Raw genomic sequence first — 72,089 nt, forward strand, 5'->3', positions numbered from 1 at the left:
GTACTGATCCTGAGTTATATCCTGTATTATACTCCAGAGCTGTACTCCCTATTCTGCTGGTGAGGTCACTGTGTACATACATTACATTACTTATCCTGTACTGATCCTGAGTTATATCCTGTATTATACTCCAGAGCTGCACTCACTATTCTGCTGGTGAGGTCACTGTGTACATACATTACATTACTTATCCTGTACTGATCCTGAGTTATATCCTGTATTATACTCCCGAGCTGCACTCACTATTCTGCTGGTGAGGTCACTGTGTACATACATTACATTAATTATCCTGTACTGACCCTGAGTTATATCCTGTATTATACTCCAGAGCTGTACTCACTATTCTGCTGGTGAGGTCACTGTGTACATACATTACATTACTTATCCAATACTGATCCTGAGTTATATCCTGTATTATTCTCCAGAGCTGTACTCACTATTCTGCTGGTGAGGTCACTGTGTACATACATTACATTACTTATTGTTACGCCGAGCGCTCCGGGTCCCCGCTCCTCCCCGGAGCGCTCACGGCGTCTCTCTCCCTGCAGCGCCCCGGTCAGTCCCGCTGACCGGGAGCGCTGCACTGACATGGCCGTCGGGGATGCGATTCGCACAGCGGGACGCGCCCGCTCGCGAATCGCATCCCAAGTCACTTACCCGTCCCGGTCCCCTGCTGTCATGTGCTGGCGCGCGCGGCTCCGCTCTCTAGGGCGCGCACGCCAGCTCTCTGAGACTTAAAGGGCCAGTGCACCAATGATTGGTGCCTGGCCCAATTAGCTTAATTAGTTTCCACCTGTGCACTCCCTACTTATACCTCACTTCCCCTGCACTCCCTTGCCGGATCTTGTTGCCCTTGTGCCAGAGAAAGCCTTTCCTTGAGTGTTCCTAGCCTGTGTTCCAGACCTCCTGCCGTTGCCCCTGACTACGATCCTTGCTGCCTGCCCTGACCTTCTGCTACGTCCGACCTTGCTCTTGCCTTATCCCTTGTACCATGCCTATCTCAGCAGTCAGAGAGATTGAGCCGTTGCCGGTGGATACGACCTGGTTGCTACCGCCGCTGCAAGACCATCCCGCTTTGCGGCGGGCTCTGGTGAAAACCAGTAGCAACTTAGAACCGGTCCACCGACACGGTCCACGCCAATCCCTCTCTGACACAGAGGATCCACCTCCTGCCTGCCGAATCGTGACAGTAGATCCGGCCATGGATTCCGCTGAGGTGCCGCTGTCAAGTCTTGCCGACATTTCCACGGTGATTGCCCAGCAATCCCTAATGATCACCCAACGAAATCACCAGCTGGCATACTTGACCACCGTGACAGCAACTTCAGTCACAGATACAGCAGCTGCTGCCGCAGATACAGCAACTTCAGTCACAGACACAGCAGCTGCAACAGCAACAACCATCTCCTCCGCCGGCTCCTGCAACTCCTCCGCAGCGACCGGCCGCTCCTAACCCCTGCTTGTCCCTGCCGGACAAATTTGATGGGGACTCTAGACTCTGCCGTGGTCTCCTGCCTGGGAAGGCCCTGCCATGTGCCACACCTCTCGGAGCACCTCTCTCACAGTATCCTTTGCAATCCACCCCTGTGCCTCCCACCGAGGAGGCTATGCAAGTGGATCGGTCTCGCCTGACCCCTGAAGAGAGGACTCGCCACAGAAAGAAAGAAGATTTACTTCTATACTGCACTGTGCGTTACCGCACAGAACCCCTGCTCTTGAGCATGGAACTTCATCTCGAAAAAATTGAACTTTTTGTTTTGCCCAAATGCTCCTCTGAAGTCCTCCTCGGTCTGCCATGGCTCCAACGCCACTCCTCTACCCTTGTCTGGACCACCGGGGAGATCAAGAGCTGGGGTGCTTCTTGCCACAGAAAATGCATCACGTCTGCTCCCAGTCCCGTCAGTCAAACCTCTGTGTCTCCTCCTTTACCTGGTCTCCCCAAGGCCTATCTGGACTATGCTGTGTCTCCTCCTCACAGCCCCCGTCCTGTTAACACTCTGCCCCATGCCAAGCTTTACCCTCTTCCCTCCCTCCCCACTCCCACGCCTTCTTGTGTGCCCGCTGTTGATGAGGTTTCCCGGGGCTTCGCCACCGTCTGGAAAAAGACTCTAAAATTCCTCATACTAGCCTCATCCCGGGTGAAGAAGCTTGCCGGAAAAAAGAGAAGAGCTCCTCCTGTTTTTGTGTGGCTCTCCGCCAAGTATGTCCGCTTCTGTGTCCCCAGTTTTTATCTGGGACCACGTTACCTTGGACCCTTTGAAATGAAATGCCTAGAGGAAGCTACTCCGGTCTCCGGGTCCTCAGACGTCTTCCGGATTAAAGAATTTTCAGGTCCCAAAAAGAGGGGGAGACCCAAGGGGGGGGGTACTGTTACGCCGAGCGCTCCGGGTCCCCGCTCCTCCCCGGAGCGCTCACGGCGTCTCTCTCCCTGCAGCGCCCCGGTCAGTCCCGCTGACCGGGAGCGCTGCACTGACATGGCTGTCGGGGATGCGATTCGCACAGCGGGACGCGCCCTCTCGCGAATCGCATCCCAAGTCACTTACCCGTCCCGGTCCCCTGCTGTCATGTGCTGGCGCGCGCGGCTCCGCTCTCTAGGGCGCGCGCGCGCCAGCTCTCTGAGACTTAAAGGGCCAGTGCACCAATGATTGGTGCCTGGCCCAATTAGCTTAATTAGTTTCCACCTGTGCACTCCCTACTTATACCTCACTTCCCCTGCACTCCCTTGCCGGATCTTGTTGCCCTTGTGCCAGAGAAAGCCTTTCCTTGAGTGTTCCTAGCCTGTGTTCCAGACCTCCTGCCGTTGCCCCTGACTACGATCCTTGCTGCCTGCCCTGACCTTCTGCTACGTCCGACCTTGCTCTTGCCTTATCCCTTGTACCATGCCTATCTCAGCAGTCAGAGAGATTGAGCCGTTGCCGGTGGATACGACCTGGTTGCTACCGCCGCTGCAAGACCATCCCGCTTTGCGGCGGGCTCTGGTGAAAACCAGTAGCAACTTAGAACCGGTCCACCGACAAGGTCCACGCCAATCCCTCTCTGACACAGAGGATCCACCTCCTGCCTGCCGAATCGTGACACTTATCCTGTACTGATCCTGAGTTATATCCTGTATTATACTCCAGAGCTGCACTCACTATTCTGCTGGTGAGGTCACTGTGTACATACATTACATTACTTATCCTTGTCACGATGCCGGCTGGCAGGAGGTGGATCCTCTGTGCCAGAGAGGGATTGGCGTGGACCGTGCTAGTGGACCGGTTCTAAGTCACTACTGGTGTTCACCAGAGCCCGCCGCAAAGCGGGATGGTCTTGCTGCGGCGGTAGTGACCAGGTCGTATCCACTAGCAACGGCTCAACCTCTCTGACTGCTGAAGATAGGCGCGGTACAAGGGAGTAGACAAAGCAAGGTCGGACGTAGCAGAAGGTCGGGGAAGGCAGCAAGAATCGTAGTCAATAAGGAATAGCAGGAGGTCAAATACACAGTATGGAGAAACACAGTAACGCTTTCACTAGGCTCTAAGGCAACAAGATCCGGCAGGGGGGTGCAGGGACAGAGAACAGATATGGTTTGGGAGCAGGTGGAAGCCAATTAAGCTAATTGGGCCAGGCACCAATCATTGGTGCACTGGCCTTTTAAGTCTCAGGAAGCTGGCGCGCGCGCGCCCTAGAGAGCGGAGCCGCGCGTGCCAGCACATGACAGCAGGGGACCGGGACGGGTAAGTGACCTGGGATGCGATTCGCGAGCGGGCGCGTCCCGCTGTGCGAATCGCATCCCCGACGGCCATGACAGTGCAGCGCTCCCGGTCAGCGGGACCGACCGGGGCGCTGCGGAGAGAGAGACGCCGTAAGCGCTCCGGGGAGGAGCGGGGACCCGGAGCGCTAGGCGTAACAATCCTGTACTGATCCTGAGTTATATCCTGTATTATACTCTAGAGCTGTACTCACTATTCTGCTGGTGAGGTCACTGTGTACATACATTACATTACTTATCCTGTACTGATCCTGAGTTATATCCTGTATTATACCCCAGAGCTGCACTCACTATTCTGCTGGTGAGGTCACTGTGTACATACATTACATTACTTATCCTGTACTGATCCTGAGTTATATCCTGTATTATACTCCAGAGCTGCACTCACTATTCTGCTGGTGAGATCACTGTGTACATACATTACATTACTTATCCTGTACTGATCCTGAGTTATATCCTGTATTATACTCCAGAGCTGTACTCACTATTCTGCTGGTGAGGTCACTGTGTACATACATTACATTACTTATCCTGTACTGATCCTGAGTTATATCCTGTATTATACTCCAGAGCTGCACTCGCTATTCTGCTGGTGAGGTCACTGTGTACATACATTACATTACTTATCCTGTACTGATCCTGAGTTATATCCTGTATTATACTCTAGAGCTGTACTCACTATTCTGCTGGTGAGGTCACTGTGTACATACATTACATTACTTATCCTGTACTGATCCTGAGTTATATCCTGTATTATACCCCAGAGCTGCACTCACTATTCTGCTGGTGAGGTCACTGTGTACATACATTACATTACTTATCCTGTACTGATCCTGAGTTATATCCTGTATTATACTCCAGAGCTGCACTCACTATTCTGCTGGTGAGGTCACTGTGTACATGTTACGCCGAGCGCTCCGGGTCCCCGCTCCTCCCCGGAGCGCTCGCTACACTCTCGCTACTGCAGCGCTCCGGTCAGATCCACTGACCCGGTGCGCTGCGATACCGCCTCCAGCCGGGATGCGATTCGCGATGCGGGTGGCGCCCGCTCGCGATGCGCACCCCGGCTCCTGTACCTGACTCTCTCTCCGTCGGTCCTGTCCCGGCGCGCGCGGCCCCGCTCCCTAGGGCGCGCGCGCGACGGGTCTCTGCGATTTAAAGGGCCACTGCGCCGCTGATTGGCGCAAGTGGTTCTAATTAGTGTGTTCACCTGTGCACTCCCTATGTATACCTCACTTCCCCTGCACTCCCTCGCCGGATCTTGTTGCCATTGTGCCAGTGAAAGCGTTTCCTTGTGTGTTCCTAGCCTGTGTTCCAGACCTCCTGCCGTTGCCCCTGACTACGATCCTTGCTGCCTGCCCCGACCTTCTGCTACGTCCGACCTTGCTTCTGTCTACTCCCTTGTACCGCGCCTATCTTCAGCAGTCAGAGAGGTTGAGCCGTTGCTAGTGGATACGACCTGGTCACTACCGCCGCAGCAAGACCATCCCGCTTTGCGGCGGGCTCTGGTGAAAACCAGTAGTGACTTAGAACCGGTCCACTAGCACGGTCCACGCCAATCCCTCTCTGGCACAGAGGATCCACCTCCTGCCAGCCGGCATCGTGACAGTAGATCCGGCCATGGATCCCGCTGAAGTCCCTCTGCCAGTTGTCGCCGACCTCACCACGGTGGTCGCCCAGCAGTCACAACAGATAGCGCAACAAGGCCACCAGCTGTCTCAACTGACCGTGATGCTACAGCAGCTACTACCACAGCTTCAGCAATCATCTCCTCCGCCAGCTCCTGCACCTCCTCCGCAGCGAGTGGCCGCTTCAGGCCTACGACTATCCTTGCCGGATAAATTTGATGGGGACTCTAAATTTTGCCGTGGCTTTCTTTCTCAATGTTCCCTGCACTTGGAGATGATGTCGGACCAGTTTCCTACTGAAAGGTCTAAGGTGGCTTTCGTAGTCAGCCTTCTGTCTGGAAAATCTCTGTCATGGGCCACACCGTTCTGGGACCGCAATGACCCCGTCACTGCCTCTGTACACTCCTTCTTCTCGGAAATTCGAAGTGTCTTTGAGGAACCTGCCCGAGCCTCTTCTGCTGAGACTGCCCTGTTGAACCTGGTCCAGGGTAATTCTTCCGTTGGCGAGTACGCCGTACAATTCCGTACTCTTGCTTCTGAACTATCCTGGAATAATGAGGCCCTCTGCGCGACCTTTAAAAAAGGCCTATCCAGCAACATTAAAGATGTTCTGGCCGCACGAGAAATCCCTGCTAACCTACATGAACTCATTCATCTAGCCACTCGCATTGACATGCGTTTTTCCGAAAGGCGTCAGGAGCTCCGCCAGGATATGGACTTTGTTCGCACGAGGCGTTTTTTCTCCCCGGCTCCTCTCTCCTCTGGTCCCCTGCAATCCGTTCCTGTGCCTCCCGCCGTGGAGGCTATGCAGGTCGACCGGTCTCGCCTGACACCTCAAGAGAGGACACGACGCCGCATGGAGAATCTCTGCCTGTACTGTGCCGGTACCGAACACTTCCTGAAGGATTGTCCTATCCGTCCTCCCCGCCTGGAAAGACGTACGCTGACTCCGCACAAAGGTGAGACAGTCCTTGATGTCAACTCTGCTTCTCCACGTCTTACTGTGCCTGTGCGGATATCTGCCTCTACCTTCTCCTTCTCTACTATGGCCTTCTTGGATTCCGGATCTGCAGGAAATTTTATTTTGGCCTCTCTCATCAACAGGTTCAACATCCCGGTGACCAGTCTCGCCAGACCCCTCTACATCAATTGTGTTAACAATGAAAGATTGGACTGTACCATACGTTTCCGCACGGAGCCCCTCCTAATGTGCATCGGACCTCATCACGAGAAAATTGAGTTTTTGGTCCTCCCCAATTGCACTTCCGAAATTCTCCTCGGACTACCCTGGCTTCAACACCATTCCCCAACCCTGGATTGGTCCACTGGGGAGATCAAGAGTTGGGGTTCCTCTTGTTTCAAGGACTGCCTTAAACCGGTTCCCAGTTCTCCTTGCCGTGACCCTGTGGTTCCCCCTGTAACCGGTCTCCCTAAGGCCTATATGGACTTTGCGGATGTTTTTTGCAAAAAACAAGCTGAGACTCTACCTCCTCACAGGCCTTATGACTGTCCTATTGACCTCCTCCCGGGCACTACTCCACCCCGGGGCAGAATTTATCCTCTCTCTGCCCCAGAGACTCTTGCTATGTCTGAGTACATCCAGGAAAATTTAAAAAAGGGCTTTATCCGCAAATCCTCCTCTCCTGCCGGAGCCGGATTTTTCTTTGTGTCCAAAAAAGATGGCTCCCTACGTCCTTGCATTGACTACCGCGGTCTTAATAAAATCACGGTAAAGAACCGCTACCCCCTACCTCTCATCTCTGAACTCTTTGATCGCCTCCAAGGTGCCCACATCTTTACCAAACTGGACTTAAGAGGTGCTTATAATCTCATCCGCATCAGAGAGGGGGATGAATGGAAAACGGCATTTAACACTAGAGATGGACACTTTGAGTATCTGGTCATGCCCTTTGGCCTGTGCAATGCCCCTGCCGTCTTCCAAGACTTTGTTAATGAAATTTTTCGTGATCTCTTATATTCCTGTGTTGTTGTGTATCTGGACGATATCCTGATTTTTTCTGCCAACCTAGAAGAACACCGCCAGCATGTCCGCATGGTTCTTCAGAGACTTCGTGACAATCAACTTTATGCCAAAATGGAGAAATGTCTGTTTGAATGTCAATCTCTTCCTTTCCTAGGATACTTGGTCTCTGGCCAGGGACTACAAATGGATCCAGACAAACTCTCTGCCGTCTTAGATTGGCCACGCCCCTCCGGACTCCGTGCTATCCAGCGTTTTTTGGGGTTCGCCAATTATTACAGACAATTTATTCCACATTTTTCTACCATTGTGGCTCCTATCGTGGCTTTAACCAAAAAGAATGCCAATCCTAAGTCCTGGCCTCCTCAAGCGGAAGACGCCTTTAAACGGCTCAAGTCTGCCTTTTCTTCAGCTCCCGTGCTCTCCAGACCTGACCCATCTAAACCCTTCCTATTGGAGGTTGATGCCTCCTCAGTAGGAGCTGGAGCGGTCCTTCTACAAAAAAATTCTTCCGGGCATGCTGTTACTTGTGGTTTTTTTTCTAGGACCTTTTCTCCGGCGGAGAGGAACTACTCCATCGGGGATCGAGAGCTACTAGCCATTAAATTAGCACTTGAGGAATGGAGGCATCTGCTGGAGGGATCAAGATTTCCAGTTATTATTTACACCGATCACAAGAATCTCTCCTATCTCCAGTCTGCCCAACGGCTGAATCCTCGCCAGGCCAGGTGGTCTCTGTTCTTTGCCCGATTTAATTTTGAAATTCACTTTCGGCCTGCCGATAAGAACATTAGGGACGATGCTCTCTCTCGTTCCTCGGATGCCTCGGAAGTAGAGCTCTCTCCGCAACACATCATTCCTCCTGACTGCCTGATCTCCACTTCTCCAGCCTCCATCAGGCAAACTCCTCCAGGGAAGACCTTCGTCTCTCCACGCCAACGCCTCGGAATCCTCAAATGGGGTCACTCCTCCCATCTCGCAGGTCATGCGGGCATCAAGAAATCCGTGCAACTCATCTCTCGTTTCTATTGGTGGCCGACTCTGGAGACGGATGTTGTGGATTTTGTGCGAGCCTGCACTGTCTGTGCCCGGGATAAGACTCCTCGCCAGAAGCCCGCTGGTCTTCTTCATCCTCTGCCTGTCCCCGAACAGCCTTGGTCTCTGATTGGTATGGACTTTATTACAGACTTACCCCCATCCCGTGGCAACACTGTTGTTTGGGTGGTCGTTGATCGATTCTCCAAGATGGCACATTTCATCCCTCTTCCTGGTCTTCCTTCAGCGCCTCAGTTGGCAAAACAATTTTTTGTACACATTTTTCGTCTTCACGGGTTGCCCACGCAGATCGTCTCGGACAGAGGCGTCCAATTCGTGTCAAAATTCTGGAGGGCTCTCTGTAAACAACTCAAGATTAAATTACACTTTTCTTCTGCCTATCATCCTCAATCCAATGGGCAAGTAGAAAGAATTAACCAGGTCCTGGGTGATTATTTACGGCATTTTGTTTCCTCCCGCCAGGATGACTGGGCAGATCTTCTACCATGGGCCGAATTCTCGTATAACTTCAGAGTCTCTGAATCTTCCTCCAAATCCAAATTTTCGTGGTGTACGGCCGTCACCCTCTTCCCCCCCTCCCTACTCCCTTGCCCTCTGGTTTGCCCGCTGTGGATGAAATATCTCGTGATCTTTCCACCATATGGAAAGAGACCCAAAATTCTCTCTTACAGGCTTCATCACGCATGAAGAAGTTTGCTGATAAGAAAAGAAGAGCTCCCCCCATTTTTTCTCCTGGAGACAAGGTATGGCTCTCCGCTAAATATGTCCGCTTCCGTGTCCCTAGCTACAAATTGGGACCACGCTATCTTGGTCCTTTCAAAATTTTGTGCCAGATTAATCCTGTCTCTTACAAACTTCTTCTTCCTCCTTCTCTTCGTATTCCTAATGCCTTTCACGTTTCTCTTCTTAAACCACTCATCATCAACCGTTTCTCTCCCAAACTTGTTTCTCCCACTCCTGTTTCCGGCTCCTTGGACATCTTCTCCGTAAAGGAGATACTGGCCTCCAAGAAGGTCAGAGGGAAAACTTTTTTTTTGGTCGATTGGGAGGGTTGTGGTCCTGAAGAGAGATCCTGGGAACCTGAGGACAATATCCTAGACAAAAGTCTGCTCCTCAGGTTCTCAGGCTCTAAGAAGAGGAGGAGACCCAAGGGGGGGGGTACTGTTACGCCGAGCGCTCCGGGTCCCCGCTCCTCCCCGGAGCGCTCGCTACACTCTCGCTACTGCAGCGCTCCGGTCAGATCCACTGACCCGGTGCGCTGCGATACCGCCTCCAGCCGGGATGCGATTCGCGATGCGGGTGGCGCCCGCTCGCGATGCGCACCCCGGCTCCCGTACCTGACTCGCTCTCCGTCGGTCCTGTCCCGGCGCGCGCGCGCCGGGTCTCTGGGATTTAAAGGGCCACTGCGCCGCTGATTGGCGCAAGTGGTTCTAATTAGTGTGTTCACCTGTGCACTCCCTATGTATACCTCACTTCCCCTGCACTCCCTCGCCGGATCTTGTTGCTATTGTGCCAGTGAAAGCGTTTCCTTGTGTGTTCCTAGCCTGTGTTCCAGACCTCCTGCCGTTGCCCCTGACTACGATCCTTGCTGCCTGCCCCGACCTTCTGCTACGTCCGACCTTGCTTCTGTCTACTCCCTTGTACCGCGCCTATCTTCAGCAGTCAGAGAGGTTGAGCCGTTGCTAGTGGATACGACCTGGTCACTACCGCCGCAGCAAGACCATCCCGCTTTGCGGCGGGCTCTGGTGAAAACCAGTAGTGACTTAGAACCGGTCCACTAGCACGGTCCACGCCAATCCCTCTCTGGCACAGAGGATCCACCTCCTGCCAGCCGGCATCGTGACAGTACATACATTACATTACTTATCCTGTACTGATCCTGAGTTATATCATGTATTATACTCCAGAGCTGTACTCACTATTCTGCTGGTGAGGTCACTGTGTACATACATTACATTACTTATCCTGTACTGATTCTGAGTTATATCCTGTATTATACTCCAGAGCTGCACTCACTATTCTGCTGGTGAGGTCACTGTGTACATACATTACATTACTTATCCTGTACTGATCCTGAGTTATATCCTGTATTATACTCCCGAGCTACACTTACTATTAGGATAGGGTCACACGGAACAGTGTATTGCCGCTGCAAGCAGCACACAGGGGATGGGGAACAGCTTTAGGCACAATTTAGGGTTGGGTCAATGGCAGATCTGCAGCATAAAATTCGCTGGGGATCCGTTTCGTGTGACCCTACCCTAATGCTGGATTTTCACTTGGCAGTCTTTTGAATATCTGCCCCAGCAGTTTTGGCTCCAAAGTCAGAATAAATATTGATATAAATTGAAATATTTAAAACAAAATACATAGATATTAGATAGATAGATAGATAGATAGATAGATAGATAGATAGATAGAGATAGATAGATAGATAGATAGATATGAGATAGATAGATATGAGATAGATAGATATGAGATAGATAGATAGATAAATAGATAGATAGATAGATAGATAGATAGATAGATAGATAGATAGAAAATAGTAGAAGAACAGCACATCCAGGTCCATTGTAGTTGTAAGGAGGTGCTCGCAGATCCTGGATCCTTGGTTAGAGGATCAAAAATTACTTACACAGCAGAAAAAATCTTGTCCACAGCACCAAATTCCATAAAAAGTGTAGGTTTTATTCCATAGCAGGTGTCAATACAGCAGCGACGTTTCAGTCAGCTCAACCTGACCTTTCTCAAGCCCTTGAGAAAGGTCAGGTTGAGCTGACTGAAACGTCGCTGCTGTATTGACACCTGCTATGGAATAAAACCTACACTTTTTATGGAATTTGGTGCTGTGGACAAGATTTTTTCTGCTGTCTAGATAGATATGAGATAGATAGATAGATAGATATGAGATAGATAGATAGATAGATAGATATGAGATAGATATAGAGAGATAGATAGAAATGAAATAGATAAATAGATAGATAGATATGAGCTAGATAGATAGATAGATAGATAGATAGATAGATAGATAGATAGATATGAGATAGATAGATATGAGATAGATAGATAGATAGATAGATAGATAGATAGATAGATAGATATGAGATAGATAGATATGAGATAGATAGATAGATAGATAGATAGATAGATAGATAGATTGATATATGATAGATAGATATGAGATAGATAGATAGATATGAGATAGATAGATAGATATGAGATAGATAGATAGATAGATAGATAGATAGATATGAGATAGATATGAGATAGATAGATAGATAGATAGATAGATAGATAGATAGATAGATAGATAGATATGAGATAGATATGAGATAGATATGAGATAGATAGATAGATAGATATGAGATAGATAGATAGATATGAGATAGATAGATAGATAGATAGATAGATATGAGATAGATAGATAGATAGATAGATAGATAGATAGATTGATATAAGATAGATAGATAGATATGAGATAGATAGATATGAGATAGATAGATAGATAGATATGAGATAGATAGATAGATAGATAGATAGATATTGTATACATGGATAATCTAAAGTGACTTTTTTATGCATACTAGTAATAATGTCCCCATCCTCGGTGCGATATATTTGCGCGCTCCGTTTAATGGCCGTTGTCTCAGCATCTGTCTAAGTGGCTTCTTTCCGTTTTCATTACAAAATCTTTATCCTGTAACAAACCAATTTCTTCTCTTTTTGTGCCGAAGGAAAAAGTTATTTCACTGCAGCAAAACTAAAAAGTGTCGGAATTTTATTGTCTCTTCCCCGACAACAAGGCCGCGCGATTAACAAGGAGGGAAGAGTCAGCGCAAAATCAATGCGAGTCAACAAGTCTGAGCTATTGGTGAGGACGGAGAGACTAAAGAGCGGGGAGTCTGAGGACGCTACAGGAGAAACACACCGAGCTCTCTCAACCCTTCACTTTTATTTCCAGAGTTTTTCATCACACACATCTCGTCTTGTCATCGGAGGCTTTTGTTCCTTTTTAGTCGTTTTTTAAGAAGTAATGGAGAAAGACCTCGTATAAACTCCTGTAAAATCCTCTCTCCCTCAACTTCACATAAAGACTGAACGGCTCCATCTGGTGTCTCGGTATTTTTAGATAGAAGAGACGCCAAGGAGCCTTGTTTAAAGTCGTCTGACAGATGAACGCTCCTGAAGTGAATCCTTCTCTTTATAATAACTTGTGAAGGATGGGTCTAGTTTACAGATTGAAGCTGCCATATACTGGAGAGGGGTACACTCCCCATATCAGATTAGTACTACAGGGCAGGTACCAAATAGAACTTTTATTGAAACAATATTAAATTCTCTCAAGTGTGGATCTACTACCAAGAAGAAAATATAACAAAAAGTAACGATCCATATCAGACTCAAATAGTTATCCCTAACATAGCGGCCATTTACATGTGAATACTAATATCTTGAATCACTCCCAACGCATTTCTGTCACATTACTTGACTTCCTCAGAGGAGTATGCAGTTGTTGACAACACACAGCAACAAGGTTATGAATCAGAAATGCAATGTTCTCATATATCATAAGAAGGTCTAAAATAGTCTGATTGAGCAATAATGTCTTAGTTGCCAATCATCCCAAGTTTATGGAAAGAATTGGTAGATTAGTAGATTGTCTAGTCCAGTGGTCTTCAAAACTGTGGCCAACGGCTGGGAGTTGTAGTATTGCAACAGCTGGAGGCACACTGGTTGGGAAACACTGATCTAGTTTATGAATGGTGATATGGTTATCGCCATTTATAGCCAGGATTTCTTTATTGTGTTTTTATAGATAATCCTGGGTGTATTTCCCTGATGAAATCCACAGAGGGGGAAATACGTTGGGATTGTGTAAACTGTTCATAGTAATAAGTTGTGGAGTCATGGTGGGAGCTTTGCAATAGCTGGAGGCCCGATGGTCTTCTCTACCAGCCTGAACCGCCATGATGAATCTTAGTACATTTGTAATCTGCAATGAGACAGTAAGTTCCCCCGAATAAATGCAAATCACCGCCTGCTATGTCACCCAGGGATGTATATAGAAGTCTTTCTAAGCGCAGATTTTTGATAACATCCTCCAGTTTCAGTATGCAGAGAGATTTGTCCTTTGATTTCACTTAAGAGGAAGAACTCCCCTCACTACTCACCTCTCGTTTCGCTCACTATCGTCTAGAGATCAAACTCCAGTACAATGTATCCGAGCTCCTACGCTACTTCTCAGATATCTAAGACTCGGGAACATTACAGGGACTTTTATCACCAACAAGTAGTCAAACGTCACAAAGAAGATAAAAAAAAGAATAAAAAATAATAAAAAAATATAAAAAACTATTTCTGGACTCTTGAAGGGTAAGAAATTGTCTACAAACCTCTAACAACTTCTGCCGCTTTCCATAGGGAGATTTTAATACATTTTCCATCCATTTTTATTACTCCCTCCGGCAAAAGATTTCATATAGTTCAAAGACACAGAACAAACTTTTTTTTTTTTACACACAGACTGTCAATTTTTTCGTAATACTTTTCATACGATCAGATAATATTATGTCATATTCTCATAAGTTTTAATGGATTTTATGTGATATATACATATATTTATATTTATCCTATTTAGTCAAACATAAACACACACACACACACATATATATATATAATAATCATTAATTTATGTTTAATATATATTTGTTGTTATTATTATTATTATTATAAATAATAATAATAACAATAATAATTCATATAATAATTATTATATATTTAATAAATGTAAACTAATAATAATAAAAATAATAACATGAAAGCCCCCATTATAACAAGAAACCCCCATTATAACAAGAAACCCCCATTATACCATGAATCTCCCATTATAACATGAATCCCCCATTATAACATGAAACGCCCATTATAACATGAAGACCCCATTATACCATGAAGCCCCCATTATAACATGAATCCCCCATTATAACATGAAGCCCCCATTATAACATGAATTCCCCATTATAACATGAAGCCCCCATTATAACATGAAAGGCCCATTATAACATGAATCTCCCATTATAACATGAATCCCCCATTATAACATGAAACGCCCATTATAACATGAAGCCCCCATTATAACATGAATCCCCCATTATAACATGAAGCTCCCATTATAACAAGAAACCCCCATTATAACATGAAGCTCCCATTATAACAAGAAACCCCCATTATAACATGAAGCTCCCATTATAACAAGAAACCCCCATTATAACATGAATCCCCCATTATAACATGAATCCCCCATTATTACATGAAGCCCCCATTATAACATGAAACGCCCATTATAACATGAAGACCCCATTATACCATGAAGCCCCCATTATCACAAGGAGCCCCCATTATAACATGAAGTTCCCATTATAACAAAAAGCCCCCATTATACCATGAAGCCCCCATTATAACAAGAAGCCCCCATTATCACAAAAAATCCCCCATTATACCATGAACCCCCATTATAACAAGAAGCCCCCATAATCTCAAAAAGCCCCCATTATACCATGAAGTCCCCATTAGAACAAGGAGCCCCCATTATAACCAGAAGCCTCCATTACAACAAGGAGCCCCCATTATAACCAGAAGCCCCCATTCTTGTGTCTGATACGTTACGAGGGTAGGGGAGCAGACATGATGCATTCTTTGTGCTGCACTGGGACAATTTCTTAGTAACGTCACATAAAACAACCTGTTATTCCGAGGCAGCGATCTCCAGATTGTCGCTGTTTTCGACCCTTGATTCGTAAGTGAAGGGGAGAGATAAATTCAGAAAACAATGTCACGCTGAAGGTCAGATCCGCGCGGGTCATTAATAAGGACGCTTCTCTTTCCATCGATACGAGTAACCTATCCTTAACGATGTCAACATGAAAGCCAATACGGCGAGGAAAAGTGCGCCCATTATCATCGTGTTAACATACATTGTAACGGAAACAAAGTAACAATGTGCGTGAAACCCCGAATTTATTCTTCTTCGCTTATAACCAACCCAATTGTATATATCAGTGATCTCTAAAGTGTGGACCTCCAGCTGTTGCAAAACTACAACTCACCGCATGCCCAGACAGCCAACGGCTGTCTGGGCATGCTGGGAGTTGTAGTTTTACAACAGCTGGAGGCACACAGGTTGGGAAACACTGATCTAGTTTATGAATGGTGACATTGTTATCGGCATTGACAGCCGTTCTTTCTTGACTGTGTTTTAGTGAATAATCCCCTGAGGAACCCGAGAGGGGAGAAACATGTCGGGATTGTTGACATTTTACACATGAATAGGTTATGGGGCTCTGTGGTGCAGTGCTTAAAGGGGTATGTCGCTGCTAGATGTGTCTGATTGCAGGAGTCTAGGCACTGTGGACCCCCGCATCCCAGTCATTGGGTGCACGGAGCGAACTTAGTGCAGTGACGGATGACTGGCGAACACAGCCGCCATGCCCCATCCATTCATGTCTATGGAGAGAGGCGTGACCGCTGTGTACTAGCCATTACGCCCTCTCCCATAGACATGAATAGAGGGGGCGTGGCATGGTGCCCCAGGCTTCCGTGTCCATAACGCTGCAGCCTCGGCCACGGGGACCCCCTGCAATCAGACATGTTATCTCCGATCCTTTAAAGGTAGAATCAGCAATATTGGCTATGGCACCCCTGATCTTAATGGCCATTTATCTACAGCAAAAGGGGCACCCTCATTTTTGTTGCCCCATTTGGTGGTATTTATCTATTTTTGAGGACCTCTTGTTATTTTACTTTTTAATGCAAATCAATTAAATCTTAACTTTTAAGTCAGTGTTAGGAAACACAGCTCATAATAGGATATTGGGCGGCAAATTTACCCCTATTATCTGTTGTGCTCTGTCATTCGCCCTTTCTAAAATATATTGGTGGCTAATATGGATTCATATTTTGATCTTCTGGAGGGGAGGTGTATGACTACTATATATCCAGATCCCACAGAGACAGCAGCAGTATACAGATAGAGCTGGAGGGGAGGTGTATAACTACTATATATCCAGATCCCATAGAGACAGCAGCAGTATACAGATAGAGCTGGAGGGGAGGTGTATAACTACTATATATCCAGATCCCATAGAGACAGCAGCAGTATACAGATAGAGCTGGAGGGGAGGTGTATAACTACTATATATCCAGATCCCATAGAGACAGCAGCAGTAAACAGATAGAGCTGGAGGGGAGGTGTATAACAGCTATATAAACTGACATCATAGATATAGTAGCAGCAGTATACAGATAAAGCTGTAGGGGAGATATATAATGCTATATATATCCTGATCCCATAGAGATAGCAGCAGCAGTAAACAGGCTGAGCTGGGGGGAGGTGTATAAGTACTATATATACTTATCCCATAGAGATAGCAGCAGCAGTATACAAATAGAGCTGGAGGGGTATAACTACTATATATCCTGATCCCAGCAGCAACAGTATACAGATAGAGCTGGAGGGGAGGCGTATAACTACTATATATCCTGATCCCATAGAGATAGTAGCAGCAGTATACAGATAGAGCTGGAGGGGAGGGAAATATGTACTATTTATCCTGATCCCATATAGATAGCAGCAGCAGTATACAGATAGAGCTGGGGGCAGGTGTATAACTACTATATATACTGATCCCATAGAGACAGCAGCAGTATATAGATAGAGCTGGGGGGAGGGAAATATATACTATTTATCCTGATCCCATATAGATAGCAGCAGTATACAGATAGAGCTGGAGGGGAGGCGTATAACTACTATGTATCCTGATCACATATAGATAGCAGCAGCAGCATACAGATAGAGCTAGAGGGAGGTGCATAAGTACTACAGTATATATCCTGATCCCATAGAGATAGCAGCAGTATACAGATAGAGCTGGAGTGGAGGTGTATAACTACTATATATCCTGATCCCATAGAGATAGTAGCAGCAGTATACAGATAGAGCTGGAGGGGAGGGAAATATCTACTATTTATCCTGATCCCATATAGATAGCAGCAGCAGTATACAGATAGAGCTGGAGGGGAGGGATATATCTACTATTTATCCTGGTCCCATAGAGATAGTAGCAGTTACATTCTCCGGATAAACTGATACACTGTAACGCACTTCATCCTTCTGGGCTCACATCATAAACCTCATTGTGTCAACAAGAAAAATCAATGTTTTATCTCTTTCTGTTGTGTTGTCTAAATATATATATAGACTGGATCTCATACACTGACACGTATATATATCTCGTATCGTCGCCTATAAATATGTTGTGTGTTACAGAAATGCAGACAACGCAATTCATCATCCGCGTCTCCGGTTACGTTCTATCCGCCGCTCTCTTCGCACCACTTGCTAATTAGAACCTTCCTGCTCCTGAAGAATCCTTAAAAATATCCATAAATCACCGTAATGAGTGACGGAGAACCGCGCCGCCATATTCTGCTGGGTTTGACGTCCACCGGAGACATCAGTCATGTGTGCGCAAGGAAATGTATAATGATGTTCAGTTTATTATAAATAATATACGTTTAAGCGCATCTCCCGCGTCATGTGATCATGATCGGAATAAGTGGAAGTCAATGAAACATCTGCATGTAAAAGAGTCATCGTAAACCCGACACTGAGTGCAACGGACTTGGGAGGCTACGAATAAATCACATTTTATCAAGTTTTTAAAGGGGTACTCCGTCCCTAGACGTCTTATGCCATATTCAAAGTATAGGGGATAAGATGTCTGATCGTGGGGGTTGCGTAGGGGAAAAGGCGTCTGATCGGCGGGAGTCGTGACGTCACAACCACGACCCCTTGTGACGTCACACCACGCCCCCTCAATTCAAGTCTATGGGAGGGGGCGTGGCTGTCGCCACGCCCCCTCCCATAGACTTGAATTGAGGGGGCGTGGTGTGACGTCACAAGGGGCGTGGTTGTGACATCACGACCCCCGCCACCTACTCCAAGTGTTCGGAACAAAATGTTTCAAACGATGGGGCAGCGGAGTACCCCTTTAATGATTTTGTCAGGAAAGTTACTAATGTGCATGGGGGCCTTGTTGACTGGCGGAAGCCAAAAATTTGTCCTATTGGCAGCATCTGTGTGCTATAAGTTAAAGGGGTACTCCAGTGGAAAACTTTTTTTTTTTTTTTTTTTTTTTTTATTAACTGGTGCCAGAAAGTTAAACAGATTTGTAAATCGCTTCTATTAAAAAAATCTTAATCCTTCCAGTACTTTTTAGGGGCTATATACTACAGAGGAAATGCTTATCTTTTTAGATTTCTCTTCTGTCATGACCACAGTGCTCTCTGCTGACCTCTGCTGTCCATTTTAGGAACTGTCAAGAGCAGGAGAAAATCCCCATAGCAAACATATGCTGCTCCTGACAGTACCTAAAATGGACAGCAGAGGTCAGCAGAGAGCACTGTGGTCGTGACATCAGAGAAATCTAAAAAGATAAGCATTTCCTCTGTAGTATACAGCCCCTAAAATTACTGGAAGGATTAAGATTTTTTTATAGAAGTAATTTACAAATCTGTTTAACTTTTTGGCACCAGTTGATTTAAAAAAATAAAAATAAATAAATAAAAGTTTTCCACGGGAGTTCCCCTTTAAGTATATTGCAAAAAATAGACTAGTGTTGTAGACTATTTCATACCACAGAGCAGTGTTTTCCAACCAGGAAGCCTTCAACTATTGTAAAACTACAACTCACTGCATGCCCAGAGAGCCAACAGCCTGTCTGCCCCCTCCAGAGGATCCATACTGTCTCTGAAAGGTAAATCAAGCCTTTTTGTCTGCATCCTCCAGAGGATTCACATTGGCCCTTATTTACCAAGAGTGTTGTGTAGTTTTCTTTGTGGGTTTTAATTCCCTACAATTTATTTTCCACAGTATTTACTAAGGTTTCCCTACATTTTCCACTTTCCCCTACATTTTGCTATTTTTACAACTCCTCTGATCTCTCGGGTTTTTCTCAGCTGAAATCCGCCACATTTTCTGTGGAAACCTTAGTAAATATGTTGGGATTTTGTGAAAATGACGGGAACACGCCCCCTTTTGGTGACCACGCCCCCTGTTGAAGACCACGCCCCCTTTCCCGACGGCCATGCCCCTTTTTCGAGGTTTTCTTTGCAAAATGGAGAGTTAGTCTGGCTTTTTCAATTCGGGCGCAAATTCTGGCGCAGACAGAATTTCTGTCGCACAACCCGACAAAACATGTCGGGTTTGCAATAGTAAATGAGGGCCAGTGTCTATAAAAGGTAAATCAAGCCTTCCTGTCTGCCTCCTCCAGAGGATCCACATTGTCTATAAAAGGTAAATGACGGCTTCCCTCTCATCTTAGCAGTCTTTAGCAGTCTGAGCCTACTCGTAGTTCTAGTTTTGCAACAGTTATTTAGGAAACACTGCCATAGACATATGTATTATTTTACCTTATGGAAGAGATATGGCAGTGAGTTCCGGTGACATCAATGTTCATTATCTGAACCGTCAGTGGAGCTTCCTAAGGCCGTGTTCACACGGACCGACATTCTGCAAATTTACTAGAAAAAACATGAAAAATGCAATGTCTCCACAGAATCCACAGAAACAATGAACACATTTATCATTACTGAAGTTCCCAAAATAAGAATTTGCACGACAGATGTTTCTGCTGCGGAGATTACGCCATGTGCACGGTGCAGCAGAATCCCATTAAAATCAATGGGATTCTGCTGCAGTGGAACTTTAGAGTGGAATATTTCCGTGGAATTTCGGTTGGAAATTCTGCGATATAACCATAGCCTAAGACTGAAAAGACCCCCATCCTCTCCTCCTCCTGAGCGGGGGTACTGCTGACACCCAACTGACGCATGTTTTTAAAGGGGTACTCCGGTGGAAAACTTTTTATTTATTTTTTATTTTTTTTTTAAATCAACTGGTGCCAGAAACAGTTAAACAGATTTGTAAATTATTTCTATTAAAAATTCTTAATCCTCCCGGTACTTATTAGTGGCTGTATACTACAGAGGAAGTTATATTCTTTTTGAGTTTTCTTCCTGTCACGACCACAGTGCTCTCTGCTGACACCTCTGTCCATGTCAAGAACTGTCCGGAGCAGAAGAGGTTTGCTATGAGAACGCTGTAATGCAGTAGGTGTTGACAAAGAAATAAAACTCAAGATTTATTCCCCGAATTCTGATGTACTTAGAAACATCCCATACGTGGCCTTAGTGCGCTACGTGTCTCACAGGCCTCAGACATGAAGGCGTGCCGTGTGGATTTTGGGGACTCCTTTTAGTTTAGGATATTTTCCTGGCATCGTACAAAGTTGCAGAGGCCTTGGGGTGCAAACATTTTTTGGGGAGACAAGTTGACACTTTCATTGTTACCATTCTAAGGTACATGTGACACTCTGAACACTTTTTATGTTATAAATAAAAAAATCTATTTTGCGTATTTTTTATTAATTTTTTAGGTCATTTGTCATGTTAACATTACTTTGCAGGTTGAAACAATTGTGACGATGCCAAATTATATCCTTTTTTTTATTTTAGTACATTTATAGCAAGAAAAAAAAAATTATAATCATGTTTATAAATCGCCATATTCTGTGAGCCATAACTTTTTTTATTTTTTCACTGACAAAATTGTGTGAGGACTCTTTTTTTGTGTGTGTGTGGGGGGGAACGACGACTATTTTTTGGTGTATAAAATATATATATATATATATATATATATATATATATATATATATATATGTATATATATATATATACATATATATATATATATATATATATATTTATATATATATATATATATATATATATATATATATATATATATATATAATTTTTATTTATTTACTTTCTTTATTTTACTTTACTTTTTTTTACTATCATACACATAATTCAGTGGAGTGCACATCTATACTCCACTGAATTATGCCTATGTCTGTCAGTTCTACTCTGACAGGCATAGGATAGTATAGTAGATCAGACTCTACCTTAGGTAGAGTCTGATCAGCTTTTGTTGCCATAAAAATGGAGACCATTGTCAGGCCTCTGGTTGCCATGACAACCATCAGAGCTCTGCTTTCACTTCGCAAAGCGCCGATTGGTAACAGAGGGAGCTCCCTCCCTCCGTAACCCTAATAGATGCAGCAGTCACAGGGACTGCAGCGTCTACACGGTGAACTCAGGACGGGGCCCCCCCTCTCCTCTGATCGCTTCACTGTGTGAAGCAATGGAGGAGAAGGGGAAAGAGGAGACACCTGCACTATCACAGCACTATTGCGATTGGTCCCTGGCCGGCTTCAGGGACACTCGGCTCTGCAGCACAGCCGAGCTTAGTAAACTGTCACAGTGCCCAATGGCATCAGCCCCCTCTTATTTAGGAAGGTTTACTTCTGAGACATGCAGAGGACAGAAGTAAGAACTTTTCTGATTTCCGGACAACCCCTTTAAGGCTATGTTCACTCACTTTCCAAACTGAATTTTTCCAGCAGATTTTGCTAGGAAATTCTGCTGTGTGAGTGGAACCTAAGGTTATGTTCACATGGAGCAATTTCCAAGGGGAATTCCACGAGAATATTCTGCTGCAGACGATTCCCATTGATTTCAATGGGATTCTGCTGCACTGTGCGCACAGCAAAATTGCTGCAGCAGACGTTTCTGCTGTGAAACCCTGATTCTGGCGTCCGCAGAAACATTGAACCATTTCAATACTTTTGTGGATTCCACTTGAAAAACCGCATCAATCACATTGATGCGATTCTGAGGGGGTAATATGTGTCTTTGTGGAAATTTCCAAGCTGGTTGACAATCTCCAGTCATGTTTCAAAAGTGTGCAAAGAAAATATCCCTTAATAGGCGCTGCACTCATAATGGAAAATGACGATCAAACTTATTTAAAGTTTCAAAGCGTTATTAACCCCTTAACGACGCAGGACATAAATGTACGTCCTGGTGAGCTGGTACTTAACGCACCAGGACATACATTTACGTCCTAAGCATAACCACGAGCATCGGAGCGATGCCCGGATCATGCACGGCAGGTCGCGGCTGCTTATCGCAGCCAGGGACCCGCCCGTAATGGTGGACATCCGCGATCCCGCGAATATCCGCCATTAACCCCTCAGATGCCGTGATCAATACAGATCATGGCATCTGCAGCATTGCGGTCATTAAAGTGGATGATCGGATCGCCCACAGCGCTGCCGCGGCGATCCGATCATCCAGCATGGCAGACGGAGGTACCCTCACCTGGCTCCGCTGCCTTCTCGCGTCTTCTGCTCTGATCTGCCTTCCCGCAGAAAGGAGCAGAAGATGACCGATAATACTGATTAGTGCTATGTCCTATACATAGCACTGAACAGTATTAGCAATCGAATGATTGCTATAAACAGTCCCCTATGGGGACTATTAAAGTGTAAAAATAAAAGTAAAAAAAAAGTAAAAAAAATAAAGCAAATAAAAAATTGAAAACCCCCCTCCCCCAATAAAAATGTAAATTGTCCCATTTTCCCTATTTCACCCCCAAAAAGTGTTAAAAAAAAATATTTTATATACATATTTTGTATCGCCACGTGTGTAAATATCTGAACTATTAAAATAAAATGTTAATGATACCGTACAGTGAACGGCGTGAACGTAAAAAATAGCTGCTTTTTTATAACATTTTATTTTAAAAAAATTATAAAAAATGGACTAAAAGTTTTATATAAGCAAATATGGTATCAATAAAAAGTACAGATCGCAACGCAAAAAATGAGTCCTCATACCGCAGCTTATACGGAAAAATAAAATAGTTATAGGTCTTCAAAATAGGGGGATTTTAAACATACTAATTTGGTTAAAAAGTTTGCGATTCTTTTTAAGCGCAACAATAATATTGACCCAAAGAATAAAGAACACGTCATTTTTACCGTAAATTGTACAGCGTGAAAATGAAACCTTCCAACATTACCATACATTTTATGGTAGAGTGAGTGATGGCATTACAACGGACAACTGGTAGCGCAAAAAACAAGCCCTCATACTAGTCTGTGGATGAAAATATAAAAGAGTTATTTTTTTTTGAAGGCGAGGAGGAAAAAATGAAAACGTAAAAATGTTATTGTCTGCCTCCTTAAGGCCCAAATGGGCTGTGTCCTTAAGGTGTTAATCCAATTACACATTTCGGGTGCTAGACCTTTCGTCAGATTGGCTTGCCAATATGATAAAGGATCTAGCACCCAAAACACATAATTGGATTAATAAAGCTTTGAAACTTTATTCAAGTTTGATAGTCAAACCAAGCATGTCTGATGAAGGGTCTAGCACCCGAAATGTGTAATAGGATAAATAAAGCTTTAAAAACTTTTTTCAAGTTTGACCGTTAAGCCAAGCCAATCTGACAAAGGGTCTAGCACCTGCAACGCGTAATTGGATTAATAAAGCTTTGAAACATTATTCAAGTTTGATTACTGTTCTCCATGCTGAGTGCAGCGCATATCGAGGGATATTTTCTTTGCACACTGCTGAGTTTCATGCGGATGCATACCGCTACCCTATGGCAGCAGCATGGTAGACTTCATATGTTGTATCCTTCATTGCAAGGGTGATATGCGTCTGACATATACGCTCAAGGTGAGCCATCTATATTGAATTATCCTCTCTCCTTGTCATTATTGGGGACCACCGCGATCTCGGCTGTGACACCCCAGACATCAGGTCTAGCCGATGACTGGAGATGTGGGATGAAGGCTTGTGATGTCACTGTCACGCCACGCTCGTGACAGCACGGCCATGCCCCCTCAATGCAAGTCTATGGGAGGGGGCGTGAAAGCCGTCACGCCCCCTCCAATAGATATGCATTGGGGGGCGTGGCCGTGACATCTCGAGTCTCCAGCACTGCCTCCCACCGCTGGGGACCCCCGGGATCAGACATCTTATCCCCTATCCTTTGGATAGGGGATAAGATGTTGAGCGGCAGAGTACCCCTTTAATGTACGAGGCACCGGTTTTTGTTTGTTCCTTTTAATATCTTCTTTACTAGTAGTGTTTCGAGACTCTCATAGGGGCAAACACTGTCTTATTGATAACTTACCTCCAATAGGTGTCCTTGAGGACTAGAGCTGCTTTGCATGTTTTTTTTCCCAGGTTGCTTTGCATTGCCTATAAACGTTCTACACCAGCTTGACAGTCGCCCCAAGGAGACAAATCCCCCCCTCAGACCCCTTTATAAAGTCGCTCATGATGTAAAATCTCATTTATTACAAGATTTATTGAGCAGCACAATTTACATATAAACAAGTTCCGCAGGGAACTATAAATGAGCCGAAATATAAAGGGAATTGTAATAAAGTTCACACAGAAGCGGCCGATCATTCTCCGCTCCGAATTAATTCAATACTGCGCTTAATAATATCTGCGCAGAACACAATGGCGGCTGTCGCGTTGCAGCCAATTCTACCTGTCTTTGTTTGAGGGACTTTGTGATTTCCTTCTTGTGGATTGTAATGAATTACTTATGACTTAATGTTGTCAGAGACCTTCTTTTCCCTGACTGAATTGCCGGCCGTGTGCATTTGCCGCGTTCTGACAACCTGACATTTTTGTCTTCCTACAAGGTTTTCGCTAAGATTTTTTCTGACGTTCCCTGATGTTTCTTTACATTCCTTTAGAATAGAAAGAAAGAAGAAAAGCTCATTCATTTGGCAGAAAATGATTGAAATACAATGTGTGCATTAAGTTCTGTCAATTGGAATCATTTTAAAGTGGAGGGGAAAAAAAAAGAAATCTGAATCTTTGATTTTAAGTTTGTATGTAAAATGATTTGTGCTCTCCTGAAAGAAATGTGAAGATTTTAGAATGGCCCAGGATGGCTTTTAAGGAGTATTTGGAAATTGAGATCTCATTGTTCATACAAAGTATGGAAGAAAAAAGACATGGCGATCAAAAGAGAGGAGAGGGATGAAGGGAGGTTATGGAAGGATGAATGGAGGAGTATAGGGGGATAAAGGGGAGGGGTATGGGGGGATTAAGAGGAGGGGTATGGGTAAGGAAGAGGAGGGTATGGGGGGAGGAAGAGGAGGGGTATGGGGGAGGAAGAGGAGGAGTATGCGGGGGGATGAAGAGGAGGGGTATGGTGGGATGAAGAGGAGGGGTATGGGGGATGAAGAGGAGGGGTATGGGGGATGAAGAGGAGGGGTATGGGAGAGGAAGAGGAGGGGTATGGGGGGAGGAAGAGGAGGGGTATGGGGGCATGAATGGAGGAGTATAGGGGGATAAAGGGGAGGGGTATGGGGGGATTAAGAGGAGGGGTATGGGTAAGGAAGAGGAGGGTATGGGGGGAGGAAGAGGAGGGGTATGGGGGAGGAAGAGGAGGAGTATGCGGGGGGATGAAGAGGAGGGGTATGGGGGGATGAAGAGGAGGGGTATGGGGGATGAAGAGGAGGGGTATGGGGGATGAAGATGAGGGTATGGGGGATGAAGAGGAGGGGTATGGGGGATGAAGAGGAGGGGTATGGGTAAGGAAGAGGAGGGTATGGGGGGAGGAAGAGGAGGGGTATGGGGGAGGAAGAGGAGGAGTATGCGGGGGGATGAAGAGGAGGGGTATGGGGGGATGAAGAGGAGGGGTATGGGGGATGAAGAGGAGGGGTATGGGGGATGAAGAGGAGGGGTATGGGAGAGGAAGAGGAGGGGTATGGGGGGAGGAAGAGGAGGGGTATGGGGGCATGAATGGAGGAGTATAGGGGGATAAAGGGGAGGGGTATGGGGGATGAAGAGGAGGGGTATGGGGGATGAAGAGGAGGGGTATGGGGGATGAATGGAGGAGTATAGGGGGATAAAAGGAAGCGGTATAGGGGAGGAAGAGGAGGGGCATGAGGGGATATAGAGGAGGAATATGGAGGATGAAGAGGAGGAGTATGAGGGGATAAAGAGGAGGAGTGAATATGGGTGAATGAAGGAGAGGGGAATAGGTGGATGAATTGGAGAAGTTTGGGTGGATGAAGGGAAACATTATGGGAAGCTGAAGAGGAAGGGATATGGGTGGATGAAGGGAAGGGGTCTGGGTGGATGAAAGGGAGGGGTATGAATAGATGAGGGGAGAGGCATGGGTAATATGAAGGGAAGGGACATGGGTGCATGAAGAGTAGAAGTATGGGTAAATGAATGGGAAGGTGTATGGGTGGATGAAAGAAAGGGGTATGGGTGGATGAAGGGGGGTATGGGTAAATGAAGGGGGGTATTGGAAGATGAATGGGATGGGAATGGGTTGATGAAAGGGAGGGGTATTGCCTCTGGAAATTAAATATTTTTGTCCCCTCCAGATGGAGGGAGAGCCCCAAGATGACAGTGCCAGAATGTGGGAAGAGCAAAAGGGGCAAATTCACAAAGATCAATGGAATACATGCCATAGTGGCAGACCATGCAGCTGTTATGGGGCGCTTAGAGAGAGGGGCCCCATCCTGGTTGGTCTCATTTATTTTTCTATTGGTAAAAAATTGTGCAGCACTCCTTTCTACAGGGAACCACGTTGTCAGCAAATGAATGGAGAGAATTATTGACCAAAGGGTCATGGAAAGCAAAGGGGAAATATATACCTGAGCAGAATTGAGGCCCATAATAGGAGGCCAATATTGATATTTGCTATGAGGCCTCATAGCTTCAATGTAGGCCACTGCCTGGGTCTCTAACATCTTGGAACCTCTATCTGGGGCATGGTATAAGCATTACTCTTTAGCCAATCAATATAAAATATGGTATATTCATTTAGGCTTAATGTAATATTGTGAAATTATTATATGCATCGTATAGCAGTGTTACTTGGGGTTGACAGGTAGGTTTACCCAGATCATGAAGATTTAAAAAAACATTTCTTATTGTTTCTGTTTGTGAAGGGACCCACCGGGGTCTGTGAGACCGTGCACCCGCTGGATTATAATATTCCTACAGGGTATTCTTAAAGGGGTACTCCGCCCCTAGACATCTTATCCCCTATCCAAAGGATAGGGGATAAGATGTCTGATCCCGGGGGTCCCGCCGCTTGGACCCCCCGTGATCTCCATGCAGCACCCTGGGTTCTGAAACTTATTTTTAGAATGCTGGGTTTGGGCGGCAGTAGTTGTGATATCATGCCATGCCCCCTCGTGATTTCAGGCCCACTCCCTCCATTCAAGTATATGGGCAACTGCCACGCCCCCTCCCATAGACATGAATGGAGGAGGTGTGGCGTGACATCATGAGGGCCCCCTCCCATAGACATGAATGGAGGGGACCCCTGTGATCAGACATTCTATTCCCTCTGCTTTGGATAGGGATAAGATGTCTAGAGGTGGAGTACCCTTTTATATAGTATTTGGAAGCAGATTTACAGAATTTGCACTGGGGCTCAGGGGAGTCATTTTTTGGGTGTAGTAGAAATGGCGGACCTGAACAAGTTCTACATATCACATGTTAATGACAACATAAATACCTCGAGCTCCTGTGACACTTCTCCACCCAAAATACATCAGTGTGTGGGGATAATAAAGAAAATAATGTTTATTGATGTGCTTTTGATTTGTTGTTAGTAGCTACAGTAACATAAACGACTGCAAAGTACATACAGAATAGTATGGAAAGAATAGGTCAAGGAAAATGAGACAGGTTATGGAAGAAAACAACATACAAGTGGAGATGTATACGACCCCTTCACAGAATCTACAGTAAATAACAACATACACGTGGAGATGTATATGACCCCTTCACAGAATCTACAGTAAATAACAACATACACGTGGAGATGTATACGGCCCCTTCATAGAATCTACAGTAAATAACAACATACAAGTGGAGATGTATACGACCCCTTTATAGAATCTACAGTAAATAACAACATACAAGTGGACATGTATACGACCTCTTCACAGAAGCTACAGTAAATAACAACATACACGTGGAGATGTATACGACCTCTTCATAGAATCTACAGTAAATAACAACATACACGTGGAGATGTATACGGCCCCTTCATAGAATCTACAGTAAATAACAACATACAAGTGGAGATGTATACGACCTCTTCACAGAAGCTACAGTAAATAACAACATACACGTGGAGATGTATACGACCTCTTCATAGAATCTACAGTAAATAACAACATACAAGTGGAGATGTATACGACCCCTTCATAGAATCTACAGTAAATAACAACATACAAGTGGAGATGTATACGACCCCTTCATAGAATCTACGGTAAATAACAACATACACGTGGAGATGTATACGACCCCTTCATATAATCTACAGTAAATAACAACATACAAGTGGACATGTATACGACCTCTTCATAGAATCTACAGTAAATAATAACATACAAGTGGAGATGTATACAACCTCTTTATAGACTCTACAGTAAATAACAACATACATGAGGAGATGTATATGACCTCTTCATAGAATCTACAGTAAATAACAACATACACGTGGAGATGTATACGACCTCTTCATATAAGATAGGGATAGGTATAAGGCTATCCTTCATATAAGATAGAGATAGGTGTTACGCCGAGCGCTCCGGGTCCCCGCTCCTCCCCGGAGCGCTCGCTACACTCTCGCTACTGCAGCGCTCCGGTCAGATCCACTGACCCGGTGCGCTGCGATTCCGCCTCCAGCCGGGATGCGATTCGCGATGCGGGTGGCGCCCGCTCACGATGCGCACCCCGGCTCCCGTACCTGACTCGCTCTCCGTCGGTCCTGTCCCGGCACGCGCGGCCCCGCTCCCTAGGGCGCGCGCGCGCCGGGTCTCTGCGATTTAAAGGGCCACTGCGCCGCTGATTGGCGCAAGTGGTTCTAATTAGTGTGTTCACCTGTGCACTCCCTATGTATACCTCACTTCCCCTGCACTCCCTCGCCGGATCTTGTTGCCATTGTGCCAGTGAAAGCGTTTCCTTGTGTGTTCCTAGCCTGTGTTCCAGACCTCCTGCCGTTGCCCCTGACTACGATCCTTGCTGCCTGCCCCGACCTTCTGCTACGTCCGACCTTGCTTCTGTCTACTCCCTTGTACCGCGCCTATCTTCAGCAGTCAGAGAGGTTGAGCCGTTGCTAGTGGATACGACCTGGTCACTATCGCCGCAGCAAGACCATCCCGCTTTGCCAGCCGGCATCGTGACAGTAGATCCGGCCATGGATCCCGCTGAAGTTCCTCTGCCAGTTGTCGCCGACCTCACCACGGTGGTCGCCCAGCAGTCACAACAGATAGCACAACAAGGCCACCAGCTGTCTCAACTGACCGTGATGCTACAGCAGCTACTACCACAGCTTCAGCAATCATCTCCTCCGCCAGCTCCTGCACCTCCTCCGCAGCGAGTGGCCGCTTCAGGCCTACGACTATCCTTGCCGGATAAATTTGATGGGGACTCTAAATTTTGCCGTGACCCTGTGGTTTCCCCTGTAACCGGTCTCCCTAAGGCCTATATGGACTTTGCGGATGTATTTTGTAAAAAACAAGCTGAGACTCTACCTCCTCACAGGCCTTATGACTGTCCTATTGACCTCCTCCCGGGCACTACTCCACCCCGGGGCAGAATTTATCCTCTCTCCGCCCCAGAGACTCTTGCTATGTCTGAGTACATCCAGGAAAATTTAAAAAAGGGCTTTATCCGCAAATCCTCCTCTTTTCTTTGTGTCCAAAAAAGATGGCTCCCTACGTCCTTGCATTGACTACCGCGATCTTAATAAAATCACGGTAAAGAACCGCTACCCTCTACCTCTTATCTCTGAACTCTTTGATCGCCTCCAAGGTGCCCACATCTTTACCAAACTGGACTTAAGAGGTGCTTATAATCTCATCCGCATCAGAGAGGGGGATGAATGGAAAACGGCATTTAACACTAGAGATGGACACTTTGAGTATCTGGTCATGCCCTTTGGCCTGTGCAACGCCCCTGCCGTCTTCCAAGACTTTGTTAATGAAATTTTTCGTGATCTCTTATATTCCTGTGTTGTTGTGTATCTGGACGATATCCTGATTTTTTCTGCCAACCTAGAAGAACACCGCCAGCATGTCCGCATGGTTCTTCAGAGACTTCGTGACAATCAACTTTATGCCAAGATGGAGAAATGTCTATTTGAATGTCAATCTCTTCCTTTCCTAGGATACTTGGTCTCTGGCCAGGGACTACAAATGGATCCAGACAAACTCTCTGCCGTCTTAGATTTGCCACGCCCCTCCGGACTCCGTGCTATCCAACGTTTTTTGGGGTTCGCCAATTATTACAGACAATTTATTCCACATTTTTCCACCATTGTGGCTCCTATCGTGGCTTTAACCAAAAAGAATGCCAATCCTAAGTCATGGCCTCCTCAAGCGGAAGACGCCTTTAAACAGCTCAAGTCTGCCTTTTCTTCTGCTCCCGTGCTCTCCAGACCTGACCCATCTAAACCCTTCCTATTGGAGGTAGATGCCTCCTCAGTAGGAGCGGGAGCGGTCCTTCTACAAAAAAATTCTTCCGGGCATGCTGTTACTTGTGGTTTTTTTTCTAGGACCTTCTCTCCGGCGGAGAGGAACTACTCCATCGGGGATCGAGAGCTACTAGCCATTAAATTAGCACTTGAGGAATGGAGGCATCTGCTGGAGGGATCAAGATTTCCAGTTATTATTTACACCGATCACAAGAATCTCTCCTATCTCCAGTCTGCCCAACGGCTGAATCCTCGCCAGGCCAGGTGGTCTCTGTTCTTTGCCCGATTTAATTTTGAAATTCACTTTCGGCCTGCCGATAAGAACATTAGGGCCGATGCTCTCTCTCGTTCCTCGGATGCCTCGGAAGTAGAGCTCTCTCCGCAACACATCATTCCTCCTGACTGCCTGATCTCCACTTCTCCAGCCTCCATCAGGCAAACTCCTCCAGGGAAGACCTTCGTCACTCCACGCCAACGCCTCGGAATCCTCAAATGGGGTCACTCCTCCCATCTCGCAGGTCATGCAGGCATCAAGAAATCCGTGCAACTCATCTCTCGTTTCTATTGGTGGCCGACTCTGGAGACGGATGTTGTTGATTTTGTGCGGGCCTGCACTGTCTGTGCCCGGGATAAGACTCCTCGCCAGAAGCCCGCTGGTCTTCTTCATCCTCTGCCTGTCCCCGAACAGCCTTGGTCTCTGATTGGTATGGACTTTATTACAGACTTACCCCCATCCCGTGGCAACACTGTTGTTTGGGTGGTCGTTGATCGATTCTCCAAGATGGCACATTTCATCCCTCTTCCTGGTCTTCCTTCTGCGCCTCAGTTGGCAAAACAATTTTTTTGTACACATTTTTCGTCTTCACGGGTTGCCCACGCAGATCGTCTCGGATAGAGGCGTCCAATTCGTGTCAAAATTCTGGAGGGCTCTCTGTAAACAACTCAAGATTAAATTAAACTTTTCTTCTGCTTATCATCCTCAATCCAATGGGCAAGTAGAAAGAATTAACCAGGTCCTGGGTGATTATTTACGGCATTTTGTTTCCTCCCGCCAGGATGACTGGGCAGATCTTCTACCATGGGCCGAATTCTCGTATAACTTCAGAGTTTCTGAATCTTCTTCCAAATCCCCATTTTTCGTGGTGTACGGCCGTCACCCTCTTCCCCCCCTCCCTACTCCTTTGCCCTCTGGTTTGCCCGCTGTGGATGAAATAACTCTTGATCTTTCCACCATATGGAAAGAGACCCAAAATTCTCTCTTACAGGCTTCATCACGCATGAAGAAGTTTGCTGATAAGAAAAGAAGAGCTCCCCCCATTTTTTCTCCAGGAGACAAGGTATGGCTCTCCGCTAAATATGTCCGCTTCCGTGTTCCTAGCTACAAATTGGGACCACGCTATCTTGGTCCTTTCAAAATTTTGTGCCAGATTAATCCTGTCTCTTACAAACTTCTTCTTCCTCCTTCTCTTCGTATTCCTAATGCCTTTCACGTTTCTCTTCTTAAACCACTCATCATCAACCGTTTCTCTCCCAAACTTGTTTCTCCCACTCCTGTTTCCGGCTCCTCGGACATCTTCTCAGTAAAGGAGATACTGGCCTCCAAGAAGGTCAGAGGGAAAACCTTTTTTTTGGTCGATTGGGAGGGCTGTGGTCCTGAAGAGAGATCCTGGGAACCTGAGGACAATATCCTAGACAAAAGTCTGCTCCTCAGGTTCTCAGGCTCTAAGAAGAGGGGGAGACCCAAGGGGGGGGTACTGTTACGCCGAGCGCTCCGGGTCCCCGCTCCTCCCCGGAGTGCTCGCTACACTCTCGCTACTGCAGCGCTCCGGTCAGATCCACTGACCCGGTGCGCTGCGATTCCGCCTCCAGCCGGGATGCGATTCGCGATGCGGGTGGCGCCCGCTCGCGATGCGCACCCCGGCTCCCGTACCTGACTCGCTCTCCGTCGGTCCTGTCCCGGCGCGCGCGGCCCCGCTCCCTAGGGCGCGCGCGCGCCGGGTCTCTGCGATTTAAAGGGCCACTGCGCCGCTGATTGGCGCAAGTGGTTCTAATTAGTGTGTTCACCTGTGCACTCCCTATGTATACCTCACTTCCCCTGCACTCCCTCGCCGGATCTTGTTGCCATTGTGCCAGTGAAAGCGTTTCCTTGTGTGTTCCTAGCCTGTGTTCCAGACCTCCTGCCGTTGCCCCTGACTACGATCCTTGCTGCCTGCCCCGACCTTCTGCTACGTCCGACCTTGCTTCTGTCTACTACCTTGTACCGCGCCTATCTTCAGCAGTCAGAGAGGTTGAGCCGTTGCTAGTGGATACGACCTGGTCACTACCGCCGCAGCAAGACCATCCCGCTTTGCGGCGGGCTCTGGTGAAAACCAGTAGTGACTTAGAACCGGTCCACTAGCACGGTCCACGCCAATCCCTCTCTGGCACAGAGGATCCACCTCCTGCCAGCCGGCATCGTGACAATAGGTATAAGGCCATCCTTCATATAAGATAGGGATAAGCATAAGACTTTTCTTCATATAAGATAGATATAGGTATAAGGCTATCCTTTGTATAAGATAGGGATAGGCATAAGACTTTCCTTCATATAAGATAGATATAGGTATAAGGCTATCCTTTGTATAAGATAGGGATAGGCATAATGCTATCCTTCATATAAGATAGAGATATGCATAAGGCTATCCTTCATATAAGATAGGGCTAGGGACTATTGATAGGATTCAGATTATTGGGCAGACTAGATGGGCCAAATAGTTCTTAGCTGCCGACACCTTGTATGTGAGTCCTTGAGTGGGCCCAACACCTTGTGCTGCCATGCTGCCTGAGACAGTCCAAAGCCACAGGACAGCTATTGGTGCTACATGTCTACCTGTATGTTGTTATTTACTGTAGATTCTATGAAGAGGCTGTATACATCTCCACTTGTATGTTGTTATTTACTGTAGATTCTATGAAGAGGTCGTATACATCTCCACTTGTATGTTGTTATTTACTGTAGATTCTATGAAGAGGTTGTATACATCTCCACTTGTATATGACCTCTTCATAGAATCTACAATAAATAACAACATACAAATGGAGATGTATATGACCTCTTCATAGAATCTACAGTAAATAACAACATACATCTCCATTTGTATGTTGTTATTTACATCAATCAAGCGGAGGGGTGTCGCTCCCGGCCGAAGAACGGGTGTAGATGAGAAGAGCTCCCCGCCCAGGTGACTACTTACGGCGGCGGCGGTGACTAGTTTATAACTTCATATCTTCACCATCCCTGGGGGCAGCAGCATCCCCCGGGAATGGCGAAAATAAAGATTTTACCCTATATAATGCTTTGCCAAGCGCTATATATGGTAAAATCTGATGATTGGTTTCCTTTAATTACTGTGACCATGTGCTTGTTACCCAAGAGGCACTAGTGACCAGGTGACCCCTCAAGTGATCTATTGGCTCTTTGCTAGACACCCATATAAAACCAGGGGTGGAGCTACAATCTCGCTCTTCCAGCATCTCAGTGTCCATGGTCCAAAGTCTGCAGCCACAAAGTCGTCTCAAGTAAGCTAAAGTCATCGTCTTGTCCGTCACAAGTCAGTCATCAGTCAAGTCAATTGTCCAGTCACTGTGGCTTGCACTAAAGTGTCTCTACCTACTGCGAGTCCCAGCAAGCCTGCGAGGTCCCCCTGTGTCACTGGTCACCTCCTTGGGATATTGGCTGTACTGCATTGACTGTGTCATCTGTCTACCCTCAGTAAAGCTACCGTTGTCCGTAACTTGACGTCAGTGTCTTCATTACCCCCGTGCCTAGCCCAGAATCCAGTGGTATTACCTTTGTGTGGTTAACGCTAAACAACACCCTGGCGTCACGACAAGAAGGGGTTAATAACATCTGCCCCTTGGGTTACAACATCTGCCCTGCATTGCACCCCGCTGACACCACAATAACAACATTCAAGTGATCATGTATACAACCCCTTCATAGAATCTACAGTAAATAACACAAGTTCTCACCTAATTCAATTATTTTCTGTTACAGGAACAGAATTATATAAAAGAGACCAAGAAAGAGAGAAAGCAACAAAGTGCGCGGATGGCTCGATCCACACAAAAGGCAACGTGATGGAAATGGCTTCGCCTGGTTCTATTAAGACTCGACTGGAGAATGGAGAGAAGCATTTATCTGTAAAGACACAAAACACTCAATGAATAGAGAGAGAAAATAGATGACACCGGGGTCAATGCCTGAGTGTAGAACAACATCAGTCTATATAGGACATTAACTTTATACCAATCTGCACCCACATTACACTCCAATTCTTATGGGAACTGGATTCCTCATACTGGTATTTTAGCCAGGTGAAGCATTTCTACCATGTATCTTATGTATCTGAGCCCTTGGACGTGTATCCCGGGTCCCATAGGATCTCTAGGAGGGGTAAACATTACATTTCTATTGTTCCTTTGCCCCACAGGTTAATGTATATTGTAAATTGTGTATTATATGGATCTTTTTTTGAGAGATTTCTCATCTCAGGTGTTGGCTTGTGTTCAGGATCGAGGCTGATGGGCCCCAATACTGAGCGTTGTCTCCAGATTCCACCACATTGGTTGACATTGCAGACGATCCATCAATGCAGCCAATAGGAGGTGGAGGCTCGGGATGGCGTAGGCCTGGAAGGTGTCCAACGCTGGTAGGGAAGTGTTTGTTGTGACTCCATTGCAGATGTCGCAATGCTGGAAGGAGAAGCTGTGAGAGTGGATATGGAGCGGCATCTTTGGTGACCAAAAGGAAGTGAAAGGTTCCCCTTCGTGTGGAGTCTATTATAGGTCTGCACATTCCCTGGTTGGACTTGACGGACGTATGTCTTTTTTCAACCATACTAACTATGTAACTATGATTAGTTGGCTGGAGCTTGTCTGCACTTGAAGGAACTGTCCACAGCAAGAGAAAATCCCATAGCAAACCTTTCCTGCTCTGGACAGAGGTGGCAGCAGAGAGCACTGTGGTCAGACTGGAAAGAGCTACACAACTTCCTCTGGAGCATACAGCAGCTGATAAGTGCTGGAAGGATTAAGAATTTTAAATAGAAGTAACTTACAAATCTGTAGAACTTTCCGGCACCAGTTGATTTAAAGGAGTAGTCTCGTGGAGAAAAACTTATCTCCTATCCAAAGGATAGAGCCGGGGCTCCATAAAGGAGATCACTGAGGGCCCCAGCAGTCAGACCTCCCACAATCTCCTATATGGAGCCACCACGCCCCCTCCATATAGCTCTATGGGAGAGCCGAAGGCTCTCCCATAGAGCTATATGGAGAGGGCATGGTGGCCCCCGCTTCAGGTGGGTTCGTAACAATGCCGCTCTGGGGGAGAGCTGGAGCTTCACACAGAAGATCGCCGAGGGCCCCATCGCTCGGACTTCCCGCAATCTAAAACATATCCCCTATCCTTTGGATAGGGGATACGTTTTTCTCCACGAGACTACTCCTTTAAAAACATTTTCTTTCCTCCAGAGTAACCCTTTAAACTGCCATGATCTAAGTTATCTCCTATTCCAGCGGCTGTAGACAACAGTCAGAACCCGCACCATATTTCCTATACACACATCCAATGTACAGCGGACATCACTAAATGGTTAAAAGGGTAATCCAGGGGAAAACATAATAGTTTTTTTTTATCAACTGGTGCCAGAAAATACACCAGATTTGTAAATTACTTCTAGTTAAAAATCTTAATCCTTCCAGTACTTATCAGCTGCCGTATGCTCCACAGGAAGTTGTATTTCTTTCTGGAGTTCTTTTCAGTTTGACCACAGTGCTCTCTGCTGACACCTCTGTCCCTATCAGGAACTGTCCAGAGTACAAGCAAATCCCCTTAGCAGTGGCGTTGCTAGGGTTGGTGTCACCCGGTGCGGTAGAAAATGGTGTCACCCCCATAACTCCCCCCTTCCCCCAGTAAGTTTTTAGCCTGTTGTGACAGACACCACTGTTGTAGCGCATTGTGAGAAATTCCAGTATAATAATCAGATATACCAGTTGCCACAGAATAGGAAAGTGTTAAAGAAGTTTTCACCATTTAAATATACAGCTCCCAGAATTACTTAAAGGGGTACTCCACTGGAAAACATTTACTTTTATATCAACTGGTGCCAGAAAGTTAAACAGATTTTTAAATTACTTCTATTTAAAATCTTAATCCTTACAGTACTTATCAGCTGCTGTATGCTCCACAGGAAGTTGTGTAGTTCTTTCCAATCTGACCACAGTGCTATTTGCTGACACCTCTGTCCATGTCAAGAACTGTCCAGAGCAGGATACGTTTGCTATGGGGATTTGCTCCTACTATGGACAGTTCTTGACATGGACAGAAGTGTCAGCACAGAGCACTGTGGTCAGACAGAAAATAAATTAAAAAGAAAAGAACTTCCTGTGAATCACTTATACAGCAGCTAATAAGTACTGGAAGGATTAAGATTTTTAAATAGAAGTAATTTACAAATCTGTTTAACTTTGTAGCACCAATTGATAAAAAAAAATGTTTTCCAGTAGAGTACCCCTTTGAGCAGTGGTGAGGTTATGCTGGGAGTTGTAGTTTTACTCACCATAACTGTAGAACTTACAAGTGACTACAGCTCTGATAGGACACAGAGAGGAGAATACACAATGATCTCAGTGATTACAGGTGACGTCTTCTCTATAGTGAGGAGAATGTACAATGATATCAGTGATTACAGGTGACGTCTTCTCTATAGTGAGGAGAATACACAATATCAGTGACTACAGGTGACGTCTTCTCTATAGTGAGGAGAATACACAATGATATCAGTGATTACAGGTGACGTCTTCTCTATAGTGAGGAGAATACACAATGATATCAGTGACTACAGGTGACGTCTTTTTTATAGTGAGGAGAATACAGAATGATATCAGTGATTACAGGTGACGTCTTCTCTATAGTGAGGAGAATACACAATATCAGTGACTACAGGTGATGTCTTCTCTATAGTGCGGAGAATACACAATGATATCAGTGACTACAGGTGACGTCTTCTCTATAGTGAGGAGAATACACAATGATATCAGTGACTACAGGTGACGTCTTCTCTATAGTGAGGAGAATACACAATGATATCAGTGACTACAGGTGACGTCTGTCACGATCCCGGCTGGTAGGAGGTGGATCCTCTGTGCCAGAGAGGGATTGGCGTGGACCATGCTAGTGGACCGGTTCTAAGGCACTACTGGTGTTCACCAGAGCCCGCCGCAAAGCGGGATGGTCTTGCTGCGGCGGTAGTGACCAGGTCGTATCCACTAGCAACGGCTCAACCTCTCTGACTGCTGAAGATAGGCGCGGTACAAGGGAGTAGACAAAGTAAGGTCGGACGTAGCAGAAGGTCGGGGCAGGCAGCAAGAATCGTAGTCAATAAGGCAAGCAGGAGGTCAAGTACACGGTATGGATAAACACAGAAACGCTTTCACTAGGCTCTAAGGCAACAAGATCCGGCAGGGGAGTGCAGGGGCAGAGATCAGATATAGTCTGGGAGCAGGTGGGAGCCAATTAAGCTAATTGGGCCAGGCACCAATCATTGGTGCACTGGCCCTTTAAGTCTCAGGGAGCTGGCGCGCGCGCGCCCTAGAGAGCGGAGCCGCGCGCGCCAGCACATGACAGAAGGGGACCGGGACGGGTAAGTGACCTGGGATGCGACTCGCGAGCGGGCGCGTCCCGCTGTGCGAATCGCATCCCCGACGGCCATGACAGTGCAGCGCTCCCGGTCAGCGGGACCGACCGGGGCGCTGCGGAGAGAGAGACGCCGTAAGCGCTCCGGGGAGGAGCGGGGACCCGGAGCGCTAGGCGTAACAGTACCCCCCCCCCCTTAGGTCTCCCCTTCTCTTTGTCCGGTAACTGCCTCCCCTGGGATGAGGACACCGGGAAAGAATGGAGGGTTTCCTCAACGGGAGGCAGTACAGCAGGAGTGGGAATGGGGAGGGAGGGCAGAGGGCGAGGCCTGGCACGGGGCAGTGTGACACCAGGACGGGGGCCATGAGGAGGCACCGAGGCTTGCCTGACTGGACTGGGAGGGGGGGAGAGGCACTTCTTATGGCAGGCAGAGTCCATAAAGACTTTAGGGAGACCGGATACAGGGGAACACACAGGGTCACGGCAGGGAGTACTGGGAACCGGTTTAAGGCAGTCCTTGAAACAAGAGGTACCCCAGCTCTTGATCTCCCCTGTGGACCAATCCAGGGTTGGGGAATGGTGTTGAAGCCAGGGTAGTCCAAGGAGAATTTCGGAAGTGCAATTGGAGAGGACCAAAAACTCAATTTTTTCGTGATGAGGTCCGATGCACATTAGGAGGGGCTTCGTGCGGTAACGCACGGTGCAATCCAACCTGACTCCGTTGACCGCGGAAATGTAGAGTGGCTTGACGAGACGGGTCACCGGGATGCGGAATTTATTCACCAAGGACTCCCGAATAAAATTCCCAGAGGCACCAGAGTCCAGGCAGGCCACGGCTGAGAGGGAAGAGTTGGCTGAAGGAGAAATCCGTACAGGCACCGTGAGACGTGGAGAAGCCGACTTAGCATCAAGAGACGCCACACCCACGAGAGCTGGGTGCGAGCGTGCGTTTCCCAGACGTGGAGGACGGATAGGGCAATCCACCAAAAAATGTTCGGTACTGGCACAGTACAGACAAAGATTCTCTTCCCTACGGCGATTCCTCTCTTCCTGGGTCAGGCGAGACCGATCCACTTGCATGGCCTCCTCGGCGGGAGGCCTAGGAGAAGATTGCAATGGAGACTGTGGGAGAGGTGTCCAGAGATCTAAGTCTTTTTCCTGGCGGAGCTCTTGATGCCTCTCAGAAAAACGCATGTCAATGCGAGTGGCTAGATGAATGAGTTCATGCAGGTTAGCAGGAGTTTCTCGTGCGGCCAGAACATCTTTAATGTTGCTGGATAGGCTTTTTTTAAAGGTCGCGCAGAGGGCCTCATTATTCCAGGATAGTTCAGAAGCAAGAGTACGGAATTGTATGGCGTACTCGCCAATGGAAAAATTACCCTGGACCAGGTTCAGCAGGGCAGTCTCAGCAGAAGAGGCTTGGGCAGGTTCCTCAAAGACACTTCGAATTTCCGAGAAGAAGGAGTGTACAGAGGCAGTGACGGGGTCATTGCGGTCCCAGAGCGGTGTGGCCCATGACAGGGCTTTTCCAGACAGAAGGCTGACTACGAAAGCCACCTTAGACCTTTCAGTAGGAAACTGGTCCGACATCATCTCCAAGTGCAGGGAACATTGCGAAAGAAAGCCACGGCAAAACTTAGAGTCCCCATCAAATTTGTCCGGCAAGGACAAGCGGAGGCTAGGAGTGGCCACTCGCTGCGGAAGGGGTGCAGGAGCTGGCGGAGGAGATGGTTGCTGCTGTAGCAGAGGCAGAAGTTGCGACTGAAGATGCTGCACCGTGGTGGACACTTCCGACAGCTGGTGGGTTAGATGGGCGATCTGTCGGGATTGCTGGGCGACCACCGTGGTGAGATCAGAGATATAAGGCAGGGGAACCTCAGCGGGATCCATGGCCGGATCTACTGTCACGATCCCGGCTGGTAGGAGGTGGATCCTCTGTGCCAGAGAGGGATTGGCGTGGACCGTGCTAGTGGACCGGTTCTAAGGCACTACTGGTGTTCACCAGAGCCCGCCGCAAAGCGGGATGGTCTTGCTGCGGCGGTAGTGACCAGGTCGTATCCACTAGCAACGGCTCAACCTCTCTGACTGCTGAAGATAGGCGCGGTACAAGGGAGCAGACAAAGCAAGGTCGGACGTAGCAGAAGGTCGGGGCAGGCAGCAAGAATCGTAGTCAATAAGGCAAGCAGGAGGTCAAGTACACGGTATGGATAAACACAGAAACGCTTTCACTAGGCTCTAAGGCAACAAGATCCGGCAGGGGAGTGCAGGGGCAGAGATCAGATATAGTCTGGGAGCAGGTGGGAGCCAATTAAGCTAATTGGGCCAGGCACCAATCATTGGTGCACTGGCCCTTTAAGTCTCAGGGAGCTGGCGCGCGCGCGCCCTAGAGAGCGGAGCCGCGCGCGCCAGCACATGACAGAAGGGGACCGGGACGGGTAAGTGACCTGGGATGCGACTCACGAGCGGGCGACCGGGGCGCTGCGGAGAGAGAGACGCCGTAAGCGCTCCGGGGAGGAGCGGGGACCCGGAGCGCTAGGCGTAACAACGTCTTCTTTATAGTGAGGAGAATACACAATGATATCAGTGACTACAGGTGACGTCTTCTCTATAGTCTTCCCTTATCTAATTCAGATGGTACATACCGCCTGGTCCAGCTAAAACTTCTGTCTGTAGAATGTGACGCCCAGACGTCACCTCACTATGTCAGCGCATTCTCATCCTCTATATGAAAACAAGTATTATTATAAACCTGCCAGACACTGTATCCTTTAAATATAATACTACTATACACTATACTCTTTGATTATAAACATTCCATACACCATACCCACTGAATATAATGCTACCACACACTGTACATTCTGAATATTATACCAACACATACTGTACACTCTGAATATAAATCTGCCACATACTGTACCCCTGCATATAATACCGCCATACACTGTACCCTCTGAATATAATACTACCACACACTGTACATTCTGAATATAATACCATCACATACTGTACCCTCTGAATATAAATCTACCACATACTGTACCCCTGAATATAATACCGCCACACACTGTACCCCTGAATATAATACTACCACCCACTGTACCCTCTGAATATAATACTACCACAAACTGCGCCCTCTAAATTTAACGTTGCCATACAGTGCACCCTCTGAATATAATACCACATCCGCAGTAACACCCCTCAACATCCGTTAGCTGATGCTATTACCACGGGAGGGGGGTTTTGTTGGTGTTGCTAGTGGATGATGGGGGTGCTACTACTGGGGGGGGGGGGGGTGTTGCTGGAGGATGAGGAGGGTGCAACTGGCCATCCCCCCCCTGGCAGTATCACCCCCATCATCCATCGGCAGGATCATCCTCCTGGCAGGAGCACCGCCATCATCCACCATCAGGATCTGCTGATGGAGGTGCTACTGCTGGGGGGGGGGGATTGCTGGTGGATGATGAGGGTGCTACTGCCAGGGGGGGAGCATTAGGTAGGCAGCAGTTCCCCCACTTTAGGTAGGCAGCAGTTCCCCCACATTAGTTAGCATATTTTCCCCACATTAGGCAGCATAGATTCCCCACATTTGGTATGTGTTCCCCCACATTAGGTAGCAATTTCCCCACATTAGGTAGCACAGATTCCCCACATTAGGTAGCAGTTTCCCCACATTAGGTAGCATAGACTCCCCACATTTGGTAGCACAGATTCCCCACATTAGGTAGCAGTTTCCCCACATTAGGTAGCATAAACTCCTCACATTAGGTAGCATAGAATCCCCACATTAGGTAGCATAGACTTTTGGTAGTAGTTACCCCACATTAGGCCGCAGGTTCCCTTGCAGGTTCCCCACAATGGGTCAAAGTCTCCCCACATTAGATCGCTGTCACACACACACACACACAGAGTCACACACACACAGAGTCACACACACACACACACACACAAAGTCACACACACACAGAGTCACACACACACACAGAGTCACACACACACACAGAGTCACACACACACACACAGTCACACACACACACACAGAGTCACACACAGTCACATACATGCACACACACACACAAAGTGTCACACACATACAGTCACACACAGACACAGTACACACACAGACAGAGATAGCGACAGACAGACACACACACTCACCCATCCAGCGCAGCGCTCCTTCTCTCCTGGCGCCCTGCGAGTGACGTCACTGACGTCCCATGCGGTGGTGCGGACGGACGGGCGCACAGCGGCGATGAAGGCTGGGGGGGTGCTGTAGGATGGGCGCACAGCAGCGCAGGTAAAGGGGGGGGGGGCGGGGGGGGTGCTGCCGGTCGGGGTACAGGCGGAGAGTGTCGTTGTAGCTGGGGAGGGGGGGGGTGCTGCGGAGCGTCCTGGTGTCACCCCATTAGGTTGGTGTCACCCGGTGCGGGCCGCACCCCCCGCACCCGGGTCGCAACGCCACTGCCCCTTAGCAAGCCTATCCTGCTCTGGACAGTTCCTGAGCACTTTGGTCAGACTGGAAGGAACTACACAACTTCCTGTGGAGCAAACAGCAGCTGATAAGTAGTGGAAGGATGAAGATCATTAAATAGAAGTAATTTGCAAATCTTTTTAACTTTATGGCACCAGTTGATTTAAAAATATATATATTGTTTTCCACCGGAGTACCCCTTTAATACAATCTTTACTTTGGAGGTATATTCCATGAAATGTGAACAGTCTACATCTCAGATATCGTCCAGTTTCCCGCAATGACAAGGACGTGCAGGAAAGGTGACCTATAGAAATCCTTGCAGTGGGGGTCAGTTCTGATGGTCTGGTTAGTGTGATGCCTGCCGATCCGGACAAAGCTTTTATTTTATCAGATACAATTAACAAAAACCTTTCTATGAAGATAAAGCCTAATTATCAATACAGAACGTTCCATTACGTCCTGCGTCAATGATTTCCTATAGCACACTATATGCTGCAAAAAAAAAAATGTAAAATCAAATCACTAAACCTGTGAATTTTTAATGAAGAAAAATGCATTATTTAATTTTTATTGCATTTCTAATAAAGTTACATTAAGCATTAAATAGAAAAAAAATTATATGTAGGTTTATAATAAGGTTATTTGCATGCAATTACAGGTTATGGAAACTAGCGGTAAAATGGAAGTGAAACGCCTGGCCATCGCTGGAGACTGCACGCCGCGTCCCCTCTGCTAACCCCCACCGCCCACTTTGGATTAGTCTGAATGTATAAAGTTTATTAAATGTAACCAAATGTACAGCTACATGTGAAAGGGAAATGGATCATTTACAAAAAGGAGAAAAGTAAAAAAAATTGTTTGCAAAAAACTGAACATTTAACACTAGATGCATCCAGTACGTGTGTCAATGTTTCCCAACCAGTCTGCCTCCAGCTGTTGCACAACTAGTTTTGTATCAGCTGAAGGCACACTGGTTGGGAAACCCTGACCTGGGAAAAAAATAGAAAAACTACCTATACTTACCTTGTCTGGTCCTCAAAATCTCCTGTCTGGTCCTCAAAAGCTCCTGTCTGGTCCTCCGATCTTATCCCTTCTTCCTGCCCTTCTTCCCTTCTTCCCCATCACAGATAATGTTCTCCTCCCCATCACAGATAATGTTCTCCTCCCTATCACAGATAATGTTCTCCTCCCCATCACAGACAATGTTCTCCTCCCCATCATAGATAATGTTCTCCTCCCCATCACAGATAATGTTCTCTCCCCCATCATAGATAATGTTCTCCTCCCCATCACAGATAATGTTCTCCTCCCCATCACAGATAATGTTCTCCTCCCCATCACAGATAATGTTCTCTCCCCATCACAGAAAATGTTCTCTCCCCCATCACTGATAATGTTCTCTCCCCCATCACAGATAATGTTCTCTCCCCCATCACAGATAATGTTCTCCTCCCCATCACAGATAATGTTCTTCTCCCCATCACAGATAATGTTCTTCTCCACATCACAGATAATGTTCTTCTCCACATCATAATGTTCTCTCCCTATCACAGATAATGTTCTCCTCCCCATCACAGATAATGTTCTCCTCCCCATCACAGATAATGTTCTCCTCCCCATCACAGATAATGTTCTTCTCCCCATCACAGATAATGTTCTTTTCCACATCATAATGTTCTCTCCCCATCACAGATAGTGTTCTCCTCCCCATCGCAGATGATGTTCTCCTCCCTATCACAGATTATTTTCTCCTCCCCATCACAGATAATGTTCTCCTCCCCATGACAAATAATGTTCTCCTCCCCATCACAGATAATGTTCTCTCCCCATCACAGATAATGTTCTCTCCCCCATCACTGATAATTTTCTCCTCCCCATCATAGATAATGTTCTCCTCCCCATCACAGATAATGTTCTCCTCCCCATCACAGATAATGTTCTCCTCCCCATCACAGATAATGTTCTCCTCCCCATAACAGATAATGTTCTCCTCCCCATCACATATAATGTTCTCCTCCCCATCACTGATAATGTTCTCTCCCCCATCACAGATAATGTTCTCTCCCCATCACAGATAATGTTCTCTCCCCCATCACAGAAAATGTTCTCTCCCCCATCACAGATAATGTTCTCCTCCCCATCACAGATAATGTTCTCTCCCCATCACAGATAATGTTCTCCTCCCCATCACAGATAATGTTCTCCTCCCCATAACAGATAATGTTCTCCTCCCCATCACATATAATGTTCTCCTCCCCATCACTGATAATGATCTCTCCCCCATCACAGATAATGTTCTCTCCCCCATCACAGATAATGTTCTCTCCCCATCACAGAAAATGTTCTCTCCCCCATCACAGATAATGTTCTCTCCCCCATCACAGATAATGTTCTCTCCCCCATCACAGAAAATGTTCTCTCCCCCATCACAGATAATGTTCTCTCCCCATCACAGATAATGTTCTCCTCCCCATCACAGATAATGTTCTCTCCCCATCACAGATAATGTTCTCTCCCCCATCACTGATAATTTTCTCCTCCCCATCATAGATAATGTTCTCCTCCCCATCACAGATAATGTTCTCCTCCCCATCACAGATAATGTTCTCCTCCCCATCACAGATAATGTTCTCTCCCCCATCACAGATAATGTTCTCCTCCCCTTCACAGATAATGTTCTCCTCCCCATCACAGATAATGTTCTCCTCCCTATCACAGATAATGTTCTCCTCCCCATCACAGATAATGTTCTCCTCCCCATCACAGATAATGTTCTCCTCCCCATCACAGATAATGTTCTCCTCCCCATCACAGATAATGTTCTCCTCTCCATCACAGATAATGTTCTCCTCCCCATCACATATAATGTTCTCCTCCCCATCACAGATAATGTTCTCCTCCCTATCACAGATAATGTTCTCTCCCCATCACATATAATGTTCTCTCCCCATCACAGATAATGTTCTCTCCCCCATCACAGATAATGTTCTCCTCCCCATCACAGATAATGTTCTCTCCCCCATCACAGATAATGTTCTCCTCCCCATCACAGATAATGTTCTCCTCCCCATCACAGATAATGTTCTCCTCCCCATCACATATAATGTTCTCCTCCCCATCACAGATAATGTTCTCCTCCCTATCACAGATAATGTTCTCTCCCCATCACATATAATGTTCTCCCCCCATCACAGATAATGTTCTCTCCCCCATCACAGATAATGTTCTCCTCCCCATCACAGATAATGTTCTCCTCCCCATCACAGATAATGTTCTCCTCCCCATCACAGATAATGTTCTCTCCCCCATCACAGATAATGTTCTCCTCCCCATCACAGATAATGTTCTCCTCCCCATCACAGATAATGTTCTCTCCCCCATTACAGATAATGTTCTCCTCCCCATCACAGATAATGTTCTCCTCCCCATCACAGATAATGTTCTCCTCCCCATCACAGATAATGTTCTCCTCCCCATCACAGAAAATGTTCTCTCCCCATCACAGAAAATGTTCTCTCCCCCATCACAGTTAATGTTCTCCTCCCCATCACAGATAATGTTCTCTCCCCCATCACAGATAATGTTCCCTCCCCCATCACAGATAATGCCCCCCCCCCCCATCACAGCCATGGTGGTCTAAATACTGAAATAAATGTTATTTTATTGACTATAAGATAGCCAATACAAAGATTTGTGAATTGTTCGTGGCATCACATATATACCTATATTTTATATTCACGCTCTGCTTATAATTATCTTCACCCAGCACCAGCCATGAAACTCATCAGACTCATTATTCTAACATTTCATGGAGATTCACAATAATACAATTGTGTTGTTATTCCATTTTTCTTCATAAATATTTCCTGCATTAGACAATCGCACCATAAATATCGTGGCCTAACATTGTATATTCTTATTCTTGATTGTGGTAGCACCAGAGCAGCCATGTTTGGCGGATCCTCTGAAATATTGTATATATGTAACACAATAACAAAGAGATCTGAAGACGAGAACATCATATCAACTGTTTGTCTGATTCTATGGCTCCCAGCTAGAAACATCCTTCATAATCAGACATTAGCTAGAAACAAAATGCGTTGACAACTCTATAAGGAGGTCACTTTCCTCCTTATTTTTCATTATATTTTTGATATTAACCCTTAAAGGGGTACTCCACTGCTCAGCGTTTGGAACAATATGTTCTGAATGCTTAGAGCCGGCACTGGGAGCTCGTGACATCATAGCCCCGCCCCTCATGACTTCACACCCTGCCCCCTCAATGCAAGTCTATGGGAGGGGGCGTCACGCCCCTTCTCATATACTTTCATTGAGGGGGTGGGTTATTGCATCATGAAGGGGTGTACTGTATAATAAAGGGTGAAATAATGGGTGCTAGCGGCTGAATAAATATTCATCCGTTAAGACCCGTTATAACATCCCTCATGTATGGCCGTAACACCTCTGCCTACAGACTCCCACAGCGGAGACTACTAATACTCCCATCATGGAACAGACTTCTATCCATGATGGGAGTAGTAGTTCCCATGATGGGGTTGTAATACAAACACATGTAGCCTCCCCAGCCACCAGTAGACTCCCGCAGCAGGGGAATTATTACTTCCATCATGGAAAAAAGTCTGTTCCATGATGGGAGTAGTAGTAGTCCCTCAGCACTGCAGGAGTCGCTGATGTCACCTCTTCTGAGCTCAGAAGTAATAACGGATATTATAAACCAGGTGCACACAGATGACATAAAGGCTCATCCATCACCCATAGACTTCAATGTTAAAAATAATGGCCGTTCATTTACCCGCTTCTTGTGACGGAAGAAAAATTAGTGCATGTTCCGTTATTTCTTACATCACAATTAATGTCCGTTATTCATGACCGGCTATAACGGGTCATAACGGATAATCAAAAAATCCCATAGACTTTAATGGGATTTTGTAACGGACGTTTATCATCCGTTTTTAAAGCTTTGCTAACAGACGTTTATAACGGATCTTTTAATGGGTGAATTTTATAGCGTGAAAGGGGCCTTATATCTCCCATGTATCTGGTAACACACAAATGGTTCTTATTTGATTAAGATCATTTTAAAATGTGGATGAAATTAAGTCAATTTGATGGTGAAGAGATATTTTCTGTTATCTCCTGGGTGAGATTGTAAATTTCTATGATATGGATCACAGAGAACAGGGCGTGTTCTTTCCATACCAGTGCATTCACATGATGCATATAGCATAATCTACGTTTTTATACTTTGCCATCTAAATGATATAAATGCTTATGTTATATAGTATAACATAGTATAACATCAGTTTCAATGGTTAGTTCAACATAATATACATGGTAGGGAACATCACATCAAATGATATAAAGAATAGGCAAATACCTACTCTCTAGATATATAAAATGGAAGTTACCTATATAAACATTCTGCCCACTTCTAACTAATACGCATTTTTAAGTACAGTGCAAGATATATAGTCTAGGGTAACAAAAATTTGGGGAATAAGTTTCCTTCTGAGAATATATATACATATACACTGCTCATAAGAATAAAGGGAACACTAAGATAACACATCCTAGATCTGAATGAATGAACTAATCGTATGAAATACTTTCGTCTTTAAATAGTTGAATGCGTTGACAACAAAATCACACAAAAATTATCAATAGAAATCATCAACCCATGGAGGTCTGGATATGGAGTCACACTCAAAATCACAGAGGAAAACCCCACTACAGGCCGATCCAACTTTATGTAATGTCCTTAATACAAGTCCCAATGAGGCTCAGTAGTGTGTGTGGCCTCCACGTGACCGTATGACCTCCCTACAACGCCTGGGCATGATCCTGATGAGGTGGAGGATGGTCTCCTGAGGGATGTCCTTCCAGACCTGGACTAAAGCATCCGCCAACTCCTGGACAGTCTGTGGTGGATGGAGCGAGACGTCCCAGATATGATCAATCGGATTCAGGGGAACGGGCGGCCAGTCCATAGCATCAATGCCTTCCTCTTGCAGGAACTGCTGACCCACTCCAGCCACATGAGGTCTAGCATTGTCTTGTATTAGGAGGAACCCAGGGCCAACTGCACCAGCATATGGTCTCACAAGGGGTCTGAGGATCTCGTCTCGGTACCTAATGGCAGTCAGGCTACCTCTGGCAAGCACATGGAGGGCTGTGAGGACCCCCAAAGAAATGCCACCCCACACCATTACTGACCCACCGCCAAACCGGTCATGCTGGAGGATGTTGCAGGCAGCAGAACGTTCTCCACGGTGTTTCCAGACAGTCACATCAGTCACATGTGCTCAGTGTGAACCTGCTTTCATCTGTGAAGAGCACAGGGCGCTTGTGGCAAATTTGCCAATCTTGGTGTTCTCTGGCAAATGGCAATCATCCTGCACGGTGTTGGGCTGTAAGCACAACCCCCACCTGTGGACGTTGGGTCCTCATACCACCCTCATGGAGTCTGTTTCTGACCGTTTGAGTGGACACATGCACATTTGTGGCCTGCTGGAGGTCATTTTGCAGGGCTCTGGCAGTGCTCCTCCGGCTCCTCCTTGCATAAAGGCGGAGGTAGCGGTCCTTGTGCTGGGTTGTTGCCCTCCTATGGCCTCCTCCACGTCTCCTGATGTACTGGCCTTTCTCCTGGTAGTGCCTCCATGCTCTGAACACTACGCTGACAGACACAGCAAACATTCTTGTCACAGCTCGCATTGATGTGCCATCCTGGATTAGCTGCACTACCTGAGCCACTTGTGTGGGTTGTAGACTCCGTCTCATGCTACCACTAGAGTGAAAGCACCGCCAGCATTCAAAAGTGACCAAAACATCAGCCAGGAAGCATAGGAACTGAGAAGTGGTCTGTGGTCACCACCTGCACCCCCCCCCCCCCCCCTCAACCCAGTGGCTGATACAGAGTCTAGTCTCGGGAGGAACACTATCAGAGTATTTTGTGTTAGCGGACAGACAATAAGGTGTTGCTAACTGAAGTTAGAGGTAGGTAATGCCCCCAAGTAGGTAGTGTCCCCAGGAGGTTGTGGCCCAGACTAGATCATACCCCAAGGTAGTTAATGTCCCCCAGGAAGGTAGTCATGCCCCATGTAGGTAAATTCACCAGATAGCTGCCCACTGTATGAAAACCCCCTATGTAGGTAGTAGGTAGCCCCCCTATTATTTTGGAAGTTTTCCCCCATATTAGCTGGGCAGGAACATAGTAGACAGTCCCCCACATTCGGTAGGCAGCAGTTCGTCCACAGTGGGTATAGGCGGTAGCAGAGTATCCTCACAGTAGGACAGGCAGCAGAGTTCCCCCAAAGTAGGTACAGGCAGAAGAGTTCCCCCACAGAAGGTACAGGCAGCAGAGTTCCCCCACAGTAGGTACAGGCAGCAGACTTTCCCCACAATAGGTACAGGCAGCAGAGTTCCCCCACAGTAGGTACAGGTAGCAGAGTTCCCCCACAATAGGTACAGGCAGCACAGTAGGTATAGGCAGCATCAGTTTCCCCACAGTAGGTATAGGTGGCAGCAGAGTTCCCCCACAGTAGGTATAGGCAGCATCAGAGTTCCCCCACAGTAGGTACAGGCAGCAGAGTTCCCCCACAATAGGTATAGGTGACAGCAGAGTTCCCCCACAGTAGGTACAGGCAGCAGAGTTCCCCCACAATAGGTATAGGTGGCAGCAGAGTTCCCCAAAGTAGTTACAGGCAGCAGAGTTCCCCCACAGTAGGTATAGGCAGCAGCAGATTTCCCCCACAGTAGGAATAGGTGGCAGCATGGTTCCCCCACATTACGTACAGGCAGCAGCAGAGTCCCCCCTCCTCCTCGTCCCAACACTCCAAAAACCCCTCCCCAGGATGGAAACAAAAAAAAAAAAAACCTGCTCACCTGATTATGTCCCACGCAGCAATCTCCTCTGCAGAGTCTTCCATCCTCCACAGTGCAGGAGCCGATGAGTGATGTCATCGACACCTGCACTGCATGCTGGGGGTCACGTCTCCTCTTTATGTAGGCCGCAGATGCGGCTCACACAGAAAGGAGGCTTTCTACTTTATTTACATACAGTAGAATGCAGCGCTGTCTGCCTGGGGATCCGGGACGAGTGTCCTAGATCCTCAGTAACAGCGGCGGTGGGCCCTTTTACCGGCTAGGCCCTTGGACCATGTCCGAACAGACACCCGATCAGTCTGCCCATATATATATATATATATATATATATATATATATATATATATATATATATCTATATATATATATATAAATCTTGGGTGAGTTCCCACACGTTTTTTTCCCTGGACTTGGTCCTCTCCCTGAGGAAAGTACTAACCCCTTTTAAAGCCTCAGGCCTCTCACCACAGCCAAGCCAGATCACCCTGCTCTGTACTGACGAGGGGCAAAAACCCCGAAACAGCTGTCTGCAGATGGGTCGAAACTTCCCTTTTGGGGAGTAGTCTGGCTTGGCATATATCCCGTTCAGCCTTTTATATTCCTTAACAGGAGCTAAGCTGATACCAGGGAACACTACCTGAAAAGGTTGTGTAATGAGCTGCTTTACATATTCCCCTACCCAGAATGCCTGCGGAGTGCTAAATGGCCTAACCTGAATCTCCGTTACACCTGAAGAGGTGTCCTCTCCCTGAGGAAAGTACTAACCCCTTTTAAAGCCTCAGGCCTCTCACCACAGCCAAGCCAGATCACCCTGCTCTGTACTGACGAGGGGCAAAAACCCCGAAACAGCTGTCTGCAGATGGGTCGAAACTTCCCTTTTGGGGAGTAGTCTGGCTTGGCATATATCCCGTTCAGCTTTTTATATTCCTTAACAGGAGCTAAGCTGATACCAGGGAACACTACCTGAAAAGGTTGTGTAATGAGCTGCTTTACATATTCCCCTATATATATATATATATATATATATATATATATATATATATATATATATTCATTCTCACAAGAATACCAATGAATCTGCATGTTTTTAATAACTGCATATTATTTAATGATATTGCAAAAAAGTACAAAAGTACTACCTAGAGTAAAATCAATGCGCTTAATACAGTAGATAATTCTGGCTAAATAGTTGGGCACAGAAATGTGAATTGTGTAGTTTTTTTGGCAATTCACAAGATCAAATATTTAACATTTTTGGTGACCATAGATCATAATGGCATCATGACCTCTTGTTAAAATGCAAATTTATCCGACTATGAGTATGTCATTACAAAGTACAATTGGTCCCGGAAAAAATGAGCAACATTTGGGTCTATAGATTTAAAAAAAACAGGTAAAGCATACCTGTCATTTCACAGAAAAAAAAATAACATTGGAGGAGATTTATCAAAACCTGTACAGAGGAAAAGTTGACCAGTTGCCCATAGCAACCAATCAGATCGCTGCTTTCATTTTTCACAGAGCTTTTCAAAAATGAAAGAAGAAATCTGATTGGTTGTTATGGGCAACTCAGCAACTTTTCATCTGGACAGGTTTTGATAAATCTCCCCCATAATGCTTCTCTATGTTCCTCACTAGGCCATGCAGATTCTATACATGTCTTCTTTATGTATCTAGCTTCTGTATTTGGCTCACAAATCCCCCTGTTCTGCTGCTCTCTCGTTCTGATATCCACTGCTCAGAAAGGGGCATGTCCGAGACAAGCACTGAGCCCACCCTCACTCACCATGCATTTACTTCCTCCCTGAGTCTGCTGTGCTGGGTCTCTTCATCCAATCACTACAGGCTGCTCTGTAACCCCCTCCTCTCTCTTTTCATGCTGCAGTCTGATAGGACAGGAGTGAACACAGAGAAGTGTTAGCCCCGCCCTCACTTCCTGGACTTTGCCCAGCTTGTGCATCAGCTTGGACAGAGATGATGCTGCAGCCAGACAGGATTATGTTCTGGATGGTATGGGGACCCCTAGTGTATAGAAAAGTAATGTTTTCTGAGTCTCTCATTATGTTCCAACTGGTTTGTTTTGTGTCTTATTGTGCTTGTTTGCACTACTATGTAATGTTGTTTATTCTTGAAATTTTTCAATAAAAAGATTGAAACAGAAAAGTAATGTTTTGACAAGGTGTACATTATATAAATAGGTGTTGATTGTAGGAGTGCCAATAAAATAAATCTAATAAAAAGGCAAAGAGACAAAAAAAAACATGAAAATGCTGAAAATGAAAATTGACTAATTCCTTAAAGGGTAAAAGAGTTAACTTTTCTTGGACGTAAAGCAAACAACAACAAAAAAAACAAAAAACATGTGCAGAAGCTATTGCTCATATGGTCTGCTAAAGAAATCATCACGCAACCGGCAGCAGACATATGTTATGTGTGTATATAGGAATTAGCAGTGTATACATCACCCGCCCCAAACTGTTTCAAACAAGTGGCGCAACTTATATTGTTTACTACGAGATGCTACTTGCCAAAGGGAAAAAAAATCATCTTGATAAAAATAACACATCTGAGCTGTTCGGCGGCATTGGAATTGGAATAGGCTTCTTTTTAATTGACAAGTCTGCTGGTGCGAAATCAAAAAAACATGCTCTGGGTGTGGAAGGCCGAGGAGCCGGGAAGTTCGGAACGGTGATTAGCATTGGAGGCCGACGAACGCGGAATCCGTAACAACCTTCCCAACGCCCGGGCACTGAAAAGAGAAGGAAGTGGGGCGTCAGAAGTCAAGGACCCCTGTCTATTCTCAATCAAGTGCGAGAAGCGCAGGAAAAAAAACCTTGGTTGATTGAATCTAATCAGCATTTCAATGGTAATGAGCCTCATTATTGACAAAGGCAGAAAAAAATATATACATTCTTCAACCTTAGTTCTACTTCAGTCTCCCAAAGGTGAGCCGCACTTGTTTTCTTCCCTGCCGGAGATAAAATGCATGATGAATTAGGACATTTTAATGAATTTTTAATGTTTTCGGATCACTCGCTGTCAAAGTTAGGCCGTAAAAATCAGAAACGGCAAAAAGTAACAGTGGAAGGAAAAAAAGATCTATAGGAAGGAAAATAATTGGTAGCCCATCTGCTAAACGCTTTTAAATGCGCTATTTGTCTTCATCAACAAATGTCCTCTTGGTCCTAAATGAATTCTGGTTGTGCCGGTAGACGGGGCGGCTATGTACAAACAAGTTCATTAAAATTGCAGGAGCCCTTAGCACGTTGATAACAGCTTGCCCGAAGGTTAACATCTATTGTTCCATGCTAGCGACATCATGCTTTTATAGAGCATATTTATATGCTAAATTGCCTATTATGTTAAGCGGCATGTTTCCATTTAGCAACATCAGGAAAAAAGATTTGACTGGAGCCGTTTAGATTTTATTAGTCTTTGTACTAAGACATCCAAATCTTAGAAACTTCCTAGAGGGTTGAATTTTTTTATGTATTTTTTTTAACTTTTTTTTTTGCACTACAGCTCAAAAATAAATAAATTATATGAATAAAATTGCTTCAAATAAATGATAAATTAAGAAAAGATAAATAAAAATATACAAACATTGAGAACACTCACTGCAATGACAATTACCGAAAACGACATCATGAAGAACATAATGGGGAGGGAACTTTTTTAGGCCAGCACAGCGGTGACATAGAATAATACATTGGCTGCCCTTAAAGGGGTACTTCCACCCTAGACATCTTATCCCCTATCCAAAGGTAGGGGATAAGATGTCTGATCGTGGGGGGCCCGCCGCTGGGGACCCCGGCAATGTTGCATTCGACACCCACCTGTTTCTTGTCCGGAAGCGCTGGAGGGTCTCGGTCGCGACCACAGGAACGGAAGTCCGTGATGTCAGGACTCCGCCCCCCGTGTGACGTCACGCCCCGTCCCCTCAATGCAAGTCTATGGGGGGGGAGTGACGGCTGTCACGCCCCCTCCCATAGACTTGCATTGAGGGGACGGGGCGTAACGTCACACGGGGGGGGAGTCCGTTCCCGTGGTGGCGACCGAGACCCTCCAGCACTTCCGGACAAGAAACAGATGGGTGCCGCATGCAACATTGCAGGGGTCCCCAGTGGCGGGACCCCCGCGATCAGACATCTTATCCCCCATCCTTTGGATAGGGGATAAGATGTCTAGGGTGGGAGTACCCCTTTAACATTTTTTTGTCCCCAAAAAACGTTAGCCAAAGTGGTGATCTTTGTGGTCATTTCGCTGCACCCATGTGACCTGATAACCAGTGTACTGCAAATTTTAGATAATACATAATGCTTCTGGTTACAGAGGGACATTAGGTCAGGAGCAATGAAGTAATGATAATCCCTAGAATCTCAGTATGTGGAATAAAGTCCCAGATAAGTAATGCAAAAAAGATTCTGACCTAACCAACAATATTCTCCCTATAGGGAGCAATTAAGTAGACATTGTGGTTTTAAAGAAACTCTCTATAGATTTATAGTACAAGTGACTAAAAATAATTTTTTTATATTAAAGAAAAAAAATAAACTTTTGCTCTTCGTTTCTCAGGTATAGAGATAAAGTGGAGCAGGATCCTCTCTTCTGAGGGTGTACTATAGAGATATAGAGGAGCAGGATCCTTTCTTCTGAGGGTGTACTATAGAGATATAGAGGAGTGGGATCATCTCTTCTGAGGGTGTACTATAGAGATATAGGGGAGCAGGATCCTCTCTTCTGATGGTGTATTATAGAGATATGGAGGAGCAGGATCCTCTCTTCTGATGGTGTATTATAGAGATATGGAGGAGCAGGATCCTCTCTTCTGAGGTTGTACTATAGAGATATACAGGAGCAGGATCCTCTCTTCTGAGGGTGTACTATAGAGATATAGAGGAGCAGATTCCTCTCTTCTGATGGTGTATTATAGAGATATGGAGGAGCAGGATCCTCTCTTCTGATGGTGTATTATAGAGATATGGAGGAGCAGGATCCTCTCTTCTGAGGGTGTATTATAGAGATATAGAGGAGCAGGATCCTCTCTTCTGAGGGTGTACTATAGAGATATAGAGTGGCAGGATCCTCTCTTCTGAGGTTGTACTATAGAGATATACAGGAGCAGGATCCTCTCTTCTGAGGGTGTACTATAGAGATATAGAGGAGCAGGATCCTCTCTTCTGAGGGTGTACTATAGAGATATAGAGGAGCAGGATCCTCTCTTCTGAGGGTGTACTATAGAGATATAGAGGAGCAGGATCCTCTCTTCTGAGGGTGTACTATAGAGATATAGAGGAGCAGGATCCTCTCTTCTGAGGGTGTACTATAGAGATATAGAGGAGCAGGATCCTCTCTTCTAAGGGTGTACTATAGATATAATGGAGCAGGATCCTCTCTTCTGAGGGTGTACTATAGAGATATAGAGGAGCAGGATCCTCTCTTCTGAGGGTGCACTATAGAGATATAGAGGAGCAGGATCCTCTCTTCTGAAGGTGTACTATAGAGATATAGAGGAGCAGGATCCTCTCTTCTGAGGGTGTACTATAGAGATATAGAGGAGCAGGATCTTCTCTTCTGAGGGTGTACTATAGAGATATAGGGGAACAGGATCCTCTCTTCTGAGGGTGTACTATAGAGATATAGAGGAGCAGGATCCTCTCTTCTGAGGGTGTACTATAGAGATATAGAGGAGCAGGATCTTCTCTTCTGAGGGTGTACTATAGAGATATAGAGGAGCAGGATCCTCTCTTCTGAGGGTGTACTATAGAGATATAGGGGAGCAGAATCCTCTCTTCTGAGGGTTTACTATAGAGATATAGGGCAGGATCCTCTCTTCTGAGGGTGTACTATAGACATATAGAGGAGCAGGATCCTCTCTTCTGAGGGTGTACTATAGAGATATAGAGGAACAGGATCCTCTCTTCTGAGGGTGTACTATAGAGATAAAGTGGAGCAGAATCCTCTCTTCTGAGGGTGTACTATAGAGATATAGAGGAGCAGGATCCTCTCTTCTGAGGGTGTACTATAGAGATATAGAGGAGCGGGATCATCTCTTCTGAGGGTGTACTATTGAGATATAGAGGAGCAGGATCCTCTCCTCTGAGGATATACTATAGAGATATAGAGGAGCAGGATCCTCTCTTCTGAGGATATACTATAGAGATATAGAGGAGCAGTATCCTCTCTTCTGAGGGTGTACTATAGAGATATAGGGGAGCAGGATCCTCTCTTCTGAGGGTGTACTATAGAGATATAGATGAGCAGGATATTATCTTCTGAGGGTGTACTATAGAGATATAGAGGAGCAGGATCCTCTCTTCTGAGGGTGCACTATAGAGATATAGAGGAGCAGGATCCTCTCTTCTGAGGGTGTATTATAGAGATATAGAGGAGCAGGATCCTCTCTTCTGAGGGTGTACTATAGAGATATAGCGGAGCAGGATCCTTTCTTCTGAGGGTATGCTATAGAGATATAGAGGAGCAGGATCATCTCTTCTGAGGGTGTACTATAGAGATATAGAGGAGCAGGATCCTCTCTTCTGAGGGTGTACTATAGAGATATAGAGGAGCAGGATCCTCTCTTCAGAGGGTGTACTATAGAGATATAGAGGAGCAGGATCCTCTCTTCTGAGGGTGTACTATAGAGATATAGGAAGCAGGATCCTCTCTTCTGAGGGTGTACTATAGAGATATAGAGGAGCAGGATCCTCTCTTCTGAGGGTGTACTATAGAGATATAGTGGAGCAGGATCCTCTCTTCTGAGGGTGTACTATAGAGATATAGTGGAACAGGATCCTCTCTTCTGAAGGTGTTCTATAGAGATATAGGGGAGCAGGATCCTCTCTTCTGAGGGTGTACTATAGAGATATAGAGGAGCAGGATCCTCTCTTCTGAGGGTGTACTATAGAGATATAGTGGAACAGGATCCTCTCTTCTGAAGGTGTACTATAGAGATATAGAGGAGCAGGATCCTCTCTTCTGAGGGTGTACTATAGAGATATAGGGGAGCAGGATCCTCTCTTCTGATGGTGTATTATAGAGATATGGAGGAGCAGGATCCTCTCTTCTGATGGTGTATTATAGAGATATGGAGGAGCAGGATCCTCTCTTCTGAGGTTGTACTATAGAGATATACAGGAGCAGGATCCTCTCTTCTGAGGGTGTACTATAGAGATATAGAGGAGCAGATTCCTCTCTTCTGATGGTGTATTATAGAGATATGGAGGAGCAGAATCCTCTCTTCTGATGGTGTATTATAGAGATATGGAGGAGCAGGATCCTCTCTTCTGAGGTTGTACTATAGAGATATAGAGGAGCAGGATCTTCTCTTCTGAGGGTGTACTATAGATATAGAGAAGCAGGATCCTCTCTTCTGAGGGTGTACTATAGAGATATAGAGTGGCAGGATCCTCTCTTCTGAGGTTGTACTATAGAGATATACAGGAGCAGGATCCTCTCTTCTGAGGGTGTACTATAGAGATATAGAGGAGCAGGATCCTCTCTTCTGAGGGTGTACTATAGAGATATAGAGGAGCAGGATCCTCTCTTCTGAGGGTGTACTATAGAGATATAGAGGAGCAGGATCCTCTCTTCTGAGGGTGTACTATAGAGATATAGAGGAGCAGGATCCTCTCTTCTGAGGGTGTACTATAGAGATATAGAGGAGCAGGATCGTCTCTTCTGAGGGTGTACTATAGATATAATGGAGCATGATCCTCTCTTCTGAGGGTGTACTATAGAGATATAGAGGAGCAGGATCCTCTCTTCTGAGGGTGCACTATAGAGATATAGAGGAGCAGGATCCTCTCTTCTGAAGGTGTACTATAGAGATATAGAGGAGCAGGATCCTCTCTTCTGAGGGTGTACTATAGAGATATAGAGGAGCAGGATCTTCTCTTCTGAGGGTGTACTATAGAGATATAGGGGAACAGGATCCTCTCTTCTGAGGGTGTACTATAGAGATATAGAGGAGCAGGATCCTCTCTTCTGAGGGTGTACTATAGAGATATAGAGGAGCAGGATCTTCTCTTCTGAGGGTGTACTATAGAGATATAGAGGAGCAGGATCCTCTCTTCTGAGGGTGTACTATAGAGATATAGGGGAGCAGAATCCTCTCTTCTGAGGGTTTACTATAGAGATATAGGGCAGGATCCTCTCTTCTGAGGGTGTACTATAGACATATAGAGGAGCAGGATCCTCTCTTCTGAGGGTGTACTATAGAGATATAGAGGAACAGGATCCTCTCTTCTGAGGGTGTACTATAGAGATAAAGTGGAGCAGAATCCTCTCTTCTGAGGGTGTACTATAGAGATATAGAGGAGCAGGATCCTCTCTTCTGAGGGTGTACTATAGAGATATAGAGGAGCGGGATCATCTCTTCTGAGGGTGTACTATTGAGATATAGAGGAGCAGGATCCTCTCCTCTGAGGATATACTATAGAGATATAGAGGAGCAGGATCCTCTCTTCTGAGGATATACTATAGAGATATAGAGGAGCAGTATCCTCTCTTCTGAGGGTGTTACTATAGAGATATAGGGGAGCAGGATCCTCTCTTCTGAGGGTGTACTATAGAGATATAGATGAGCAGGATATTATCTTCTGAGGGTGTACTATAGAGATATAGAGGAGCAGGATCCTCTCTTCTGAGGGTGCACTATAGAGATATAGAGGAGCAGGATCCTCTCTTCTGAGGGTGTATTATAGAGATATAGAGGAGCAGGATCCTCTCTTCTGAGGGTGTACTATAGAGATATAGCGGAGCAGGATCCTTTCTTCTGAGGGTATGCTATAGAGATATAGAGGAGCAGGATCATCTCTTCTGAGGGTGTACTATAGAGATATAGAGGAGCAGGATCCTCTCTTCTGAGGGTGTACTATAGAGATATAGAGGAGCAGGATCCTCTCTTCTGAGGGTGTACTATAGAGATATAGAGGAGCAGGATCCTCTCTTCTGAGGGTGTACTATAGAGATATAGGAAGCAGGATCCTCTCTTCTGAGGGTGTACTATAGAGATATAGAGGAGCAGGATCCTCTCTTCTGAGGGTGTACTATAGAGATATAGTGGAGCAGGATCCTCTCTTCTGAGGGTGTACTATAGAGATATAGTGGAACAGGATCCTCTCTTCTGAAGGTGTTCTATAGAGATATAGGGGAGCAGGATCCTCTCTTCTGAGGGTGTACTATAGAGATATAGTGGAACAGGATCCTCTCTTCTGAAGGTGTACTATAGAGATATAGAGGAGCAGGATCCTCTCTTCTGAGGGTGTACTATAGAGATATAAAGGAGTAGGATCCTCTCTTCTGAGGGTGTTCTATAGAGATATAGAGGAGCAGGATCCTCTCTTCTGAGGGTGTACTATAGAGATATAGAGGAGCAGGATCCTCTCTTCTGAGGGTGTACTATAGAGATATAGAGGAGCAGGATCCTCTCTTCTGAGGGTGTACTATAGAGATATAGAGGAGCAGGATCCTCTCTTCTGAGGGTGTACTATAGAGATATAGAGGAGCAGGATCCTCTCTTCTGAGGGTGTACTATAGAGATATAGGAGCAGGATCCTCTCTTCTGAGGGTGTACTATAGAGATATAGGGGAGCAGGATCCTCTCTTCTGAGTACACATCACAGTGATCACCCCTCTCTGCTTCAAGCTTGTGTGGTGTAAAGAAGGCTCTAATACTACTGTGTGAGACTGGCGTGCAAATTTTCGCAAATACGAAAATTAGTATATGCTAATTTTCGTATATGCGAATTTCCGCTTATGCGAATTTTTGTTTATACTAATTTTCACATATGCTAATTTTCGCATGCGCAAATTTTCGCATATGCAAAAATAAAACGTGAATATTACGAATATGCAAATTTAGCGAATATATGATGAATATTTGTCCATATATTTGCGAAATATTGTGAATTCGAATATGGCCTATGCCGCTCAACACTATAGAGGAGCATGATCCTCTCTTCTGACGATGTACTATAGAGATATAGGGGAGCACTTGTACTTCTCCTTCCTGCTTGATCCACTTCTGGCTTTGGCAAAAAATCTGCAGTGTCTGATATCCTAAATAATGCCAAGTGAAAATCATGCCTTAGTGTGTCATGGTATTATGGTAATGACTGCAATTCTGTAGGAGTCATGTGTACATTTAGTGCTGCACCTTAAATTGTCTGGGCACGCTCCTATGTGAGGCTTAAAGAGGACCTGTCACTAATTAAACTTTTCTAAATTAACTCAGGCTATGTTCCCTAAATACTCCCACCCTAGGTTCCCACCCTTAGAAAAACTATGCTCACATAGTGAAATCTCCCAGCAGAACAAAGTGGGTGTTTCCCAGCAGGCATGACATCCCTGAAGCCTGCTGGGGGACCACTTCCGCCCACACATTGTTGCAGCACTGTGATGAATAGAAGACCTCAGGCTCTGTGCAGCAGCTTTCAGTCTGTATCTTTCAGTTAGGCTCTGTTCAGCTTTTAGTCTGTTATTTATTTGGCAGAACAAATAAAATCTTAAAACTCATGTTTAATGACAGTGCCCATTTAAAGAACTGTTGGGATACAAGGTGGTAATGCCCCATCTTGTCAGTAGTTGGCCAACAGGAATATTTCATCGCTGCCATGTTGTTAGAGAAGGTTCCAACATCAGCCCGGACCCAGGAACAGCTAACATCGACATAGGTGTGCGTTGTGTCACAATTCTGATAGGAGGGGGCAACATAGAATATGTACGACAGTGTTTGAGTGGTGGGACCATATGAGTTGCTTAAATAACCTTTTAGGTCTGGGCTCATCCATTGTGGAACAAAGGCCAAAACAAGTGACCGAGTGCCTGGGATGAGACTATGCAGTCGGTCTCAAAGTTGAGACAGAGACCAGGAGGATCTGAGGTGTAAGTGATCCCAGATCCATTTATGTACAGTCCTGAAGTGTGTGTACTCCATGACAGTGGGTCTTATTCTTGGTAAACTCCTTGAATGGCAGCTCTTCTGTCATTCTTAGGGCTCCTGTACATATAAGGCTGTACTCACACACATACAAAATATCCACCTAGAGAATCCCAGTCAGACATCCCAAGGGCAGCAGCCGCTGCTAATATAAACTGGCGCTAGGTTGGCGCAGACCAGTACTGTTTTCATCAATGCAGTCCGCCCAGAATTCCCCCAAAAGAATGAACATTTTCATTCTTTCAGCAAAACTGGAACCTGGAATTTTTACATCGGGACTAAAACCCCACTCAAATGCACCCTAAGCCTATATTCACATGGCGGAATTTAAGCAGAATAATTCCGATGGAAGTTCAGGCTAAATGACTTGCACGTTATGTTCAATGGGTTTCCCCTATTCCATTCACACAGATAAATTTCCGCATCCCGCAAAAATGTCTTTAAAGGGGTTCTCCACCATAAGGTGATTTTAGTACGTACCTGGGAGACAGTAATGGACATGCTTAGGAAGGATCTGCGCTTATCTTGGGGCTAAATGGCTATGTTGTGACATTACCATAACACTGTGGCTAGCTTTTTGTGAGCTTGTATTTCCTGTTTGACTGTTCTTTTTTTTTTACTACAAATCCCACAATTCTATTTTCCTCCTTCCCACACATTAGCCACCCCACCCATTGAAACATAAATGAGCTGCAGACCTGTGGTTTTCAATCAGGGTGCCTCCAGCTGTTGCATTAGTTGCAGATTGATCCCTCCACCCATTGAAGCAGACAGGCTCCCTGTCATCAGCTGACTAGTGATGTCAGGTCTCGGCTGCATTGCAAGCTGGGAAAATTCAGAGGCAACAGTCATTTTGTATGCTGTTAAAAATATTGGGGTGAAAATCACAGAAGAATTGTGAGAAAACTGTCACACACAGGTACAGACACTATATTATGGACTACACTAATTTTACAGCCCCTGTATCATAGTCAAATAAAAAAAAATTCCCGGAACACCGCTTTAAATTTTGTGGAAGTCCGAGGTGGAATCCCATTGAAGTCAATGGGACTTTGAATTTTGGCAGAATTCTGTGTTTTTAGCTCACAGAAAACTTCCACCAGAAATCCTTCCAAATTCCACAAAACTGCAGAGAATCCATGGTCTACTTCTCTGGGAGGAATTTTAGTGAATTTGGAGAAATACTGAATGTAACCTAGGGATCTATTCACACGAAAGAATTTCTGCTTGCGGAGTGCTGGCTCAAATTAAAGCCCATAGACTTCCATGGGATTCCACACTCCCATTCTGCAAGCGGAAATTCAGTAGTGTGAATGGGAGTTAAGAATCCCATAGAAGTCTATGGATCAACCCGTTCACAGCAATGTGAGATTCATGTGGCATGGAGATTCTGTTGTGTGAACATACCCCAACTTTGATGTCTGGACAGTGACTTGAGCACCACTGCAGCACGGGAGAGAAACATATGACACACCATTATCCTATCACCAGGCACAACACCCATCCAGTCATATTTCTGTACAATACTGGGGGAGACAGTGCAGACTTCCCCTGTGGATATGCAGTACCAGGCACATAGGACACAGTCTACACATCCACATGTTGTGGAATTCTTTTGCACAGAAATTGGCCTGGGCAATGGATTTCTGCAAATCTTATCGCAGCAGGAGCAGAGCCGGTGCAAGGATTTTTTGCCACCCTAGGAAAAAGCAAATTTTTCCGCCCTCTTGACTCCGCCCATTGGCTAGACCTTTGATACGCCCTATGCTGGCTGAGTGAGTGGTTCTTATGCTGCTTGTATCTTGCGGCAGGCAGAGCGGTGCCCCCCCCCCCCCCCCCATCCAGATGGCGCTCTAGGTGGCCAACAATATTGCCTATAGGCAGAGCCGGCCCTGAGCAGGAGGAGTAAAATCCATGGTGACCCTGCAGCAATATCCTCAGTAGATTTAAGGAGTTAAAATCCAGTGCAAGCAGCTCTATCCCTAATGTGCCAGTGAACTTATTATACACGTGTAACGCTTATATACAGGTGTTAAGTAACATCTGAGGAGAACGCGGTTGACGAAATGAGATCACACGAGCGCAGAACAAGCTGCTGACATATTGGAGATCATTAGACTTCATGGAAAATGTATTTATTAAGGCTCTGGGGCTTATTTTTTCTCAGCAATGATGAATAAAAAAATGCACATATATATGGCTTGTGGGCATACTATTCTAGGTGTATGGAGGCTGCAGGCTAATAGACAGCGCAACATTAAAAAACAACACCAAGCGGAATACAGAATGTGTCAGAGAACAACAAATAGGGGAAAATAAGATACAGCAGATTCTCCTCTGTGTGCAGTTATATGTTAATGTATGCAGCCGCCCTGTATACAGTGTCTATATCTCTATATATATGCTCTCATATATATATGCTCTGCTACAATGTAAATTAGTGAGTGCACGGCCTGCATAACAGTGTGTAATGTTGTGTCCCCTCAAAATAACTCAAGTGAGGACACCCCTAAGGGGAAAAGTCCAAATTGGACCCAAAGTGTCTATAATATTTTGTGTGGTCACCATTATTTTCCAGCACTGCCTCAAAGGGGTACTCCGCCCTAGACATCTTATCTCCTATCCACAAGATGTCTGATAACGGGGGTCCTGCCGCTGGAGATCCCCACAATCTCTCCTGCAGCCCCCCGAGTCCTCACTGCACAGAGTTAAGTTTGCTCCGTGCATGATGACTCACGATACAGGGGCCGGAGTATCGTGATGTCATGGCTCCGCCCCTAGTGACATAATGCCCCGCCCATCAATGCAAGTCTATGGGAGGGGGCGTGACAGCCGTCACGCCCCCTCCCATAGACTTGCATTGAGGGAGCGGGGTGTGATGTCATAAGGGGGTGGAGTCATCACGTCATGATACTCCGGCCCACGTGGTCGTGAGGCTTCAGAAATGGAGTGATAATGGTTGCTGCATGAGAGATTGTGGGGGTCTCCAGCAGCTGGATCCCCATGATCAGACATCTTATTCCCTATCCTTTGGATAGAGGATAACATGTCTAGGGCGGAGTACCCTTTTAAGCCTTTTGGACATGGAGTTCAGCATATCTTCACAGGTTGTCCCTGGGGTCCTCTTCCCTCCTCCATGATGACCTCACGGAGCTGGTGGATGTTAGAGACCTTGCACTCTCCCATCTTCCGTTTGAGGATGCTCCACAGATGATCAATAGGGTTTAGGTCTGGAGGCATGCTTGGCCAGTCCACTAGTTTTATCCTCAGCTTCTTTAGTAAGGCAGTGGTGGTCTTGCATGTGCTTGGTGTCATTATCATGTGTGAATACTGCCCTGCGGCCCAGTCTGTGAAGGGAGGGGATCATGTTCTGCTTCAGTATGTCACAGCACATGTTGGTATTCATGGTTCCCTCAATGATCTGTAACCCCCCAGTGTCCGCAGCGTTCATACAGGTCCAGACCATGACACTCTACCACCATGACTGACCTTAGACAGGACACTCTTGACAAATAAGTTTATCTTGGTCTCATCGGACCCCTGGACATGGTTCCAGTGATCCATGTCCTTAGTCTCTTCTTCTCTTTTGCAAACTGAGAAATTCCTTGTGCATCATCTTCTAAGATGACAGCCATGCAGACCCCCCACCCCTTCAACCTCTGCAGCAATGCTGGCAGCACTTACACATCTATTTCTCAAAGACAACCTCTGAGTCAGATGCTGAGCATGTGCACTCAACTTCTTTGGTCGACTATGGTGAGGCCTCTTCTAAGTCAAACCTGTCGTGTGAAACTGCTGTTGGGTCTTACACACTAGTGTTGAGCGGCATAGGTCATATTAGAATTCGCGAATATTCGCGAATATATGGTCGAATATTCGTCATATTGCCGCTAAATTCGCATATTCGTAATATTCTCGTTTTATTTTCGCATATGCGAAAATTTGCGTATGCGAAAATTAACATATGCGAAAATTAGCATATGCAAATTTCCGCGTATGCGAAAATTTGCACGCCAGTCTCACACAGTAGTATTAGAGCCTTCTTTACACCACACAAGCTGGAAGCAGAGAGGGATGATCACTGTGATGTGTACTGTGAAAAAAAAAAGGAATATTCGTAATTACGAATATATAGTGCTATATTCGCGAATAAAATTTGCATTGTGAATATTCGCGAGTAACACTATTACCCACTGTGCTGCAGCTTAGTTTCTGGGTCTTGACAACCTTCTCATAGCCTAGGCCATTTTCATTTAGAGCAACTATTTTGCTCTTTGCCCTGAGTGCTTTGCCCTAAGGTGCCATATTGAACTTCCAACTATCAGGGTGGACCACCCGTTTATTGAGGGGACTACCTGTCTATTGGGGAATTACTCTAGTTATACGTCCCTGATTATAGTCACATCCTGCACACTCACATCTGCAAAATCCGCACATCATTTCCATGCTGAAATTCTGGGTGAAAATTCCACAGTGTAAATGGGTCCATGCTGTAAATTTGTGGCAAAATCTGCAGTGAAAACCCCATGGATGGTGATACAAGGTGAAGAAGGCGATAAGACTTGTAAGGGGATACTCTCCGATAACTCCTGTGCGCAGCTGTGGAGGAGGAGATCATTTTACATTTAGATTTAAATTTTCTTAGAAAAACAAGGAATAATTTTTTTTTTCTGTGACCAGTTTTGATGGTGAAAAATAATTTGTAAAATATTAATATAATCTTAGAAAAGTACAGGGAGAAAATCCTGCACACGGTAATATTAATCAGATGTCAAAGCGGACAGAGCGGCGGCTGATAAGCGCACATTGGCGGTGACGTTGCCGGGATAATGCATGTTGCACTGGACTGATAAGCAATTTAATAAACAACCTCGGCGGGCAGCTCGGACCTGTCTCTTCACTGGAGAACGTTTAATCTAATCCATCAGAAAAAGAAATTGTATGAGAATTGCCGCCCTGCGCTGAGGAAACCTATTTTCTCTCATATTACCAGGATTGACATTTCCCCGGCACAGTGAGGGGGTGTAAAGAGTTAAGCGATCATTATGTCCAAATGACATGTCCTCAGCTGAGGGACATCTGCAGAACGCCAAATCTACAGCCGTGCTTAATCTACAGGGCGCCAAATCTACAGCTGTGCTAAATATACAGGGCGCAAAGACTTCGGCAATAATTGTCCCAATGCATCTAAAATATAAAAAATAACCTTGTAAACAATACAAGTTATCCGACCCTTCTTTACCCATAACTACTGTGCGGAATTATGGGTCACCATGGTTACAGCCTAAATACAACCCCACTTCCCTTCATCTCCTCTTCTACTGTCTATATAGTTACTGGACTGTGCTTAGTTACAAATAGCCCCTTCCCCTTTTTGACCCATTTTTCTAGAGGAGTCCCCCAGTAGATAGGAAGTCTCCTTAATAACCAGGTAATTCCCTCCCCAATAGTCAGGTAGTCCCCCCCCCCCCCCAATAGACAGACATTCCCCCTCAATAAACAAGTAGTTTCCCCCAGTAGATAGGTAGCCACCTTAATAGACAAGTACTCCCCCCAGTAGGTAGTCCTCTATTTAGACAGATGGTCCCCACCAGTAGACAAGCAGTCCCCTCAACAAACAGGTACTTTACCAAGTAGATAATCCCCCCCAATTGGTAAGTAGTCCCCTATTTAGACAGGTATTCCCCCCAGTAGGCAGGAAGTCTCCCCGCAAAAGACAAGTGGTCCTCCCCAATAGACAGGTAGTCCCCTCAATAAACTAGCCCCCACAACACACAGGTAACAGGTAGGCCCCTCAACAGACAGATACTCCCTCCAGTAGGTGAGTAGCCCCTATGTAGACATGTAATCTCCTCCAGGAGGCAGATGGTTCCCCCAAAAGACAGGTAGTGCTCCCTAATATAGACAAGTAGTAAAGACCACCTGAACCTGGGCAGAGGTCAGATTCTGCTCCCAGTGTGGGCCGCAACCTGAAGCTGCCTGTGGCCTATACCAGTGGCTTGGTGGTGCTCGCTGGCCTGGATTCCAGGACTAGCAAACAGATTATAAAGTGTGCAGTTTGGACGTCCACCCAAATCACTCATGTTATAATCCATGGAGAGGGCATGGCCATTTGGTTCCTGACCAGGCCCCACCGTCCTCCAGACCCTATCGTAGGGCACACCCTGTCTCCATGGTAGGTACGCCCCTTGGTGTAACAGTTAAGATGCAGAGGTCTGTGTAGGAGCTGTATACACAAAACCATTGCTCGTGTTATGGACCAAAAATAATCTACATCAGTGAACACCAAAGACCTAATTTCTATTCATATAAAGGACAAGTATCATGTCCTTTAATATTGCCCCCCCCCCCCCCCACACACACACACACGGTTTAGAGCCCGGCTCTTCTTCACAGTGGCGTGTCATGACTCCTGCCCGAAGCAGGGGCCGCCACGCCGCCTCTATATAGTTCTATGGGAAAGCCGAAGATTGCCGACCGGCTCTCAAATAGATCTAAATGGAGGGGCATGGCGGCCCCCCGTTTCAGGCGGGGGTCATGACGCGCCACTGTGAAGGAGAGTCGGGGATCTAAACAGAAGATCGCGGGGGCCCCAGCGCTCGGACCCCCCGCAATCTAAAACTTATCCCCCATCCTTCGGATAGGGGATACATTTTTTTTCATGATATTTGTCCTTTAAGTTGGGTGGAGGGGAATCACATTTTTACGAGCTTCCATTCAGTCCTAGATTTGCCCCTTTCATATGTTTTGATCGGTTCTATATTTATCATTACAAGATAATGCTGTAAGTCAAAGAAGGAGATTTTACTGCAAGAATTTAATTCTGTAATGTGAAAACATTCTGGGCCTCAAATGATCCAAAATAAAACTTTGTGAAAACAGGACTATCCTCTGTTATTTTTTTGGTGTCTGTTATCCCTCTTACCTTTGTTGACAATACATGACCCGGTGCCTTGTTCTATGGGGGATGGCGCTTGCACTACATTATGCAGGCCATAATGCTGACCCCCGGGTCAGTAACTTCTGCATTTTTCAGCATCCCTAGGGATAAACTGTTGCAAACCAAGACTTTAAATTACATATTCTGTGCCACATACGTGACATATGGGTTCAAATTCAGCTCATAAAAGATTTAACAGAGGGTCCGGCATAAAGGAGCGCGGGCCGAGAGCGACGAGTGCTGCTGAGGAATTCGGGTCTGATGAGAATCCGTAATTAAGTCAAACAGAGGAGTAAGATGGAGGAAAAAATGCTGTATTTGTTTTGTTTTTTTATCCCAAATAATAAAACAATAATGAAGTCGTCTGATGTTTAAATTCTGCTGGAGGATTCATTAATATTCATCCTCGGTTTGGGATCGCTCCTCGCAGTCGGCAGTAAACTCCGCCAGTTGATAGACACAATTCAGCGTCATCTGTTTGCTTTGGAACAAAAATCATTTAAGAAGGAATTTAAATTTTGATTGAACGGCCGCAGAGTCCATTTCTTACATTTTCATTCCGGGGGATTGGCGCGATTTACGTTTTATGTCTGTATCTTACTACCGGAGATTAATTGTTCAAATATTAAGATGACACGGAGATGGCCTCCTATTAAATGTGGAGAAAAAAAGGCGAAATAATCTATATATATATAATTGACGCTCTCTATATGTTATATTAATAGCTCACACAATTATTCCTAGAAAATTGGATTGCACTGAAAAGGATGTATTTTATATATAGAACGCTGTGCGACAAAGTGATGGGGCCGGGATCTGGCCTTTTATAGATTAAGTCTACATTGAGTATATGGAAGAAACCATGACCATTTGCTAATAAAAAGTCTTATCCTGTGCTGGTCCTGAGTTATATCTTGTGTTAGGGTTCTGCACTAGACAGGACAGGGTATAACTGCCGAGTGGGATGCTCCTAGTGGTGGAAAAAGGAACCTGCATTTATCACCCAAGTGCGCAAAAAGTGCAAACATGTCACCCCCGAAAAATGCATGAGGATGCGTTATACGTTCAATAGTTTTTATTGAATTTTGTGTTTTACGTCAAAACAGAGACATTACAGCGACAGGCGCAGCTGTCAAATTGTAATATGCATATTGAACAGAATCATCTTACAATGGTTCAATCGGTCAGTAGAAATAACAAAGGAACAAAGAATAACAAAGAAAACCAAACCAGTAGAATGTGACATTGATTCCAAAAGGGAAGTACTACTGGGCAGGCCCACAATATATGAAATAGGGGGCCTCTACAATGACAAGCTCGCCAACACTGAATGGAGGCTCCGGGGTTACGCTCTAGCTACTTTAGCAGGGGTGAAATACCATCTGAGTAAGGTTTTATAAGCAGATTCTCTGGAAGAAGAGCATTGGAAGGCTTTGTTAATGAGTCTAAAAGTGTCCAGCCAGTCAGCAATGTCTATAGTAACTGCTAAGTCCCCATTTGTCTGATTGTATTAGGGATTTATAACTGTATTTTAGACCCTTGAGGGAAGGGGAGAGGAATTTCAGAGTGGATTTGTCCATGCCCAGTTGAGCGGGATGAATGGTGGCGAGAAGATGTCTCAGGCGTAAATATTTCTAAAAGTCCGTCTAAAAGGCACTAGGGGGGAGTTATCATAGAGAAGGCCTATTTTAGTTATGCCATTTGATATCCAGTTGTGAAGGTTTAAGTTTGTGTTTGTGAGTAGTAGGAGTGAAAGGGGTAAATTATCGAGGTTTATGTGAGGGGGAACATGTTGTTTAGTCAGGAAATATGTCCAGGCGACCAAGGATGTTTTGACTAATAGATTCGAAAGTGGTGGAAGCGATAGATTCCATGAGTAGAAGCAGGAGGTCATGAAGGGCACAATGAGACAAAGAAGCTTGTCCTAATTGTACCCAGTGGAGGGGAGTCCACATCCCACCAATGTTTCAGTTGTGTGAGTAGTGTAGATATGTAATAACCTTTTATGTCTGGAGAACCTAATCCGCCCACCAATGGGGATTTTGAGATAAGAGAAGCTGCTATTCTCGGTTTCTTTGCCGCCCAAACAAACTCGGATAATGGGGTCTGAGCTTTATGGAAAAAAGCTTCCGGCAAGGCAATTGGCAAGATACAGAACTTTTAGAGTATTTTAGGGAGCAGGAACATTTTAAATGCGGCTACTCTACCTAGCCAGGATATTTTAGTTTGAGACAGCCTACGGGCGTCCACAAGAAGTTCTGCCAAGAGGGGTTTGAAATTAGTTTGGTATAAAGTCGAGTCTGGGTAAGAGAGGCTAACCCCTAGGTAGTCTAGTCCCTGCGTACGCCAGTCAAAATTATATTGGGAGCGAAACAAAGCCTCATCTGAACTAGAGACATTCAACGGCAAAGCTTGAGTTTTAGTATTATTCAGATGATAATATCCCAAAGATGGAGAAGCCATTTGAGATAGAAAATTCATCGGATAGGGTCCCATGGGCAAGTACTCTGGCAGTTGGAGTTGGGTATAGTGAGGCAATTGCGGAAATAATATTCCCCTCAAAGCCCCTCTTCCTAAGCACTGAAGGCAAAAGACCATTTAAGGTGATCAAACGCCTTCTTAGCGTCCAACGCTAAGACTATGGAAGGAATGCCTTGGGACTCTATATAATAGTTACACAGTTAGTTCATAGTTCATAGTTAATGAAAGATATTGAGTAATATTCTCATTTTATCGGAAGTTTGATGATCTGAGACAAAACCCAACTTATCTAGTTTAATTAAGTGTGGGAGATGCGTGTGGCTAACAATTTGGCAAAACTCTTTAAATCCTGATTTAAAAGGCATATGGGTCTGTAGTTCTGGGGCAAGTCAGTAGATTTACCTGGTTTGGGAATGGTGGTTATAAGGGGTGGCAGATTTTCCTTGGGTAGGGAACCAGTATGCATAGCTGCTGTACAGAAAGAAGTTAAGTGGGCGAGAGGAGGGAGCTAAACGTTTTATAATATGAGCTGGAGAATCCATCTGGGCCCGGGGATTTCCCTGATGGAAGTGAACTAACCACTTCTTGTGACTCCACTATAGTGATAGGTTGGTTTAGAGCTTCAATTTGAGGAGACGGTAAATGCAGCTTGTCTAAGTAAGTTTGGAAAGCTGAGTCGTCGTCAGGGAGGACAGGAATGGACCTCTCCAGATTATATAGATTGGCATAAAAAGCTTGGAACCCATCCACTTTGTCTTTAGGTGTAAGCAATGTTTTATTATCATTGGGGTAAAGAAGGAGAGGTATGC

This window comes from Hyla sarda, chromosome 9, assembly GCF_029499605.1.
Source record: "Hyla sarda isolate aHylSar1 chromosome 9, aHylSar1.hap1, whole genome shotgun sequence".
Lineage (NCBI taxonomy): Eukaryota > Metazoa > Chordata > Amphibia > Anura > Hylidae > Hyla > Hyla sarda.